The sequence below is a fragment of the Glycine soja genome, chromosome 2 (assembly GCF_004193775.1).
Source record: "Glycine soja cultivar W05 chromosome 2, ASM419377v2, whole genome shotgun sequence".
Taxonomy (NCBI): domain Eukaryota; kingdom Viridiplantae; phylum Streptophyta; class Magnoliopsida; order Fabales; family Fabaceae; genus Glycine; species Glycine soja.
In genome coordinates this window covers 26,951,931-27,024,019 of record NC_041003.1, presented here as the reverse complement: position 1 = coordinate 27,024,019, position 72,089 = coordinate 26,951,931, and the positions used below count along the sequence as shown (strand labels likewise).

At 42.4% G+C, this 72,089-nt stretch overlaps 1 pseudogene; it reads left to right on the top strand.

The window, feature by feature from the left end:
• The first annotated feature begins 13,991 nt into the window (after window positions 1-13,991).
• Window positions 13,992-44,257, top strand: LOC114374224 (annotated as a pseudogene).
• Window positions 44,258-72,089: the final 27,832 nt, after the last annotated feature.

The window sequence follows — 72,089 nt, the reverse complement described above, 5'->3', positions numbered from 1 at the left end:
AATATCTTTGAATAAAATAATAAAAAAAATCAATTGGACGCTTTTCTTTTGGGTTTTTCTTAATTGAATTGACTAATAACCAAAGTGAAACTAAGACTAAAATTAACTCACAAATCAAGCTTCGTCATTAAAAAATCACCTAAAAACCATTTTAAGGTCCAACGCCTTGAATGGTCCTCTTTGCTTTTATTTGGTTAAACGTGGACTTTTGAAAGCCTAAAGCCAACGCATAACTTTGTCACTACTTTCAAGAAACCAAGAGATCATTAATGGTCCAATGCCTTAATGTTTTCTCTTCTTTCAAAAAGGATCAAAAGATTGTTTAATGGTCCAACACCTTAAATGACCTTTTGTTTAGTCAAAATATGTCTTGCAAAAAAAGATAAAAACAACTTAACCAACGTTTAGTTCTCAAAGAACTACGTAGGTCTGATTTCCTCATCACAATTGAGGAATACGTAGGAGCAAGGGAAACACCCTTGTCGACCACAAAAAGATAAAAAATACAAAAGGCGTAAAAAGACATAAAAATGTAAGAAAGGGAAAATAAAACAATTTGAAGTCATATTTGCACACTTGATTAATGGCTGTCGTCCCTTGTGACGGACGCGTGGGGTGCTAATACCATCCCCGTGCGTAAATATAACTCCCGAACCTTTCACACTTAAAGTTCGTAGACCACACCTTTCTGGTTTTTTCCGACGTTTTCCTCAAATAAATGTTGGTTGCGACTCCGCGCATTTTCCTCCCATGGAAGACGCACCCGTGAGTCTCGCGTCGCCCTCCCGCCGAAAGGTAGGTTGCGACAGTTGGCGACTCCATTGGGGACTTTTGTTAGAGAGTTAGGCCAATCAACAATGTGCTTTCCTTACCATGACTTCCCTTTTGTTCTTTTCCTTTGTCTTTTTTCCTTATGTTCTTGTATATATAAACACTTTTTTTATGCTTTTTTAGTGTGTTCTTTAAATGTGTGCATGAGGTAAATATTTATTCATTTGATGCACACAAACACCAATACTATTTGCACACACGGTGAGTTGGAAAGGGGCCCTATACCTGGGTCCATGGGAATATAAGAAGTGGAGGTGAATCTGTGGTCATGCTAGGTCTCCGACTTGCTTGATAACAGTGAACCTTCATCTAGAGTTTTTCTCTTTGATAACGTATTGTTGCTAGTAGTCCCTACTACCGCAATATGTTCTTCGAAGGGGATGATACCTCTAGTGACCATCAAGAGAGATATGCCCGCCTTGGGAATTATCACTAAAAGCCCTTTTAGTTTCCTCCCATGTAGGTCCCTAAAATAGGGGCACGGAGCGAACACGCTGCGTGCCATTTTTTTTACACTGCCATGCATGTAGTCCTAAATGTCATGTACCCCTTTGTTTATATTTGTTTGTGGATATTGTCGTACTATGTACATCCCCGTGTTGTGCCCTTCACATATGTATCATGCATGGGTTCCGTCTTGATCCTCTCACTTTGTCAAACCGATGGAGGGTTCGTGTCACCTTCTTAAATACATACGTCGGGCGCCATGCTGCCCAAACGTTGTATCTAAGAAGGGGACAATTTCCCGGGCTCCCGTATTCATAAATTGCATCTGTGTCATATGCATTTCTTCATGCATTCATCCATTCCACCCATGATAGATGTCGAAGTTTTGATTCGCACTGGGTTTTGTTTCACTTTAGTAAAACATGGGGTCGAGTCAGGTGCCTTCGCTTAAAAAGAGGTTCTATCAAGTCAAGGTCAAGAGCCTAGGAATCACCAATCTAAAAGAGTTAGGGCAGTTGATGGGTCAGCTTCAGCGACAAGCTTTTCGCAAAGCTTACGATAAAATCTAGGACCTAGCCATGGCAGAAGTCTCCACAGAGGCCATTGCCTCCCTCACCCAGTATTATGACCAGCCTTTGAGGTGCTTCACATTTGGGGACTTCCAGCTATCACCCATGGTGGAAGAATTTGAAGAGATCCTAGGATGCCCTCTAGGGGGAAGGAAACCATACCTCTTCTCAGGATTCTATCCCTCTTTAGCTAGAATTTCTAAGATAGACCAAATCTCGACGCAGGAATTAGACCACAGAAAGCAAGTCGAAAATGGGGTGGTTGGAGTACCGAAAAAATGTTTGGAGGCAAAAGCAAGACTCTTGGCAGGTAGAGGCGAATGGGCCTCGTTCATAGACATCCTTGCACTTTTGAGCTTCAGAGGAGTCCTCTTTCCAAATGTGGATGGATTGGTGGACCTAGCAGCGATCGATGCTTTTCTCGCCTTTCATGATCGCAAGGAAAGCTTGGTTGTCGCTATCCTAGCCGATCTATATGACACCTTCGACCGAAGATGTGAAAAGAGCAGTACAAGGATTGTTTGTTGTACTCCGGCCCTCTATGTATGGTTGGTTTCGCACCTTTTCCGCCAAGAGGTGAGGCATGCTTGCCCGCTAGAAAGCCACCGTTCATGCACAGAGAAAAGAGAGGCAAGTTGGGACCGACTCTTAGCAAGCAAAGAAGGAGCGTCTGTCAACTGGTTCCCTCGATGGAAAGAAGGAAGAACCGGGGTTCTTATTTCGTGCGGAGGATTTCCAAATGTTCCCTTGATGGGGACAAGGGGTTGCATCAGTTACAATTCTGTTCTTGCTATAAGACAACTTGGCTACCCTATGAGAGGGGCACCACTAGAGGAAGAGCTCGCACCTATTATTGCACGAGGTTTCAATAGGACCAACGTGGAGGCGCTTCAGAAGGTCTGCAAGGCATGGGAGATGGTGCAAAAAAAGGATAAGGAACTCAGAGGTAGTAACAACGGGCCCATCGTCGGCTACCGTAGGTGGTTGAAAGCTCACATGCAAGGTTTGGATTGGCTCCCAAGTTTGAGAACCACTAAAGGGGTGGAAGTTGAAGCACTGGAGGAAGACGAAGAGGTGCAGGCCCTTAGGGCAGAACTCGAGCAAGCCCAAACAGTCAAAGAAAGGTTCAAATCAGCAGCTCTTAAGATCCGAAAGGAGAATGCCGAACTGAGAGACGTAAATATAGCTACCACCAAGGCCTTGGAACAAGAGACCAAAAGGGCTCGTAGGGAGGAACACAGCTGGAACAAATTTTGAGGGGCTCTATGGGGCAGTAACAGCGAGCTTAAACTCCGGAGAGAGGAAAGGGACCAATCACGAGTAGACAGTTTGATCTTGAAAGATGAGCTAAAGGTTTGCATAAGGTCCAAGAGAAGCTTGTCTCAACGTTTATGCCTGAGTGTATGCAGAAAATGAGGCTAGAGGGAGGGTGATCAACTCATTACATCAAGAGGCGACAATGTGGATGGACCGATTTGCTCTTACTTTGAACGGGAGTCAAGAACTTCCCCGATTGCTAGCCAAGGCCAAAGCAATGGCGGACACCTACTTCGCCCCCGAGGAGATCCACGGACTCCTCAGCTATTGTCAGCATATGATAAACTTAATGACCCATATAATTAGGAACCTCTAGGAAGTTTGTATTGTCACTCAGGTTTTGACTAGTTATAACTTTCTGAATAAAATGAGTTTATCCCACGTTTTTACTCCAAAAAATTAGTGCGAATCAAATCACTCCCGCATTTTATCTCTAGCATGCATTCATTTTTCTTTACATACTCCTCACATTTGGTTTTTTAGGAGAGACGCCATAACTAAACGCGCCCCAAGGCATCCCTATCGCACCAGATCAAAATCTAGGACGATGGGTGACCAAGAGGAGGTACAGGAACAGATGAAAGCCGACATGTCGGCTTTGAAAGAGCAAATGGCTTCCATGATGGATGACATGCTAGAAATGAGGCAACTAATGGAGAAAAACGCAGCCACCGCTGCCACTGTTAGTTTGGCTGCCGAAGCAGACCCAACTCTCCCAGCTATTGCGCACCACCCTATCCCAAAACGTGGTAGGACAAGAAAGAAGCACACTGGGGCACATCAGCAACCCCCATCTGGGATACAACCGAGTGGCTTACCCTTATGGATTGCCACCTAATTACACACCGCCAGTCATACGTGATGACACGGGTCATGTCCCTCCCCCCATCCTTGAAGGGGAGCCTCCTCGACAGTCGGACGAGGTCCACGAGGATCGTCGAGAGCATGCCCAAGGAGACATCGATTCCCACTCCCCGTTCCCCGTCGAGGGGCCGACGCCCAACGCACTACCTCAGCCCAACCTCATGGGAGAACCTCGAAACCCCCCAGCACAGTCGATATTCTTTTCCACAGAAGGACCACCCCCAGCAGCAGAAGAAAGGAGGAAGCTCGATCTCATCAAAGAGAGATTGAAGGTTATTGAAGGCTTTGGCGACTATCCGTTCGCAGACATGACTGATCTTTGCTTAGTATCGGACGTCATCATCCCCCTGAAATTCAAGGTACCTGATTTTGATAGGTACAAGGGGATAACTTGCCCTAAGAACCATCTCAAAATGTATTGTCGCAAGATGGGGGCGCATTCCACGGATGAGAAGTTGTTGATGCACTTCTTCCAAGATAGCTTGGCAGGGGCCACGGTCATCTGGTACACCAATCTAGAAGATTCCCGCATCCGCACTTGGAAGGATCTTATTACCACCTTCCTTAGGCAATATCAGTACAATTCTGATATGGCTCCCGACCGGACTCAGCTGCAGAACATGGTTAAGAGGGAAAGCGAGTCCCTTAAAAAGTATGCTCAGCGTTGGAGGGACCTGGCAACACAAGTAGCCCCTCCCATGGTCGAAAGGGAAATGATTACCATGATGGTAGACACCTTGCCGGTGTTTTACTATGAGAAATTAGTGGGCTACATGCCCTCCAGCTTCGCAGACTTGGTGTTCGCCGGGGAAAGAATTGAAGTGGGCTTGAAGAGAGGGAAGTTCGATTACGTCTCCTCCACAGGTACCAACGCTAGGAGGATCGGAGCAACTGGGGCAAAGAAGACGGAAGGAGATACCCATGTCGTCACTTCAACGCCCGCATGGATCAACGCCTAACATCACCCAAGCTTCTTGGCTCACGCCGGGGACTCCTCCAACTCAGCACTCGTACAAGCTAGGGCACTCGCGCCCATCCAGAGGGAGCCCCCCAAGCTCCGGCTCCAACCCCAACTCGCGCGGCCAGCAATATCCACTTTGGCGCCGGTTCCAACACGACAAGGAACTTTCCCCCAAGGCCAACTCCGAGATTCACCCCAATCCCAATGATGTACGAAGACCTCTTACCATCCCTTATCGCCAACCAGATGGCTGTGATATCTCCCGGAAGGATCTACCAGCCTCCTTTCCCAAAGTGGTATAACCCTGACGCGACCTGCGCATACCATGGGAAAACCTCGGGCCACTCAACCAAACAGTGCTTGGCCTTTAAACACAAGTTCCAAAGTTTGATAGAAGTCGGATGGCTGACGTTTCAAGAGGACCGGCCCAACGTAAAAACAAACCCGCTTGCCAATCATGGAGGGGGAGCGATTAATGCCATCTAGTCGGGTAGGCCGCGCAGGTCCAAACCTTTGAAGGACGTGACGACCCCCAGAAGGTTTATCTACAAGGCCCTACAAGAGGGGGGCGTACTTCCCCACGGTGGGTGCGAGGAAGATTCTTGTTTAATGCATCCCGGTGCGCTACATAACATGGAAGCATGTTTAGCAGTAGAGGACCTGTTGCAACAAATGAGGGACCAAGGCTGGCTGGAAGTCAGCGATGAGGGGGTGAAGAGCAGCACATATGCATGCAGTCCACAGATGAAGAAGGTCTTAGAAAGCCTTAACCTTTGGTGGTATATTTCACCAGAGATGCAGCTCCCCAAGCACCCCAATACCCCTCGGTAGTTAGACCTATTCCGTTTCCGTACCAAAATAGCCACGTAGTTCCGTGGAGGTATGCACCTCCAAGCGAAAGGAAGGAAGAAGCCACAGACATTAGCTCGTTGTCGGCCAAGGTAACCAATATCACGGGGCTGAGCGGCATGACCCACAGCGGTCGCATGTTCGCACCCCCTGACCTACCAACACAGCCCGCAAACGCTAAAGGGAAGGTGAAGATAGCGGAAGAACAAAATGATAAAGTGATCCCCGCTCCGGATGAGGGTATTCCAATGAAAGGTCTTTATGAGAAAAAGGATGGCTGTGGCAAGAAAGAAGTATCGCTAGAGGAGGCAGGCGAGTTCCTCCGCATTATTCAACAAAGCGAGTTTAAAATCATTGAGCAGCTCAACAAAACCCCGGCCAGAGTCTCTCTTTTGGAACTGCTCATGAGCTCCGAGCCTCATCGGGCTTTTCTAGTAAAGGTCTTGAACGAAGCTCATGTAGCCCAAGACATCTATGTAGAAGGCTTTGGGGGACTCGTCAATAACATCACTACCAACAACTACCTCGCCTTCGCTGAAGAGGAAATCCCTGCCGAGGGGAGGGGGCATAACAGGGATTTGCATGTGTTAGTCAAATGCATGGACCACGTCATGACCAAGGTACTCATCGATAACGGCTCCAGTTTGAACGTAATGCCCAAAAGCACATTGGAGAAATTGTCGTTTAATGCTTCCCATCTAAGGCCAAGTTCCATGGTGGTCCATGCCTTCGACGGCAGCCGCCGAGAGGTAAGGGGAGAGATCGACCTCCCTGTACAGATAGGGCCTCATACCTGTCAGGTTACATTCCAAGTGATGGATATTAACCCGGCTTATAGCTGTCTTTTGGGACGCCCGTGGATCCACACGGTAGGAGTCGTTCCCTCTACACTCCACCAAAAACTGAAGTTCGTAGTGGAGGGGTATTTGGTCATTGTATCGGGGGAGGAAGACGTCTTGGTAAATTGCCCGTCCTCTATGCCATATGTGGAATCCGCGGAGGAGTCATTGGAAACGGCCTTCCAATCTTTTGAGGTAGTAAGCATTGCCTCCGTAGATTCCTTCTCTGGGCAGCCTTGCCTGTCCGATACGGCAATGATGGTGGCCCGGGTGATGTTGGGGAATGGCTATGAGCCCAGAATGGGTTTAGGCAAGAACAACGGCAGCAGAACCAGCCTGGTAAGCACCAGAGGAAACCGCGGGAAGTTTGGATTACGCTATAAACCCACGCAAGCGGACATAAGGAAAAGTGTCGCGGAAAGGAAGAGCAGAGGCCAAGGTTGCAATTGGGACGACAAGTCGAAGGGATCCCGCCTTGCCACATCAGTAGGAGCTTTATAAGTGTGGGTCTAGGACACGAAGGCCAAGTCGTCGCGATATGCGAGGATGACTCTCCGAGTGGGTCAGCTTTGGTACGACCATGCCCTCCGGGTTTCCGACTAGGAAATTGGCGAGCGGAAGAGCGCTCGGACATTTACGCGACAAGCATAATGTAACCCTTTGTGGCTTTTAAACTCTATGGTTGTGCCTAGGCTTTGGAGTTTCCTTTTGTTAAGGCATTATGTCTTTTGTTCCTGAATTGATAATATAAAGATCTTTCATTCATTTGCATGTTTATTTCTTTACGCTTAAAACGCCAGATCCGACGACGAGTCCCTCGAAGGTACTAATACCTGGGACCCGACCATCGATTTCAAGCAAGAAGCGGGTCAGACGGAGAGTGAAGAGGACGAGGATGTGGGACTTCCCCCAGAGTTGGAGAAGATAGACACTCAGGAGGACCGAGAGATGGGGCCTCATCAAGAAGAGACAGAACTAGTGGACTTAGGAACTGGCAATGGGAAAAAGGAAGTAAAGATATGCACGGGTATGACCGCACCCATCCGTGAAGAATTGATGGACCTGCTAAATAACTACCAAGACATCTTTGCTTGGTCATACCAAGATATGTCTGGTTTGAGTTTTGGCATCGTACAACACAGATTACCTCTAAATCCTGAGTGTTCCCCGGTAAAACAAAAACTGAGGAGGATGAAGTGATCGAGGCCGTACCTGAATCAAATAAATATTAAAATGTAGTAACTAGGAAGTGATCCTAGGTCATTTCCCAACAAAAAATGATACACCAAATGTTCATAACAGATAGTAGGAAATAGTAAAAAATTGGGGGGGGGGGGGTTGTTTGCTTTTGTAAATTAAATAGCGAGTAAAATTGAATTAGAAATTATCAGAATTAAAATACGTTGCTTCCCCTTGATTCACAAGCAAGTCTCTTATCCTAGGTTGTGAGAATTTATCCTTTATCAGTTCAACCACTTAATCCAACCCTAAATTAAATTACTAAGCGAAATTTAACATAAAGCATTCATTATGTGATTAAGCATCACACACACCGATTACTCGTAAACGATCATTAAGCATGAACGTAAATTAAGCGCAAAGACAATTGATCACGCACTAAGCATGCATGAATTAATAGCAACAAATTCAGAGTAATTAGTGAAGAGGAAAAACTGAACAGAATTTAACAGTAATAATAGAATCTCAAAGAGAACTGTGCTTGATCTTCAAGAGAAAATAATGTTGTGGACTTAGACTTCCATTAATCAAATAGAGAACGAAATTTTATTGATAAAACTAAAAGTCTGAACTGAAATTGTAAAAAACGAAAATAAAAGAGAAAGAGAAGAGAGACTAAAACTAAAAATGAAAAATAGAAGAGAGAGAGAGAGAGGAGAGCTAAACTAGAACCTTGGTGCTGTTATATAGTTTTCCAGCCCCAAAGCTTACAAATCTGTTTTAAATCCAAGCCCATAAATAAAATCAAATCAAATCTAGATAAGATAAGATAAGATCTAGATGAAATAATATCTAGATGAGATCAAATCTAAATAATATCTAGATAAGATAAGATAAGATCTAATTTTGTAGAATAAAATAGTCTGCCCTCTTCAAGTCCAAGCCCAATTCTGGATTCAAGTCCAATGCTTCATTAATTCTTGAAATTAGATTAAAAACATCAAATCAGCTGAATGTGCCCAAATAATAAAACTACCTAATTAATTTGACAATTAAGACTAATCAGTAATTAAAATGGTGCAAAAAGGGTTAAGAAATAGGAAAAAATAATGGCACATCATGAAGCCCGAGACGTCCTTGAAAATAAAAGAAGAGGTAAAGAAACAATTTGACGCTGGCTTTTTGGCTGTCGCTCGGTACCCAAAATAGGTTGCCAACATTGTACCAGTCCCTAAGAAGGATGAGAAAGTACGAATGTGCATAGATAATCAGGACCTGAATCGAGCCAGTCCCAAGGACAATTTTCCTCTGCCGCACATTGATATCCTCGTGGATAATACGGCCAATTTCGCTTTGTTTTCCTTCATGGATGGGTTCTCTGGTTACAATCAGATAAAAATGGCGCCAGAGGATATGGAAAAGACTACCTTTGTCACCCTGTGGGGGACGTTCTATTATAAGGTGACGTCCTTTGGACTCAAGAACGTCGGGGCAACTTATCAACGGGCTATGGTGGCTTTGTTCCACGATATGATGCATCAAGAAATCGAGGTCTATGTGGAAGACATGATTGCCAAGTCTAAGACCGAGGAGGAACACCTTGTCAACTTGCGGAAGTTGTTCGAAAGGCTTAGGAAGTATTGATTGAGGTTAAACCCCGCTAAGTGCACCTTCGGGGTCAAGTCATGGAAATTACTGGGTTTCATTGTAAGCCAGAAAGGGATAGAGGTGGACCCCGAAAAGGTGAAAGCCATCCTTGAGATGCCATAACCGCGTACCGAGAGGCAGGTCTGAGGTTTCCTGTGGCGTTTTAACTACATTGCCATATTCATATCACAACTCACCGCTATTTGTGAGCCGTTGTTCAAACTCTTACGCAAAAACCAATCCGTCCGCTGGAATGAGGACTGTCAAGAGACATTTGGAAGGATCAAACAGTGTCTCATGAACCCTCTCGTGCTTATGCCGTCGGTGCCCGGAAGACCTCTCATCTTGTATATGACAATTTTGGACAAGTCAATGGGGTGTATGCTGGGGCAACATGACGAGTCTGGGAAAAGGGAGCCCGTTGTCTACTACTTGAGTAAGAAGTTCACGGCCTGTGAAATGAACTACTCCCTGCTGGAAAGAACATGTTGTGCTTTAGTCTGGGCGTCCCACTGTCTAAGGCAATACATGTTGAGCCATACCACCTGGCTGATACCCAAGATGGACTCGGTCAAGTACATCTTTGAGAAGCCTGCTCTCATAGGGCGGATCGCTCGGTGGCAGGTTTTGCTACCCAAGTTAGATATAGTCTATGTCACCCAAAAGGCGATAAAGGGAAGCGTCTTGGCGGATTATTTGGCTCAGCAGCCTCTCAACGACTATTAACCCATGCATCCCGAGTTCTCGGATGAGGACATCATGGCCTTGTTTGAGGAAAAGCTAGACAAAGACCGGGACAAGTGGATCATGTGGTTTGATGGAGCGTCAAACGTTCTAGGCCATGGCATTGGGGCAGCATCGGTCTCTCCGGATGACCAATGCATACCTTTCACAACCAGGCTAGGGTTCAACTGCACCAACAACATGGCTGAGTATGAAGCATGCACCCTGGCCGTCCAGGCAGCAATTGACTTCAATGTCAAGCTACTCAAAGTGTACGGAGACTCGGCACTAGTGATTCACCAGCTGAGAGGGGAATGGGAAACTAGAGACCACAAGCTGATACCCTACCAGGCCTATATCAAGGAATTGGCTGGTTTCTTCGATGAGATCTCCTTCCATCATGTTCCCCGAGAGGAAAATCAAATGGCAGACGCGCTTGCCACATTAGCGTCCATGTTCCGGCTAACACCACACGTAGACCTACCGTACATTGAGTTCAGGTGTCGTGGCAGACCCACACATTGTTGTCTGGTGGAAGAGGAACGGGACGGTAAGCCTTGGTATTTCGATATCAAGCGATATATTGAAAGCAAAGAGTACCCACCGAAGGCTTCCGACAACGAAAAAAGGACCTTGAGGAGATTGGCGGCCAGCTTCTTCATGAGCAGAAGCATACTATACAAGAGAAACCATGACATGGTTCTGCTACGCTGCGTGAACACTAAGGAAGCTGAAAACATGCTGGGGGAGGTCCATGAGGGCTCTTTTGGTACGCCATGACTAGAAAGATCTTAAGGGCGGGTTACTATTGGCTCACCATGGAGAGCGATTGCTGTCTCCATGTGAGGAAATGTCACAAATGCCAGACGTTTGCAGACAATGTCAATGCTCCGCCCTTGCCTCTGAATGTCTTGGCCGCACCGTGGCCATTTTCCATGTGGGGAATAGATGTGATTGGGGCCATAGAGCCCAAAGCTGCGAATGGACATCGTTTCATCCTAGTGGCGATCGATTACTTCACTAAGTGGGTCGAAGCCGCATCGTACGCTAGCGTCACCAGGAGTGTGGTGGTTAGGTTCATTAAGAGGGAAATCATTTGCCGATATGGTTTACCGAGGAAGATTATCATGGACAATGGCACCAACTTGAATAACATGATGATGGGGGAAATGTGCGAGGAGTTTAAGATCCAACATCACAATTCCACACCCTACTGACTAAAGATAAACGGAGCCGTGGAGGCAGCCAATAAGAATATGAAGAAGATTATCCAGAAGATGACTGTGCCATACAAAGATTGGCACGAGATGCTCCCATTAGCGTTACACGGTTACCAAACCTCAGTGCGCACATCAATCAAGGCAACACTATTCTCATTGGTATATGGAATGGAGGTTGTGCTACCGTTCGAGGTGGAAGTCCTGTCATTAAGAATCTTGGCAGAATCTGGATTAAAGGAATCGGAGTGGGCCCAAGAACGTTTCGATCAGCTTAATCTCATAGAAGGCAAGTGTTTGGCCGCCATGAGTCATGGGCGTTTATATCAGAAACGAGTGAAGAACGCTTTTGACAAGAAGGTATGCACACGCCGGTTCAGCGAAGGGGACTTGGTGCTGAAGAAAGTCTCCCAAGCTCTGAAAGACAACAGAGGAAAGTGGGCCCCGAACTACGAAGGGCCTTTCGTTGTAAAAAGGGCTTTCTCCGGAGGGGCCCTGGTGCTCACCAACATGGATGGCGAGGAGCTACCTTCACCCGTGAACTCCGATGTTGTCAAGCGATACTACGCTTAGGATCTAGGGCAATTGAGGAAGTCGCTGCATGTTCTTTTATTTTTGTGTGTTCTTCTTGGTTTCCCCCAGGGATTTCTGTCCTCTATATTTTTCTCATCGCAATCTTTTAAAAGAAAAGAATGTGGGATTGAGGTTTCGGTCCTCACTTTGTGCTTTAAAATATGTGCAGTATTTGATAACCTGAGCCTTTTCGCTCAGTCCATGGGATGCCCCAAGCGCTTAATTGAAACTGAACCCGACCAGCTTTCACTAAAAAGATTATTGCATTTGAAAATGCTCATGCATACGCATACACATGCATATTTGTTATCCTATGACAGGAGTAGAATCGTCTTAGGCGATGGTCAAATACCGAGCCAAATCCAAAGACAGAGACAAATCGAGGTAAACGGTAACACGGCCACAGTTTGTTGTGCCTAAATCTACCCTAAGGGGGTTCGAGTAAGCGAACGCCGACCCATAGAGAGCGCATACCTGTGTTTTCCCAAATATATATATATATATATATATATATATAGGGTTAGGTCGCCTGGGCGAGAACCCTTGCACCTGGAAACATAAAAACGAGGGGAGGGGGAGTTTCTCTCTACCCAAAACTCCCCTCCCTCATTCAAAAAAATGCAGCACCCACGAGTTTTGCAGGTTTTCACTCCTAGGCCACCATTTTTGCGCTTTTGCTTCCATTTTTAGTGTCGTTGGTCACTCCATACAAGTAAGTGCACTATCCTTTGGTTTCTAGCTTTCCATTGATGCCTTTTATGCTTTGAATGGTACATAATTTGACCAATGCCGTGAGACAATTTGGGGCAAGTTTATGCTTTGTTTCTTTGAATTGAGGGGTTGTAGGGGATGGTCTTAGGCCTAGGTTGTGTTCTGAAATGATGGGGCAAGCCACATTGCCCCCATTCCCTTGTTGTTGGTACCCAAAAGTGCGTCCACCAAGTGCTCGGTGAAATGCCTCAATGGTATTTTTGCCTAAGTTTGTAAATATGGCTTTTAGATTGGATTTGTGTATGTATGATTACCATTTTTGGATGCGGACAGCTTGAAAAAATTAGGATAAATGCCTAAACATGACTTAGGCCTAGGGGGCCCGAGCCTTTGTTTGTTGAAGTACAAGAAGGCATGAAAGTGAGAGCATGTTGGTGAGGTTTCCCCTTAAGGCCAGCACTTGGTTTGGGCTGCACCATGTTTTCCTTGTACCTAGATAGTGTGAAAATGTTGTTCACCATGTACATGTGTATGTTGAATAGGTAGCTAAATGCTTTGCAAATGTGCATATATGTTGAAAATGGCACAAAAATGCTTCTCAAAGTAGGAACATATGATATGAAATTGCCTTTCAAGAATGTGAATAAGTAGTACAAAAATTGCTTTTCTAATGAAGGTGCGACATGAAATTGTTTTCAAATGAGTGTAAACATGTGCGAATATATAACATGAAGTTGCCTCTCAATTGTATGAACATGTATGTGAATGAAATGTGAACATATAGCAAAAAGAATGGGGTAGGTAGGTAGCAAAAGCCTTGGAAAATATGTATGGATAGTTTGACACATAGCGTAAGGAATTTCTTTACCAAAAAAGTATGAATGTATGAATATCCTAGGAGAACCCACACATTAACGTGTAAGCATTCCTTTCAAAATTCATATGGATATTCATGCTTTGTTGGAAAAAGGGTACGCTGTTTGGCTCGATTTGGCTTTCGTTTTGATTAAGTTTTTCCTGAACTGACTTCCCAAATGTTTTTGCAGGAAATGGCTCCGAAGAAACTCTTCACGAAGAGGTCTAGAAGAGATGCCACAGGAGAAGGGTCCAGTGCCGCCCTAGATTTCGATAGTCATCGTTTCTGGAGTGCTGAGCACCAGCAGCGCTTCGAGGCCATCAGGGGATGGTTGTTCCACAGGGAGAGGCGAGTCCAGCTCAGGGAGGATGAGTATACGGACTTTTAGGAGGAGATAGCTCGCTGACGATGGACACCACTGGTGACTCCCATGGCCAAGTTTGATCCTGAGATAGTCCTAGAGTTCTATGCTAACGCTTGGCCCACGAAAGAGGGAGTTCGGGACATGCGTTCGTGGGGGAGGGGTCAGTGGATTCCCTTTGACGCAGATGCCCTCAGCCAGTTCCTAGGTGACCCACTAGTTTTGGAGGAAGGGCAGCAGTGTGAGTTCAACCAGAGGAGGAATAGGGCTGACGGGTTCGACGAGGAAGCCATTGCCCACCTGTCATGCACACCGGGGCAGGATTTCGCCTGGACCACTACAGGGAGGCGGGTGCGAATCATGCGCACCAGCATGACCACTTTGACCCAGACGTGGATGACACTGCTGCTAAGTAATGTCTTGCCTAGCGATCATAACTCCAATCTCCCTCTGCCTAAGTGCCAGTTGGTGTATGCCATTCTGACACGGATGAGCGTCCTCGTGACCCAGGTGATTGTTGACGCCATTTATTTGTTTGCAGATATGGCACCCACCAGGCACCCTCTGGACCCAGATAAGTCCAACAGAGCCCTGGGGTTTCCAGCGTTGATCACGGGCCTCTGCCAGTCCTACGGAGTTCCCGTCACCCCCAGTAAAGTAATCCGACTGCCGATCACCCGAGCCTTCATTGAGAAGTATTGCACGCCTAGGCAGACGCAGGGTGATGCACATCAGGCCGCAGACGCACCACCACCACCTCGGCAGGCTGATCCAGCTGGGTCACTAGGCATGGAGCGTTATCTACAGCATTTGGTTCGCCAGCAGGCGGCCAACCACCATGGGCAGGTGCAGATACATGAGTGTCTCTACCGGTTCAGCCTCAGTCAGCAGGGGCAGGGTTCCACCCCTTTTTTATGCCCTACCCTGGAACAGTTTGGGGCTGAGGTTGCATGGCCTGGAGACTGGCCCGATGCCCAGTCAGGAGAGGAGCCTGCAGGATCCCCCGGTGAGGCAAAGGAGTCCCGTATGGATGAAGATATGACTGACTTGCTCGATTTCTTGGGAGGAAGCGGAGCCATGTGACCGAGGTCACCGCACTTTTGTTATTGACATTATTGTCTTCTGTTATTGTCTATATTGCTATTAACATTGTTGTTTTCTGTTATTGTCTATATGGTTACTAACATTACTGTTTTCAGTTACTGTTTTTGTTTCTGTTAAAATTTGGCGTTATGGCTCTCAGTTATTTCGTCACTGTTTTTATTGCAACTTACCATTGCATTTTTTTTCGTTTACCTTGCGGTTAGACGTGAGTAGGTAGTGTGCGCCCTCGTACGCACGACCTTTTCAAAGAAAAGAGAAAAAAGGAAATAAGCAAATTATAATAACTTAAAAAGGGAAAGAAAAAAAAAGGGAGAAAAAAAATAAGTTGTCTAGCTAAAAAGCCAACATGCTTTTGAAAAGAGATAACTTCCAGCTTTTCTTTGGGAAAAAAAATCACTGATCATAACCAGTTTTTGAAAAAAAATGTGTGTATACACCTGAAGGGTGAATGCTGTGAAAAATTTCCCGAACGCCCAAAATGGACTAAGATGAATGCATGAATTGATAAAAGAACATATTTTGGAAACACTGGGTTGACTTAAATAGGGAAAATGAATCCTGAGCCCTAGTGTCACATGACCATAAAAACTTGATGCTTGAGTGTCCACATGGGTGCATGCATGACCAGTTTTGCATAAAATTTCCTAATCATCAGTGTTGCATGTGTATCATGGAAATAATGTGGGACATCTCCTTTATCCACGAACCGCTGGCCAAACCCTGACATATACCATGTCCAGCCGTTCTACAAGCCTTGAGCCAAGATCCCAACTTACCATAAACCTTGACCCAGGGTGAGAATGTCAATCCTTGCCCTCGGAAGAAAGCAAAGAAGGAAAATTTCCAATCAAAGAGTGAGAGAAAGCAACAAAGAAGGAAAATTCCCAATCAAAAGAGGGGAGAAAGCAAAAAAGAAAGAAAATTCCCGATCAAACATCAGAAGAAAAAGAAATGTGCAGAAAGGTCTTTGGACCAGACAATATCTGAGCAATACAGAATTGTCACCAAGTAAACAAGAAAAGAAAGGAAACCACGACCTAAAGTGGTCATCTCCCTTTGATTGCCAACCAAAATCCTGTGTGTCGGTGACTTGTTCGCCTCACACTAAACAAAAGCAGAAAAGGAAAAGGCCAAAAAACACTCAAAGCCAAATTTCCCACCAAAAAAACCCCCATTCCCAAGAAGAAGTCCTATTGATCCATGATCACGCATATAATCTTTGATTTGATAGGAAATGATTTGCAAAATCAAGTCATGACATATCTATGGTTCGGAATAAGGATGAAACACTTACCTGTGTGAGGTTGATACACTTTGAGTGATTTTCCTCTATTTTTATTGGACCCAGTGTTTCCTCTAAATGGTCGTTTAGAAACGAAATGCTAACATCCAAAATCTCATTTATGGTTATGAGAAAATTTCATCAGCATACTCTCCTTCCCCAATAGGCGCATTGTTTTTCATCAAAAAATCATATGTTGCTCTGAACAGTAGGAAGTTTTGTTTCTTTACTAAAAGCATGTTCACATTTTAGTGAAAAAAAAACTTGAGACTATTTTAGTCTCACAACTATCAAGAACTACGTAGGTCTGAGTTCCTCATCACAAATTGAGGATACATAGGAGCAAGAGCCTCGCTTTTGTCAGCCGCCCCACAATTTTTGTCACACTGACCCTGAAGTCAGGTGACGTGCGGAGATACACAAGCAGTTTCTCCGCACCATCTACCTCTGTCAAGCACTAACCCGTGAAGTTAGGGGGCAAGCGGAGAAACCCAAGTGGTTATCCGTATAAACTTTCTTTTGCTATCTCTAAGACTCAACGCATGATATCATGCAGAGACTAACGTCGTCTTCTGCACCCTTTGTCAATCACGGCCAACAAGCCCGTTGACACGCGGAGATTTATGTCGTCTTCCGCGCAGACTACCTCTGTCAAGCACTAACCCGTGAAGTTAGGGGGCAGGCGGAGAAACCCAAGTGGTTATCCATATAAACTTTCTTTGGCTATCTCTAAGACTCAACGCATGATAGCATGCAGAGACTAACGTCGTCTTCTGCACCCTTTGTCAATCACGGCCAACAAGCCCATTGACACGCAGAGATTTATGTCATCTTCCGCGCAGACTACCTCTGTCAAACACTAACCCGTGAAGTTAGGGGGCAGGCGGAGAAACCCAAGTGGTTATCCGTATAAACTTTCTTTTGCTGTCTCTAAGACTCAACGCATGATAGCATGCAGAGACTAACGTCGTCTTCTGCACCCTTTGTCAATCGCGGCCAACAAGCCCATTGACACGCGGAGATTTATGTAGTCTTCTGCGCAGACTACCTCTGTCAAGCCCTAACCCGTGAAGTTAGGGGGCAGGCGGAGAAACCCAAGTGGTTATCCGTATAAACATTCTTTTGCTATCTCTAAGACTCAACGCATGATAGCATGCAGAGACTAACACCGTCTCCTGCACCTTTTGTCGTCTTGACCCATGAAGTCAGGTGACACGTGGGGTTGCCTTATGGTTACCCGCACCTTTCGTCAACCAGGGGCAAACGAGCCCATTGACGTGCAGAGACTAACATCGTCTCCTGCACCTTTTGTCATCCTTACCCGTGAAGTCAGATGACACGCGGGGTTGCCTTATGGTTACCCGCACCTTTCGTCAACCAGGGGCAAACGAGCCCGTTGATGCACAGAGACTAACATCGTCTCCTGCACCTTTTGTTGTCCTGACCCGTGAAGTCAGGTGACATGCGGGGTTACCTTATGGTTACCTGCACCTTTTGTCAACCAGAGGCAAGCGAGCCCGTTGACGCAAAGAGACTGACATCGTCTTCTGCACCTTTTGCCATCTAGGGACAGTGAGTCAGGTGGTAGGCGGAGATACCTTATGGTCATCCGCGCCTTTCGTCAACCGAGGGGAACGAATTCGACGGTATCAGGATGATGTTGGTGGTTCGATGCTGATCATTCTCAAATATTTTGCAGGTTTTTACTCTCGTCGTCCGGAAACATTCAAGCCCAACTACGCGCGAGATTCTTCTCTTCTGGGCAGGGACGATCAAGTGTGATGGCGAAGGGAAGTGTCGTGGTTGTCCAACTTTGTCTTTTTCAAGACACTGAAGTTTGTTGGTGCTTCTGATGCATTTTCTTTTCTTTCTGAACGATAGGTTCCGCTGGCAGGGATATCGACTAGCCGAATGATGTTCCGCTCAAACGAAATTAGTGTCTTATCTTTACTTACCTTTTATCTCCAATAAAAGACAAGTAAAGAGGGGCAACTGTCATACCCTAATTTCGTCCGGGGACCATCTGTTTGGTGGGATGCGACCTTCGCTTGACCGCTTCGAGGTACTTGACACCCATCGTTAGGCAATCCGTGAAGTTCCGTGACCTGTCGGGAGTCAAACGGAAGCATTATTGTGCAATCCGTAAAGTTCTGTAACATTCAAGAAGTCAAAGAGGGGATGGTTGCGTAATCCGTAAAGTTTCATGACATTACGGAAAGAAAACAAGTATTGTAACGGAAAAAGAATCAGCAAAAAAAGGCAAAGGGGGTGTATTTAGTAAGCAGGGGTGTGCAAATAGCAATCAGGCCCACTTGGGCCTTCCAGGATGTTCTAACAGAAGGCGGTGCCTTCTGGTGGAAGCAACCTAGCTCGCCTGGGTGAGCTGGGCGGCAACCACCTCCCTCTTTTCCCCTATAAATAGGGGAAATAGGGCAGAGCAAATTCGTTCAACCCTCCTGGTATCTGAGATTCACTTAAAATTAGTGAGAAAAATTGTTTCCGTGAAGAAAATCCAAACCGAGGCATTTCCGTAACACTTCCGAGACGTTTCCGTGGGCGATTTTGTAAGGGTTTTTCACCGTTCTTCATCGTTCCTCATTCGTTCTTCGTCGTTCTTTGGCCTTCAACCGGTAAGTTCCCGAAATCGAACCTTTCAATTCATTCTATGTGCCATTAGTGGTCCCCACTTGTTTTGCGTACTTTATTTTTATTTCATTTGCATTCCGTACTCCCTTTTGACGTGCTTTAATCATTTATTTAAGTCATTTTCTCGCCAAATCAAAAATAAAATAAATTTTCACTGATCATTTGAGTTGTAATATCTTTTAATCTCTGTTAGAATAAAATACGACCGATCTTTCACGCTGTAACCACATTGAAAACCAAAAAGAGACAAAATAATAATAAAATAATCAAAAATATTTTTGAATAAAATAATAAAAAAAATCAAATGGACGCTTTTCTTTGGGATTTTTCTTAATTGAATTGACTAATAACCAAAGTGAAACTAAGGCTAAAATTAACTCACAAATCAAGCTTCGTCATTAAAAAATCACCTAAAAACCATTTTAAGGTCCAACGCCTTGAATGGTCCTCTTTGCTTTTATTTGGTTAAACGTGGACTTTTGAAAGCCTAAAGCCAACGCATAACTTTGTCACTACTTTCAAGAAACCAAGAGATCATTAATAGTCCAATGCCTTAATGTTTTCTCTTCTTTCAAAAAGGATCAAAAGATTGTTTAATGGTCTAACACCTTAAATGACCTTTTGTTCAGTCAAAATATATCTTGCAAAAAAAAGATAAAAACAACTTAACCAACATTTTGTTCTCAAAGAACTACGTAGGTCTGATTTCCTCATCACAATTGAGGAATACGTAGGAGCAAGGGAAATACCCTTGTCGACCACAAAAAGATAAAAAATACAAAGGGCGTAAAAAGACATAAAAACGTAAGAAAGGGAAAATAAAACAATTTGAAGTCATATTGGACACTTGATTAAAGGTTTTCGTCCCTAGTGACAAACGCGTGGGGTGCTAATACCTTCCCCGTGCGTAAATATAACTCCCGAACCTTTCACACTTAAAGTTCGTAGACCACACCTTTCCGGTTTTTTCTGACGTTTTCCTCAAATAAACGTTGGTAGCGACTTCGCGCATTTTCCTCCCATGGAAGACGCACCCATGAGTCTCGCGTCGCCCTCCCGCCGAAGGGTAGGTTGCGACACATGGCCTCCATGTCGGCCTTCATCTGCTCTTGCACCTCCTCTACTTCACCCATTACTCTAGTTCTAGCACAGGTTTGGTAAGGGCACCGTAAAGCATGTTCTTTTCTTTTTTTTATAACAATGATTAAGTTCATTTTTTTTCAAGGAAAGAATGTAATGAGCAATGCAAACAATGAAAAGCATGGATGTATGCGAATGATACACAGTTGAAGTATTGCGAATTTTTACGCAGGACATGGGGTTGAATCAATTTAGATTTTCAACATGGTCCATGACACCTTTGTCAAGGTGAAATTGGAAGTAATAAGTACATCAACAATCCTAAATGTGTTTGGCAGTAGACGAAACAGTGATGTAACTTGATCCATCTTTTGCCCTAATTTTTTGCAAGATGATTACTTCCATACTTCAACTTGACTTTATGAACCTTTTCATAAAAGCATGAGCTTGGTTCAATCCTGTCGCAACCTACCCTTCGGCGGGAGGGCGACGCGTGACTCGCGGGATGCGTGTTCCATGAAAGGAATACGCGCGGAGTCGCCACCAACGTTTATTTGAGGAAAACGTCAGAAAAACCGGAAAAGACGCGATCTACGAAATTTTAAGTGAAAGGTTCGGGAGTTGTATTTACGCACGGGGAAGGTATTAGCACCCCACACGTCCGTCCCAAGGGACGGCAGCCTTTAATCGAATGTGCAAACATGACTTTGATTTTTACGTTCCCTTTTATGTCCTTATATCCTTTATACCCTTTTTATATTTTTTTCTTTTTTGTAGTCGACAAGGGTGTTTCTCTTTGCTCCTACGTATTCCTCAATTTGGGATGAGAAAATTAGACCTACATAGTTCTTTCTTATCAAGTGATTCTTTTTTACTTAAGTGGTGATAATTTTAAGGCGTTGGACCTTAAAAATGATCCATTTTACTTAGTGGGAAATTGAAATGACAAACTTCAAAAGCCTATTTTTATGGACGAGCTTGACTAGGCGAGTTGATTTTAGCCTTAGTTTCACTTTAGTTATTAGTCAATTCGATTAAGAATGAGAAATCCCAAAGAGAAAAACGTCCGATTGATTTTCCGCTTTATTTTGCTAAAAGATGTTTTTTTTTATTATTATATTATTTTTTACCTCTTTTTGATTTCCAACGTGGTTACGGCACGACCGAACGGTCGGAATTCATTTTAACCGAAGTTAACGGATAATACAATTCAAACGTTCGGTGGAAATTTATTTTATTTTTAAGTTAAGCGAGAAATGACTTAAGTAAAATGGCTTAAGCACGTCAAAAGGGGGTATAAAAAGTAAACAAAACGAGAATAAAAATGCACGAAACACAATGTGGACCACTACGGGTACATAGAATGAATCGAAAAGCTTGGTTCGAGGTACTTACCCGTTGAAGATCGAAGAACGATGAAGAACGAATGAAGAACGTCGAAGAACGGTCGAAAACCTTCAAGAAATTCCTCACGGAAAACGTTACGGAAACGTTTCGGAAGCGCCTCGGCTTAGATTTTCTTCACGGAAACAATTTTTCCAAGCAAATTCGAAAGAGAGAGAAGTGCCTAAGGGGCTGAACCCTTTTCTTCTTCACTTCCTCCCCTATTTATAGCAAAATAGGGGAGGTGGTTGCCGCCCAGCTCGCCCAGGCGAGCTCAGCTCGCTCAGGCGAGCCAGGTTGCTTCCTCCAGAAGCAACAGCCTTCTGGAGGAATATTCTGGAGGGCCCAAGTGGGCCTGGGTGCTATTTGCACCCCCATTTTTACTAAGTACACCCCCCTCTGCTTTTTTTTTGTGATTCTTTTTTTCGTAAAGTTACGGAAACTTACGAATTTCGTAACGATACTTGTTTTCTTTCCGTAATGTTACGGAACCTTGCGGATTACATAATCATCCCCTTTTTGACTCACGGAATGTTACGGAACCTCACTTAATTATGCAACGATGCTTCCATTTGATTTCCGGTGTGTCACGGAAATTTACGGATTGTGCATCAATATTTTTTTCAGTTTTCCGGCATGTCCTGGAATTTCACAAATTGCCTAATGATGGGTGCCAAGCACCTCACAAGGACCAAAGAAAGGTCGCATGTCATCAAGCAAAGGTCCCCGGACGAAATTAGGGTATGACAGTTGCCCCTCTTTACTTGTCTTTTATTGGAGATAAAAGGAAAGTAAAGATAAGACACTAATTTCGTTCCTCTCAATTTGACGAGAGTCACAGGTGACCATAAAATCTCCACATGCAAATGACTTGTTGTTCCCGGAATTTCACAAATTGCCTAATGATGGGTGCCAAGCACCTCACAAGGACCAAAGAAAGGTCGCATGTCATCAAGCAAAGGTACCCGGACGAAATTAGGGTATGACACTAATTTCGTTCCTCTCGGTTGACGAGAGTCGCGGGTGACCATAAAATTTCCGCATGTAAATGACTTGTTGTTCCCGGAATTTCACAAATTGCCTAATGATGGGTGCTAAGCACCTCACAAGGACCAAAGAAAGGTCGCATGTCATCAAGCAAAGGTCCCTGGACGAAATTAGGGTATGACACTAATTTCGTTCCTCGGTTGACGAGAGTCGCGGGTGACCATAAAATTTCCGCATGTAAATGACTCGTTGTTCCCGGAATTTCACAAATTGCCTAATGATGGGTGCTAAGCACCTCACAAGGACCAAAGAAAGGTCGCATGTCATCAAGCAAAGGTCCCCGGACGAAATTAGGGTATGACACTAATTTCGTTCCTCTCGGTTGACGAGAGTCGCGGGTGACCATAAAATTTCCGCATGTAAATGACTCGTTGTTCCCGGAGGAACAAAAGGTGCAGAAGACTATGTCAGTCTCTGCATGTCATCGGGCCCGCCGCCTCTGGATGACACAAGGGTGCAGAATGACCAAATTTTGTCTCTGCGTGTCATCGGGCCCGCCGCCTCTGGATGACAAAAGGGTGCGGATAACCGTAAGGTATCTCCGCGTGTCATCGGGCCCGCCGCCTCTGGATGACACAAGGGTACAGAATGACCAAATTTTGTCTCTGCGTGTCATCGGGCCCGCCGCCTCTGGATGACAAAAGGGTGCGGATAACCGTAAGGTATCTCCGCGTGTCATCGGGACCGCCGCCTCTGGATGACACAAGGGTGCATGTCACATGACCTCAGGGTCAGTATGACAAAGATTATGGGGCGGCCGACAAAAGCAAGGCTCTTGCTCCTACGTATCCTTCAATGAGGAACCCAGACCTACGTAGTTCTAGATAACTTGTGAGACTTGAAAAAGTCTCCACCAGAAGATGCCTACATCTCCGGAAAGGGCGCAGATGACCATATTGGCCTCCGCTTATCAATCACACTCGAGGTGCGGATAACCGTAAGGTGTCTCCGCAGGCTACCCGCTCTTGGGTCATGGTAACAGAAAGCAGTGTGGTCGACAAAAGCGAGGCTTTTGCTCCTACGTATCCTCCAATGAGGAACTCAGACCTACGTAGTTCTGGATAACTTGTGAGACTTGAAAAAGTCTCGGTGTTTTCTCCACTAAAAATGCAAACATGCTTTAGCAAAGAGACAAATATTCCAACTGATTAGAGCAGCATATGCTTTTTTGAGTGACAAACAATGCGTCTACCAGGGAAGGAGAGTCTGCTGATGAAATCCCCCATAGCCATAAATGAGATTTTGGATATTAGCATTTCGTTTCTAAATGACCATTTAGAGGAAACACTGGGTTCAACAAAAAATAGAAGAAATCCACTCAAAGTGTATCAATCTCGCACAGGTAAGTGTTTTATCCTAATTCCGAACCATAGATATGTCATGACTTGACTTTACAAATCATTTCCTATCAAATCAAAGATTACATGCGTGATCATGGATCAATAGGACTTCCCTTGGAAATGGGTTCTTTTGGTGGGTTTTTCGGCTTTTGTGTGTTTTTGGCTTTTGATTTTTTGTTGGCTTTTTCCTTTTCTGTTTTGGTTTTGCGCGAGGCGAACAAGTCGCTAGCACACGAGATTTTGGTTAGCAATTAAAGGGAGAAGACCACTTTAGGTCATGGTTTCCTTTCCTTCTTTTAGTTCATTTGGTGACAATTCTGTATTGTTCAGATATTGTCCGGTCAAAAGACCTTTCTGCACATTCTTCTATTTTCTTTAATCAGGAACTTTCTTTCCTTCCTTTTTTACTTTCTCCCATTCTTTGGTTGGGAATTTTCTTTCTTTTTTTTTTTCTCCCACTCTTTGATTGGGAATTTCCTTTCCTCTTTTTTTCTTTCTCTTTGATTGGAAATTTCCTTTCCTCTTTTTTTCTTTCGAGGGTAAGGATTGACATTCTCACCCAGGGTCAAGGTTTATGGTGAGTCAGGATTTTGGCTCAAGGTTTGTACAATGGCTAGACATGATACATGTCGGGGTTTGGTTTGGCTCAAGGATAAAAGGGATGCCCCACATTATTTCCAAGACACAAATGCAAAAATGATGATTTGGAAATTTTATGCAAAACTGGTCATGCATGCACCTATGCGGACACTCAAGTGTCAAATTTTTATGGTCACGTGATGCTAGGGCTCAGGATTCATTTCCTCTATTTTAAATCAACCCAATGTTTCCAAAATATGTTCTTTTATCAATTTGTGCATTCATCCGAGTCCATTTTGGGCGTCCGGGGAAATCTTCACAGCATTCACCCTTCAGGTGTACACACATTTTTCAAAAATTGGTTATGATAAGTGAATTTTTTTTCTTCAAAGAAAAGTTGGAAGTCATCTCTTTTCAAAAGCATGTTGGTTTTTCAGCTAGACAACTTATTTTTCTTTTTCTTACCTGCTCTCTCTTTTTTTTTATCATTATCATTTGTTTATTTCTTTTTCTTGTTTGTTTGTTTTTTTTTCCCTTTTTTTTTTTCAAGAGGTATTTTGCTACCTAAGCATATGTATATTTTTGTGAGGTGTTTTTGCTATATACATGCATATCCAAGGTATCTTGCTACCTAAACATACATATATATGTTTTGTAAGGTATTTTTGCTGTATACATGCATATCCAAGGTATCTTTCTACCTAAACATACATATATATATTTTGTGAAGTATTTTTTGTTTACATACATGCATATCTAAGGTATCTTTCTACCTAAACATACATATATATATTTTGTGAAGTTTTTTTTTGTTTACATACATGCATATCTAAGGTATCTTTCTACCTAAACATACATATATATATTTTGTGAGGTATGACTACCTTCCGAGCTTGCGCTTGTTTTATTTAAATTCCCAGGATCATGAGCAACTAGGTGCGTCCTACTATAAAAAGTGATCAAATAACAAGCATAGATTCAAAAGGTACTAGGTTCCCTCCTAGTAGCGCTTCTTTAACGTCTTTAGCTGGACGCCTAATGATTTGTCGGTCATGGACCTAGTACTTTGCTTACCTTTGGCTTTGGACTTGGTCGCCTATTGGTCAGCCATGTGGTGTAGGTGTACTCTAACCTTTTTATGGATGAGCTGAGGTGAACTTTAGAGGTGGTGGCGGTGTGTCTATTGCCCACTGCCGGCCATCCCCAGGCTGCTGTGGTGTTTCGCCCTGCGCCTGCCTGGAGACGCAGTACTTCTTGATGAAAGCTCGATTACTAGGGGGCTTGATGACCTTGCTGGGGGCAACAGGCACTCCCTTGAACTGATAGAGACCCGTATTTAGAGCTGGCAACTCCAAGACCCTGTTGGCCTTCTTCGGGTCCACTAGGTGTCTTGCAGGCACGATCCCTACAAATAATAGATGACATCAGAAATCAGTTGGGGGAGGTGCATACTTACCTATGTCATGATGGCATGAGCTTGCGGGGGGGACGGGCGCCCTATAGGGCTGACAGAGGCCCGTAACCAGAGCTGGAAACCCCAGGGCCCTGTTGGACTTCTTCAGGTCCACTGGGTGTCTTTGTGGGTGCGATCCCTGCAAACAATAGATGGTATCAGAAATCAGTTGAACCATATGCATACTTACCCACGTCGGGACGACACAGACCAACTGATACTTTTGCAGGGGGAGATTGGCATTGCGGTCGCTGGGCAAAATGTTGCTAAGTAGCAATGTCATCTATATCTGTGTAAGAGTGGTCATGTCGGTGCGCATGATCTGCACTCGTTTCTTTGCAGCTGCACGGGTGAAATCTTGCCCCGGTATGCATAGTAGCTGTGTGATAGCCTCCCTCTCTGGTTGTGCTTGCACAGTTGGTCGCCCTCCAATATCAGGGGGTGGCCCAGGAACCGTTAAAAGGAAACTACTAGCCCCTTAACCGGGAGTGCAAGTCTCGGTTAAGCATTTAAGGGCAGAGGACCTTAAATTATCTTAAGGTGTGGATGTGGAGCACACTAAAAATGAGGACACGTAGCCCTTTAAAGGTGAGGGCGTGCAGCCCTCTCAAGGCGAGGAGGTGTAGTCCTCTGGAGGTGACGGCGTGCAGCCCTCTGCTGGCGAGGACATGTAGTCCTCTCAAGGTGAGGGCGTGCAGCCCTCTGTTGGTGAGGACGTGTAGTCCTTTCAAGGTGAGGGCATGCAACCCTCTGTTGGCGAGGACGTGTAGTCCTCTAAAGGTGAGGGCGTGTAGCCCTCTGTTGGCGAGGACGTGTAGTCCTCTAAAGGTGAGGGCGTGTAGCCCTACGAAGGTGAGGACATGCAGTTCTCTGATGGCGAGGGCGTGTAGCCTTCTGATGGTGAGGACGTGTAGTCCTCTCAAGGCGAGGACGTGTAGTCCTCTGACGGTGAGGGTAACTAGTACCCAAGGTGAGGGCGTGTAGCCCTCTCAAGGCGAGGACATGTAGTCCTCTGGAGGTGAGGGCGTGCAGCCCTCCGATGGTGAGGACGTGTAGTCCTCTCAACGGTGAGGGTAACTAGTACCCAAGGTGAGGGAGTGTAGCCCTCTCAAGGCGAGGACATGTAGTCCTCTGGAGGTGAGGGCGTCCAGCCCTCTGATGGTGAGGACGTGTAGTCCTCTCAAGGCGAGGGCGTGCAGCCCTCTGTTGGCGAGGACGTGTAGTCCTCTAAAGGTGAGGGCGTGTAGCCCTACGAAGGTGAGGACGTGTAGTCCTCTCAAGGCGAGGACGTGTAGTCCTCTAAAGGTGATAGGTACAAGTACCCAAGGGTCCACCCTTATGAGAAAGCAAGAGATCGACTCATCGAGAGGGCCGGTCATCCTAAATCCACAAGATTAGATGTAGGAAATCTATGCAGTTACCATGATTTTTAGGGATGCAGATGCATGCAACCTTTGTCGTGAAATTTGGTAAATGCGGACTTCATATGAAACAATGCAATGTAATGGAAAGTTGTACAATGTTCATGACATTCTTTCCCTATTTTGTGATTTTGATTTTGATTTAATTTTTTTGGAAAACACAGATTGACTGTCCTTTTGAAAGAGGTGATAATTCATGCAACCTCATCCTATCTTTTTGCAAATCTCTCTGGGAACTCCCTCAGAGTGTGTGTTCTGTTTGATTTAGTCACTTGACCATTTTGGAGTGACGGCAATGGATTCGTTTGATGTTTGATCAATCCATTGAAATCCTAGGGTTTGTCCCCCTTTTTTGTTAAAAACATCGATGGGTGAGAACTTTTGATCGGCCCCTATGTTCACTTGAGGCTCATGCATGGTGCCCCTCATTGCCCCAGTGTAAGGCTTTGAGGTACCAATCGTTGTCTTTCGTCATGACCTTGTAGGAGGGAACCTATTGGGTGAGAACTTCTAATCTGCCCCTAGGTTCGCTTGAGGTTTTTGCATGGTGTCTTTCTTTGCCCCAGTGTAGGGCTTAGAGGTACCAAGTGTTGTCTTGTTTTCACGACCTCGTAGTGAGGAAGAATGAAAGAAGCAGTTGATTCTTGCAAAAAGAATTTTCCAAGGACGAGAAATAGTTGAAGGATCTTTCAGTTGATGGATTAAGTCAAATGACTCCTATGTAGAAGCAAGATGTTTTGATGTCTTGATGATGCTAAAGGATCAAGTGCTTCTAAGTTTTATTCAAGACAAGAATCCAAGAAAATCAAGATATATGATCAAGTTTGATCTCTTAGAATCTTTAGGAAGAAGTTTCCAAATTGAAACAAACAAAAGGTTTGACCAAAGAATTCTATCATTTCAAATTGAGATTTGCTCTCTGGTAATCGATTACCAGCAGTTGAAAATGTTTTAATTCAAATTTTTAAAACCTGTAATCGATTACATAAGTCTTGTAATTGATTACCAGAGGGGATTTTCAGAAAATAATTTCCAAGAGACATATCTATTCAAATGTTTTATGAACGGCCATTCAAATGTTTTAAAGAGAGTTTTCATTGCCCAAACAGTTTTATCCTCTCGAAAGATCAGGAGTTTTTCTGAACTGAAATATCTTATCCTCTCAAAAAGATTCCTTGGTCAACCACTTGCATATTCAATAAGGAATTTTTGATTGATCTTCATTTTACAATCTACCTCTTTTAAGAGAGATCTCTTCTTCTCTTCTTCTTATTTCTGAAAAGGGATTAAGAGATCGTGGGTCTCTTGTTGTAGAGGATTCCTGAACACAAGGGAAGGGTTGTCCCTGTGTGGTTCAGGCTTTGTAAAAGCAGTTTTACAAAGAGAGTGAAAAATCTCAAGTGGGTTGCTTGAGGACTGGATGTAGGCACGGGAAGTGGCCGAACCAGTATAAATCAAGTTTGCATTCCTCTCTTCCTTTAAACTTATTTTATTTATTGCTATTTATCTTTTGCTTTAAAGAAGTTTATTTTGAAATGTCTTTTGAGGAATTCATGTTAAGGGTGCATTGTTAATCCAAAAAGAAAGAGTGATAGTTCAATTGGGGAATAGTCTTTTCATCTTAATTCAACCACCCCTTTCTTAAGATAACTGAGGCCATTTGTCCAACATCCTATTCTTGACAACTCACTTCTCTCTAAAAAGACAGACTTTCCGGAATGAGGTCACATGAACGTCTTGAAAACACAGTCAATCAAATGCTCCTTTTTTTTCTTTTTGAACCCTTTTTTTTATTTTGGAACTTATTTGTTTTGGACTTTACTCGTTGTTTTACAGCAACCCCACCAACGTGCAAGACGAGTAATCTCTGATTGAACGGTCTTGGAAGTCCAAACTCAGGAGCGCAGGTTGCTTGAGCAAACAGACCAATGGCTTACACTCACATTCCGGTGGAATTTGAATAAGAAAATATGTGTTTGTGAGAGGATGAGAGAGACAAGGATGTCCATTTTATCCATATCATTTAGCATTGTAACTGTGGTTTATAATAATGGCATAAACTTGAAAATCCTGATGAGTCATTAGAGACAGCTAACAACAGCCTTCAAAATTGCCCCATGTGTGGAATCTTTTGTCAATGTCAGGATTTACACGCGATTCTCCTCAAATTTCAGCCAGCCCGCATCAATTAGACCTTGCACCTTACGCTTCAGAGCCCTACAATGCTCAATGGAACGCCTCGGGGCTTCTCCGTGACAAGCACACGTTGCATTCGAGTCGTATTCTTGGAGAAATGGAGGTTGATGAACCTTGGCTAGGATTATGGCTACCATTGAATTATCAAGTAGATATGGGAGCAAGTCAGCATAGGACACTGGAATTGGGATGAATTCTACAGGCTTTCTCGCTGCAAAATTCATTTTTGGTTGGTGTTTTTGGTTTTGCTAAAGGTGGTGTTCGTCATTGGAAGTGCGGTAGACATGCTTTGTGGTTGATTTTAGGGATGGCCTTTGTGGATAACTGGGTGGTGGGTAAGGAGGAGGTTTGTTATTGGCTGAGTAATGACATTGTTGGGTTGGTGGGAAACTTGGCCGTATAGGAATGGTAGTCACAGCATGGGTTTCTCCCTCTTTCTCACCCTCTTTATTTGCCCCAGTTTTCTCATTCGTCCAAGCAGGATGATTAAATTTGCCTCTTTTCAGATCCACTTCGATCTTTTTGCTGGCGAAGACCAAATCCGGAATCCTTTGAGGGTGCGCAACCCACTATCTTTTCATAGTAGAGTATCGATAATGTGTCTACCATCACGATCATCGTCTCCCTTTCCATCATTGGGGGTACCACCTGGGCCGCCAGATCCCTCCACCTTTCGGGCGTGTTCTTTGAAAGATCCATCCCCATTTTTGCAAATGTTCTGTAGTTGTATCCTATCCGGAACCATATCAAAATTGTACTGATACTGCCTAACAAAGGCAACCATTAGGTCCTTCCAAGAATGGACTCGGGAAGATTCCAAGTTAGTGTACCAGGTAACAGCTACCCCAGTAAGACATTCTTGGAAGGAATGTATCAGCAATTCCTCATCTTTTGCGTATTCCCCCATCTTCTGACAATACATCTTTAGATGGTTCTTGGGACAAGTAGTCCCCTTGTATTTGTCAAAGTCCAGCACCTTAAACTTGGGAGGGGTGATGATATTGGGTACTAGGAACAACTCTTCTAGGTTAGGAAAGGCATAATCTTTACCTCCTTCAATGGCCCTGAGCCTTTCCTCTTTCCCATTTCTGCCATAGCATGAGGGTTTTTAACCGCTGTGGAATGTGAGGGTTGTGGTTGTGGGTGACACTGAGGGCCCTCCAAAGTGTTTTCAAAGGATATACCACCAACTGCTTGCCCTTCAGTGGCATATCCGAGCCAAGGCTCGAAGTCAACTAGATCGTGGTGGGGAATTTCATGTGTCTCCCCCATGGTTTGAGAGATATGTGCCTGATCAGATTGAGATTATTGGTTCTCAATGAGTATCGGAGTGGAGTTATTGAGATTTTCATTGAGAGTGTATGCCACATTGGGTGGTGTATAGTTGGGAGGCAAGCCATATGATGGGAAGGCGTGCTCGTTTTGAATTTGCACATCATGGGGTCGTCCGTACTTCCCAAATCTTTGCCTACCATATTTGAGGTTGGATGATTCATTTGCTTGAGGCCAGATGGGAGCATCGGGTTCACCTTAGCGACAGCGCTAGTAGCGGCAACCATAACCGCATTGGCTTCCATTATCTTCTTCATGCTCATCATGGCCTCCATCATTGTGGCCATTTGCTCTTTCATGGCCTCCATTTCGGCCTTCATCTTCTCTTGCACCTCCTCTGCTTCACCCATTACTCTAGCTCTAGCACGAGTTTGATAAGGGCGCCGTAAAGCATGTTCTTTTCTTTTTTATAACAATGATTAAGTTCGTTTTTCTTTTTTCAAGGAAAGAATGTAATGAACAATGTGACCAATGAAAAGCATGGATGTATGTGAATGATGCAAGTTGAAGTATTGCAAATTTTTATGCAGGACATGGGGTTGAATCAATTTAGATTTTTCAACATGGTTCATGACATCTTGGTCAAGGTGAAACTGGAAGTAACAAGGACATCAACAGTCCTAAATGTGTTTGGCAGTAGACGAAACAGTGATGTAACTCGATTCATCTTTTGCCCCAATTTTTGCAAGAGGGTACTTCCATACTTCAACTTGACTTGATGAACTTTTTTCGAAAAAGCATGAGCTTAGTTCAACCCCGTAATCCAAGGAATGGCAATTATGATCGCCAATACTTCAACAACCTTTCATAGGGATGAATGGCTCAGGCATACTTTAAGCTATGCATGGAAAATGTAATTATGAAATTGAGATGCCCGAAGAAACATCATTTCCTGGTTAACCATGCATTAGGTACCATGTTCAATTATTTTGTTTTGTTGTTGTGTGTTTTTTTTTTTTTTTTTTTTAGAAATGGGTTTATGATCCCAACATGGTTGGCTCATGGTGCCTAACACATGCAACTAAGAATGTAGTGTGAAGTTTCACGCTTCCCTTTTTTTGTTTTTGTAGAGGAAAACACAAGGATGAGCAAACATGAAAACAAATGGTATGCAATTTTGCAGATCAAAAAGTTTGTTGAACGCATATGCATGATGATGCAATGACTCATGCAAAATGTGATGCTGGAATATGATAACGGACAAATGCATGAACGATATGTTCATTATGATGCCATGAAGAGATGCTTATGCGATGCATGATATGAATGCATTTTACGGACACGAGAGCCCGGAAAATTATCTCTTCTTACTTGCGCATTTGGGGGCGCAGTGCCCCATGTGTACAATTAAGAAGGTGATATGAACCTTCCGGCTTCCCGTGACAAAGGACGAGACCAACATAAATTGCATGCTAGAGATAAAATTTTGGAGTGACTTGATTCGCACTGATTTTTGGAGTAAAAACGTGGGATAAACTCATTTTTTTCAAAAAGTTATAACTAGTCAAGATCTGAGCGACAATACAAACTTCCTAGCGGTTTCTAATCATATGGTCCATTAAGTCTATCATATGCTGACAATAGCTGAGAAGTCCGTGGATCTCCTTGGGGGCGGAGTAGGTGTCCGCCATTGCTTTGGCCTTGGCTAGCAATCGGGGAAGTTCTTGACTCCTGTTCAAAGTAAGAGCAAATCGTTCCGTCCACATTGTTGCCTCTTGGTGCAATGAATCAATTACCCTTTCCCTTGCTTCCCTTTCTGTTGATATCTTGGCGTACTCATCCTCTAGCCTTTGCTCGTGAGTCGCCGCTAGATTTAGCTTCTCTTTGCACTTATCGATGATGGCCCACATATTCCCTTCAGTCTCGCTTAACTGTTGGGACAAATTTCTTTTCGACCTAAGACAAACCTTTAGCTCGTCCTTCAAGATCATGCCTTTGACCCGTGATGATTCCTTTCACCTCTTCGGAGATCATGCCTTTGACCCGTGATAATTCCTTTCACCTCTTCGTTCCAAGGCTTCAGCTGTGGCCATATTGACGTCCCTTAGTTTATCATACTCTTTTCAGACTTTGATGGCTATGAACTTGAACTTCTCTTCGACTACCCGGGCTCTTTCAAGCTCTGCCTTTAGGGCTTGTACCTCATCACTTTCTTCCGAAGCTTTAACCTCATCGTCTCTCACAGTCTTTAGATTTGGGAGCCAATCCAATCCTTGTGTTCGGACTCTCAGCCACTTATGATAGTCGTCGATGATCCCATTACTGCTTCCCCTAAGCTCTTTGTCCTTTCTTCACGCCGCATCCCATGCCTTGCGAACTCCTTGGAGTACCCTCGCGTTGTGGTCACCGAAACCCCGTGCGATGAAAGGCGTGATGCTTTCGTCTGATGGCACTCCTCTCATGGGGTAGCCAAGCTGTCTTATGGCAAGGACGGGATTATAATTAATACAACCCCTTGTTCCATCAAGGGAACATTTGGACATCCTTCGCATGAAGATAGAATCCTGATTCTTCCTTCCTTCTAGCGAGGGAACCAATTAACAGACGCCCCTCTATGCTAGCCAAGAGTTGGTCCCAATTCGTCTTTCTTTTTTTTCGACGCACGAGCGGTGACCTTGTAGCGGATAGACGAGCCTACCTTCTTGGAGAAAAAGGTGCGAAACCAGCCACACATAGAGAGCCGGTGTACAACAAACAATTCTTGCGCCGCTCTTTTCACATCTCTGATCGAACGTGTCATGCATGGCCAAAATGGCGACGACCGGGCTTTCCTTGCCATGATGAAAGGCGAGGAAAGCGTCAATCACTGCTAGGTCCACTAACCCTTCCATATTTGGAAAGAGGACACCTCCAAAGATCAAAAGCGCCAAGATGTCAATAAAAGAAGCCCATTTGCCTTGATTTTGCCAAGGCCTTTGCCCTTTCCTCCGAACACTTCCTTGGTACTCCAACTACTCCATTTCTGTTTTGCTTTACAAGGTCCAACTCTTGTGCTGAGATTTTCACTACCTTGGCAACTCTTGTCGTGGAGGGATAGAACCCAGAGAAAAGATATGGCTTCCTTCCTCCCAGTGGGCATCCCAGGATTTCTTCAAACTCTTTCACAGTCGGCACTAGCTGGAAGTCCTCAAATGTGAAGCACCTTAGGGGCTGGTCATAATACTGGGAAAGGGATGCAATCGGTTCCATGGAGACTTCTACCCTAGCTAGGTCCCAAATCTTACCATAGGCTTTGCGGAAGGCTTGCCGTTGAAGTTGACCCATTAACTGCCCCAACTCTCGTAAACTAGTGGCCTCTAAGCTCTTGATTTTGACTTGATAGAACCTCTTTTTAAGCGAAGGCTTTTGACTCGATCCCATGTTTTACTAAAGTGAAATAAAATCTAGTGCGAATCAAAACTCCGACATCTATCATGGGTGGAATGGATGAATGCATGAAGAAATGCATATGACACAGATGCAATTTACTAATAGGGGAGCCCGAGAAATTGTTTCCTTCTTGGATACAACATTTGGGCAGCGTGGCACCCAACGTATGTTTTTAAGAAGGCGACACGAACCCTCCGTCGGTTTGCTAAAGTGAGGGGATCAAAGACGAAACCCACGCATGATCCATATGCGAAAGGCACAACACGGGGATGTACATAGTAGGACAATATTCACAAACAAATATAAGCAAAAGGGTATATGATACTTATGCATGGCAGTGTGAAAAATGGCACGCAGCGTGTTTGCTCCGTGCCCCTATTTAAAGGGACCTATATGGGAGGGAACTAACTAGGCTTTTAGTAATAACCCCCAAGGTAGTCATATCTCTCTTGATGGTTTCTAGAGGTATCATCCCCTTCGAAGAACATACAGCAGCAGTAGGGACTACTAGCAACAATATGTTTCCAAAGAGAAAACTCTAGATGAGGGTTCACTGTAATCAAGCAAGTCGGAGACCTAGCATGATCACAGATTCACCTCCACTCCTTATGTTCCCATGAACCCGGGTATAGGGCCCTTTTTCAACTCACAGTGTGTGCAAATAGTGTTGGTGTTTGTGTGCATCAAATGAATAAATATTTACCTCATGCATACATTTTAAAACGCACTAAAAGCAACAAAGAGTTTATATTCACAAGAACCTAAAAAATAAAGGGAAACCAACAAAGGAGAAAGTCATGATAAAACATTGCACAAGATTAAACGGCCTAACTCTCTAAATATAGTCCCCAGCGGAGTCGCCAACTGTCGCAACCTACCCTTCGGCGGGAGGGCGACGCGTGACTCGCGGGATGCGTGTTCCATGAAAGGAATACGCGCGGAGTCGCCACCAACTTTTATTTGAGGAAAACGTCAGAAAAACCGGAAAAGACGCGATCTACGAACTTTTAAGTGAAAGGTTCGGGAGTTGTATTTACGCACGGGGAAGGTATTAGCACCCTACACGTCCGTCCCAAGGGACGGCAGCCTTTAATCGAATGTGCAAACATGACTTTGATTTTTACGTTCCCTTTTATGTCCTTATATCCTTTATACCCTTTTTATATTTTTTTCTTTTTTGTGGTCGACAAGGGTGTTTCCCTTTGCTCCTACGTATTCCTCAATTTGGGATGAGAAAATCAGACCTACGTAGTTCTTTCTTATCAAGTGATTCTTTTTTACTTAAGTGGTGATAATTTTAAGGCGTTGGACCTTAAAAATGATCCATTTTACTTGGTGGGAAATTGAAATGACAAACTTCAAAAGCCTATTTTTATGGACGAGCTTGACTAGGCGAGTTGATTTTAGCCTTAGTTTCACTTTAGTTATTAGTCAATTCGATTAAGAATGAGAAATCCCAAAGAGAAAAACGTCCGATTGATTTTCCACTTTATTTTGCTAAAAGATGTTTTTTTTTATTATTATATTATTTTTTACCTCTTTTTGATTTCCAACGTGGTTACGGCACGACCGAACGGTCGGAATTCATTTTAACCGAAGTTAACGGATAATACAATTCAAACGTTCGGTGGAAATTTATTTTATTTTTAAGTTAAGCGAGAAATGACTTAAGTAAAATGGCTTAAGCACGTCAAAAGGGGGTATAAAAAGTAAACAAAACGAGAATAAAAATGCACGAAACACAATGTGGACCACTACGGGTACATAGAATGAATCGAAAAGCTTGGTTCGAGGTACTTACCCGTTGAAGATCGAAGAACGATGAAGAACGAATGAAGAACGTCGAAGAACGGTCGAAAACCTTCACGAAATTCCTCACGGAAAACGTTACGGAAACGTTTCGGAAGCGCCTCGGCTTAGATTTTCTTCATGGAAACAATTTTTCCAAGCAAATTCGAAAGAGAGAGAAGTGCCTAAGGGGCTGAACCCTTTTCTTCTTCACTTCCTCCCCTATTTATAGCAAAATAGGGGAGGTGGTTGCCGCCCAGCTCGCCCAGGCGAGCCAGGTTGCTTCCTCCAGAAGCAACAGCCTTCTGGAGGAATATTCTGGAGGGCCCAATTGGGCCTGGGTGCTATTTGCACCCCCATTTTTACTAAGTACACCCCCTCTGCTTTTTTTTTTGTGATTCTTTTTTTCGTAAAGTTACGGAAACTTACGAATTTCGTAACGATACTTGTTTTCTTTCCGTAATGTTACGGAACCTTGCGGATTACATAATCATCCCCTTTTTGACTCACGGAATGTTACGGAACCTCACTTAATTATGCAACGATGCTTCCATTTGATTTCCGGTGTGTCACGGAAATTTACGGATTGTGCATCAATATTTTTTTCAGTTTTCCGGCATGTCCTGGAATTTCACAAATTGCCTAATGATGGGTGCCAAGCACCTCACAAGGACCAAAGAAAGGTCGCATGTCATCAAGCAAAGGTCCCCGGACGAAATTAGGGTATGACAAACCCTTTAATCCAAGGAATGGCAATTCTAGTCGCCAATACTTCAACAACATTTCATAGGGATGAAAGACTCGGGAATACGCATGCTATGCATGAAAAATGTAATTATGAGATTGAGATGCCCGAAGAAACATCATTTCTTAGTTAGCCATACATTAGGTACCATGTTCAATCATTTTTGTTTTTAAGAGAAACAGGTTTATGATCGCAACATGGTTAGCTCATGGTACCTAACACATGCAACTAAGAATGCAGTGTAAAATTTCATGCTTCCTTTTTTTGTTTTTGTTTTGTAGAGGAAAACGCAAGGATCATGCATAAGTAAACATGAAAATAAAAGGTATGCAAAAAGCATCTTAGATGAGATGCTTGGTGATGAAATGACTTATGCAAAATGCAATGCATGAAATGATAAGTGACAAATGCAGGAATGATACGTCCATTACGATGCCATGAAGAGATGCTTATACGATGCATGATATGAATGCATTTACGGACACAAGAACCCGGAAAATCATCTCTTCTTACTTGCACATTCGGGGGTGCAGTGCCCCATGTGTGCAGTTAAGAAGGTGATATGGACCTTCCGGCTTCCCGTGACAAAAGACGAGACCAACATATGACACATGCGTGACGACACGATGCAAATGCGCAACAGGGGGATGTACACAGCATGGCAATATCCTCAAATAATCACACAGCAAAGGCGCACATGACATTTAGGTTATATGCATGGCAGTGTTTAAAAAGGCACGCAGCGTATTCACTTTGTGCCCCTATTTTAGGGACCTAAATAGGAGGAACTAAAAGTCTTTTAGTGATAATTCCCAAGGTGGTCATATCTCTCTTGATGGTTTCTAGAGGTATCATCCCCTTCGCAAAAACATATTGCGGTAGTAGGGACTACTAGCATCAATATGTTATCAAAGAGAAAAACTCTAGATGAGGGTTCACTATTATCAAGCAAGTCGGAGACCCAACATGACCACAGATTCACCTCCACTCCTTATGTTCCCATGGACCCGGGTATAGGGCGCCTTTTCAACTCACCGTGTGTACAAATAGTGTTGGTGTTTGTGTGCATCAAATGAATAAATATCTATCTCATGCATACATTTGAAAAAACACACTAAAAACATCAAAGAGTTATATACAAGAACGTAAAAGAAATAAAAGGAAACCAACAAAAAGAGGAAGTCATGATATTGCACGAGATTAGAAGGCCTAACTCTCTAAAAACAGTCCCCAGTGGAGTCGCCAACAGTCGCAACCTACCCTTCGGCGGGAGGGCGACGCGGGGGCTCATGGGTGCATCTTCCATGGGAGGAAAATGCGCGGAGTCGCCACCAACGTTTATTTGAGGAAAACGTCAGAAAAACCAGAAAAGGTGTGGTCTACGAACTTTAAGTGTGAAAGGTTCGGGAGTTGTTTTTGCGCACGAGGAAGGTATTAGCACCCTACGCGTCTGTCACAAGGGACGACAGCCTTTAATCAAGTGTGCAAATATGACTTCAAAATGGTTTATTTTCCCTTTTTTATGTCTTTTTGTGCTTTTATGCTTTTTTATGTTTTTGTATTTTTTATCTTTTTGTGGTCGACAATGGTGTTTCCCTTGCTCCTACGTATCCTCAATTGGGATGAGGAAATCATACCTACATAGTTCTTTGAGAACTAAACGTTTGTTAAGTTGTTTTTATCTTTTTTTTGCAAGATATATTTTAACCGAAAAAAAGTCGTTTAAGGCGTTGGACCATTTAAACGATCTTTTGATTCTTTTGAAAGGAGAGAAACGTTAAGGCGTTGGACCATTAATGATCTCTTGGGGTGGTCGACAAAAGCGGGGCTTTTGCTCCTACGTATCCTCAATTGTGATGAGAAAATCAGACCTACGTAGTTCTTGCAAAAGTGGTCAAGTTACATGTTGATTTTATGCTTTTGAACGGTCCATGTTAACCGATAAAAGCACAGAGGACCATTTAAGGCGTTGGACCTTAAAACGGTTTTTAGTGATTTTTGCGGACAAAGCTTGATTTGTTAGTTGATTTTAGCCTTAGTTTCACTTTGGTTATTAGTCAATTCATTCAAGGAAACTTCCAAAGAAAAACGTTCGATTGATTTTTTTTATTATTTTATTCAAAGATATTTTGATTATTTTATTATTATTTTGCCCTTTTTTTATTTAACCGTGGTTACAGTGTGAACGATCGGTTAGATTTTGCTTTAAGAGTGATTAAACGAGATTACAACGCAAATAATCGGTTGAAATTCATTTTATCATTTATTAGGCGAGATAACGGCTTAAACGATCAGTTAAAGCTCGTTAAAAACGGAAGAAAAGAAAACCGAAAGTGAACGAAATAAAGATGAAAGCCAACAAAACAAGAAATGAATTGAAAGTTTCGGATTCGAAAACTTACCGGTTGACGAACGAAGAACAAACGAAGAACGAATGAAGAACGGTGAAGAACGACGGAAAACCTTCACGAATTTGCTCACGGAAACATCTCGGAGGCGTTACGGAAGCACCTGGGCTTGGATTTTCTTCACGGAAACAATTTTTTTCACCCAAAACAGCTGAAATGCATAGCATAGGGGTTAGGGACCCTTTGGAACAGCCTCCCTTCGCCTATTTACTAAATACACCCCCCTTTTGTGTTTTTTATTGATTTCTTTCTGAAACATTGTGGAACTTTACGGATTACGTAACAACACCTATTTTCTTTCTAGAATGTTTCGAAACTTTACGGATTACACAACAACGCTCTTTTTGACTTCCAGAATGTTGCAGAACTTTACGGATTGCGCAACAATGCTTGTTTTGACTTTTGGAATGTTGCGAAACTTTATGGATTATGCAACGATGCTTGTTTCGAGGGTTCCGAAGGGAGCAAACAAGGTTCAAGGACCGACCACAAGTACTCCCGGACAAAATTAGGGTATGACAATGAGCCTCACCACAGGCGGTACAACCTGTAACCTGCAAAACAAAAGAATGTGTAGGTTGACCAATAGACAGTTTAGTTGGCAACTTACCAAGTGTTTCTATTAAAATCTCAAGTTGCTTAGAAAGCAACTTATTCTATGTCAATAAAGCGTCATGTGATGAAAGTTCTAACAAGCTTTTCTTTGTGGGTTGATGGGTTATGTCGTGCAGAATGGCATGATCACTGGCTGGCATATTCTCAATTAGCTCAGTTGCTTCTTCCAAGGTCTTCAGCTTTATTTTTCCCCTTGCAGAAGCATCTAGTAGTTGCTTGGTTTGTGGTCTCAGTGATGTGTCATTATTTTCTCCTATTTCTTAACCCTTTTTGTCACCATTTTAATTACTGATTAGCCTTAATTGCAAAATTAATTATGCATTTTTATCATTTGGGCCTACTTGATTAATTTTGTGTTTTTAATTTAATTTCAGGAGAATTCTAAGCAATTGGGCTTGGATCCAGAATTTGGCTGAACCGGCTTGGACATAAAGAGAGCAGACAATTTTATTTTATTTCGTCCAATTTTATTTTATTTGGTCCAGTTTTATTTTATTTCGTTTTTGGGCTTGGAATTAAAATAGATTTGTAAGCTTTGGGGGTGAGGACCTATATAACAGCACCAGGGCTAGTGGGGGACTGTTCACATATTTTAGGGTTTTGTATTTTCAATTTCGTGTTACTGTTTGCACTGTTCACGTAGCAATCAAATTTCATTTCTGCTTCAAATTGCAATTTCATTTTCTACTTCTGCCTTTGAATTCGTTTTCGTTTCTGCTGATTAATGGAAGACTAAGTCTGCAGTGTTGTTTTCTCTTGAGGATCAAGCACAACTCTCTTTGAGGTTTAGTTATTACTATTGAATTCTGATCAGTTTTTCCCTTTCACCAATTGCTCTGTATTCATTGCTATTAATCCATGCATGCTTAATGCTTGATTAATTGTCTCTGTGTTTAATTTACGTTCATGCTTAATCAACATGTGAGAGGGATTAATTGGTTTATGTGTTGCTTAATCACATAATGACAGCCTTATGTTAATTTTCGCTTAGCCAATTAATTTCGGGTTGGATTAAGTCGTTGAACTGATTAGGGATAAATTCTCGTAACCTATGATAAGAGACTTGCCTTTGAATCAAGGGGAAACAATATGTTTTAATTCTGTTATTTTCTTATTCAAGTTTGCTTGCTGTTTAAATTACAAAAACAAACAACCCCCCCATCTTGTTACTGTTTGATTAACATATATTATGAACATTTGGTTGATCATTGCTCACTGAGAGACGACCTAGGATCACTTCCTAGATACTGCATTTTTAATGTTTATTTGATTTGGGTACGGCCTCGATCAAATTTGGCGTCGTTGCCAGGGAGTAGTGGTCCAAAGGTTCATAATAGTGTTTAGTTGTTTTGTGTGTAGCTCTGTTGTTTAGTGTCGTGAGTGTGTGTTGTTTTGTTTTGTGTAGTGTTCTATTTTGCATTTTAAGTCCCATCTCCTATTTAGCGCTTCCCTGTTTCAGTTTTGTGTAATGTTGTGAACAGTGATTAGTGACTGAGAACTAGTGACTGATTTTGCAATTTAATTGGAAATTTTTTTTGATAGTTAGAGTTGTTATTTTTGGCTGATTTTTTGTGTGGTAGTTTCTTTTGGTCCATATTTTGTGTGAAAGATACCAGAAGCACTTGGTGTTGCTGAATTTGAGAGACAAAAATTTTGGGGACTTGTTTTTAGCAAAACTTAAAACGGCCATAACTTTTGCTCCAGTTATCAGAATGACTATTATTATATATGCATTTGGGGTAGAAAAAATTTTTGCATACTGTGGCATTCGGCTTTAGCCAGTTGGGGTTCCCCAAATTCGAAAAATCAGTTGTTTACTAAGTTTTTTTTATTTTTCAAGTATTATTGTCTTATTTTTCTAAACTTTCCTTAGGTAGTTTTCATAGTTAGACTTTGAATTTTTGTCTGAAAATTTTTGTGCTATCTTTTCATGATTTTAGGGTGTTGCTCACAAAATTTCAGCTCATTTGGATATCGTTTGTCTATAGTTGTAGTTTTAACCCTCCCCTGGTGCTTGTTTGAGAAACACATGATTTGATGCATATAGTGCATGACTAGGGGCAATCCAGGTGATTTACAACCCTTTGATCCTTAAATAGATACAACCTTTCATAGATTACTTAGGCATAGTGTGCATCCTGATCATTCTGTGCATCTTGAGCATTTTGAGCATTCTGAGTATTTTGTTGCTGGTGATTCTGAACATTCTGATTTTGAGCATTCAACTACTAATTTTCATACTGAGAACATGGCTCAACCTCCACCTCGTGAGAGGACTCTTAGGGAGATGGTTGCACCTGATTTCACTTATGAAAGCTTGTGCAATCAATATCCTGATGAGGATGTTCCATATGTTCTCAAGACTGGACTAATACATTTGTTGCCCAAGTTTCATGGTCTTGTAGGTGAAGATCCTCATAAGCATCTTAAGGAGTTCCATATTGTATGTTCCACCATGAAACCCCCTGATGTCTAGGAAGATCATATCTTTCTAAAAGCTTTTCCTCATTCTCTAGAGGGAGTGGTGAAAGATTGGTTGTACTACCTTGCTCCCAGGTCCATTACCAGCTGGGATGACCTTAAGAAGGTGTTCTTGGAGAAATTCTTCCCTGCATCTAGGACCACTTCCATCAGAAAAGACATTTCAGGCATCAAGCAACTTAGTGGAGAGAGCTTGTATGAGTACTTGGAAAGATTCAAGAAATTGTGTGCAAGCTGTCCTCACCACCAGATTTCTGAGCAACTCCTTCTGCAATATTTCTATGAGGGTCTTAGCAACATGGAGAGGAGTATGATTGATGCTGCCAGTGGTGGAGCTCTTGGTGATATGACTCCTGTTGAAGCTAGGAATTTGATTGAGAAGATGGCTTCCAACTCCCAACAATTCAGTGCAAGAAATGATGCTATTGTCCTTAGAGGAGTCCATGAGGTGGCCACAAATTCATCTTCACCTGCTGAAAATAAAAAGCTTGAGGGAAAACTTGATGTCTTGGTCAACCTAGTAACTCAGCTTGCCATGAATCAGAAATTTGCACCAGCACTTGTTGCAAGAGTCTGTGGTCTATGTTCTTCTGCAGATCACTATACAGATCTTTGTCCTTCTTTGCAGCAATCTAGAGTCAATGAGCAACCTGAATCTTATGTTTCAAACATTTATAATAGACCCCCTCAGCAGCAAAACCAACAACAGCAGAATAATTATGATCTTTCAAGCAACAGATATAATCCAGGTTGGAAGAATCATCCAAATTTGAGATGGGCAAGTCCTCCACAACAACAACAGCCTCTCCCTCCTTTCCAGAATGCTGCTGGTCCAAGCAGGCCATATATTCCTCCTCCAATGCAGCAGCAACAACAACAACAACAAAGACAACAAGCAACTGAGGCCCCTTCTCAACCTTCCTTAGAGGAGTTAGTGAGGCAAATGACCATCCAGAATATGCAATTTCAGCAAGAGACAAGAGCCTTCATTCAGAGTCTGACAAATCAGATGGGGCAGATGGCTACTCAGTCGAACCAAGCTCAGTCCCAAAATTCTGACAAATTGCCTTCACAAACTGTGCAGAATCCGAAAAATTTGAATGCCATCACCTTGAGGTCTGGCAAGCAAATTGAAGTGACTCCACCAGTAGCAGCACCTACACCTGAACTTGTCAAGCTTCATTCTACACCTGAAAAAGAGGATGAGATAGTTGCACAAAAGAGAAAGCTTCCTGATCATGAGGGAGTTAACAAAAATTTTCATGCAGGTGGACCTTCTTCTAGTAGTTTTGACTTGAACCAGCCTCCTATCCCTCTTCCATTTCCACCTAGAGCAATTCCAAACAAAAAGATGGAAGAAGTGGATAAGGAGATCTTAGAGACCTTCAGGAAAGTAGAGGTGAACATACCTCTGCTAGATGCCCTCAAGCAAATTCCAAGATATGCCAAGTTTCTGAAGGAGTTGTGCACCCACAAAAGGAAGCTCAAAGGAAATGGAAGGATTAGCATGGGCAGAAATGTGTCAGCATTGATAGGTAAATCTGTTCCTCACATTCCTGAGAAATGTAAGGACCCAGGTACTTTTTGTATACCTTGCATTATTGGGAACAACAAATTTGAGAATGCCATGCTAGATCTAGGAGCATCAGTTAGTGTCATGCCTCTGTCCATTTTCAATTCCTTATCTCTTGGACCTTTGCAATCTACAGATGTGGTGATTCATTTGGCAAATAGAAATATTGCTTACCCCGCAGGTTTCATAGAGGATGTGTTGGTTCGGGTTGGTGAACTTATTTTTCCTACTGATTTTTATGTTCTTGATATGGAAGAGGGATTTTCCCATGGTTCAGTTCCAATTATTTTAGGCAAACCATTTATGAAAACAGCCCGAACCAAGATAGATGTTTATGCTAGCACATTGTCTATGGAATTAGGTGATATTGTTGTTCATTTTAACATTCTTGATGCCATGAAGCATCCATCTGAGGATCATTCTGTTTTTCATGCTGAGATACTGGATCAAATTGTTGATGATTATATGTTTGATTTTGATTCTCTTCATGGTAGGAAGCATCCATTGTTATCTGATCTGCATACTTGTTATTCCTCATGCAATGAATCTGAATCTGAGTTTGAATTTGATCCTGTATCTGAGAGTAAATTTGCATTTGAGTCTAGTTCTGATTTTTTGGATGTTGTACCTCTTGATGTTGATTTTTTAGAGTCAAAATGCACTAACCATGTTGCAGGAAGTACATATACTTCTGACTTGCTTTATGAGGTACAGGCTGAGGAACCTTCTTCTTCTCCTACCCTGGTTCCTCCCACTGTTCAGCCACCACCCGCACCGGAGTTGAAACCCTTACCAACAAACCTCAAGTATGCCTACTTGGAGGACAAGGAAAAATTTCCAGTGATCATCTCTGCCTCCCTTAATGCTAAATAAGAGGAGAAGTTGTTGCTAGTGCTCAAGAAGCACAAGAAGGCCATTGGATGGACTTTAGCAGACATTCTTGGTATTAGCCCATCTACTTGCATGCATATGATACTTTTAGAGGATGGAGCTAAGCCAGTGAGGCAGCCACAGCGGCGACTCAACCCCATCATTCTAGATGTGGTGAAAAAGGAGGTGACCAAGCTCTTACAAGCTAGAATCATCTACCCCATTTCTGACAGCCAGTGGGTGAGTCCAATCCAAGTGGTTCCTAAGAAGACAGGTCTTACAATGATCAAGAATGAGAGGGATGAGCTTATTCCCACAAGAGTGCAGAACAGCTGGCAAGTCTGCATTGATTATAGGAGGCTGAACCTGGTAACCAGAAAAGATCACTTTCCCCTGCCATTCATTGATCAAATGCTTGAGCGCTTGGCAGGTAAATCTCATTACTGTAGAACAAAGGATCAAGCTGAATGTTTTGATGATGCCAAAGGATTACATGAATCATATGCTTCTCAAAGAATTACTCAAGACAAAGCAATTAGAGATTGTCATACCCTAATTTCATCCGGGGACCTTTGCTTGATGACATGCGACTTTTCTTTGGTCCTTGTGAGGTGCTTGGCACCCATCATTAGGCAATTTGTGAAATTCCGGGACATGCCGAAAAACAAAAGAAAATATTGATGCACAATCCGTAAGGTTCCATGACACACCGGAAATCAAATGGAAGCATCGTTGCACAAATAAGTGAGGTTCCGTAACATTCCGTAAGTCAAAAAGGGGATGATTATGTAATCCACAAGGTTTCGTAACATTACGGAAAGAAAACAAGTATCATTACGAAATTCGTAAGTTTCCGTAACTTTACGAAAAAAGAATCACCAAAAAAGGGCAGGGGGTGTACTTAGTAAAAATGGGGGTGCAAATAGCAACCAGGCCCACTTGGGCCCTCCAGAAGGCTGTTGCTTCTGGAGGAAGCAACCCTGCTCGCCTGGGCGAGCTGGGCGGCAAGCATCTTCCCTATTTTGCTATAAATAGGGGAGGAAGTGAGAAGGAAAAGGGTTAAGCCCCTTAGGCACTTCTCTCTCTTTCGAATTTGCTTGGAAAAATTGTTTCCGTGAAGAAAATCTAAGCCGAGGCGCTTCCGAAACGTTTCCGTAACGTTTTTTGTAAGGAATTTCGCGAAGGTTTTCGACCGTTCTTCGACGTTCTTCATTCGTTCTTCATCGTTCTTCGATCTTCAACTTGTAAGTACCTCGAACCAAGCTTTTCGATTCATTCTATGCACCCGTGGTGGTCCACATTGTGTTTCGTGTATTTTTATTCTTGTTTCATTTACTTTTTATACCCCCTCTTGATGTGCTTAAGCCATTTTACTTAAGTCATTTCTCGCTTAACCTAAAAATAAAATAAATTTCCACCGATTGTTTGAATTGTATTATCCGTTAACTTCGGTTAAAATGAATTCCGACCGTTCGGTCGTGCCGTAACCACGTTGGAAATAAAAAAGGAGAGGTAAAATAATAATATAATAATAAAAAAAAATGTCTTTTAGTAAAATAAAGCGGAAAATCAATCGGACGTTTTCTCTTTGGGATTTCTCATTCTTAACCGAATTGACTAATAACTAAAGTGAAACTAAGGCTAAAATTAACTCGCCTAGTCAAGCTCGTCCATAAAAATAGGTTTTAAAGTTTGTCATTTCAAAGTAAAATGGATCATTTTCAAGGTCCAACGCCTTAAAATGATCACCTCTTAAGTAAAAAAAATCACTTGATAAGAAAGAACTACGTAGGTCTGATTTCCTCATCGCAAATTGAGAAATACGTAGGAGCAAAGGGAAACACCCTTGTCGACCACAAAAGGAGAAAAATATAAAAAAGGGTATAAAGGATGTAGAGACATAAAAAGGGAACATAAAAAATCAAAGTCATGTTTGCACATTCGATTAAAGGCTGCCGTCCCTTGGGACGGACGTGTGGGGTGCTAATACCTTCCCCGTGCGTAAATACAACTCCCGAACCTTTCACTTAAAAGTTCGTAGATCGCGTCTTTTCCGGTTTTTCCGACGTTTTCCTCAAATAAACGTTGGTGGCGACTCCGCGCGTATTCCTTTCGTGGAACACGCATCCCGCGAGTCACGCGTCGCCCTTACACCGAAGGGTAGGTTGCGACAGTTGGCGACTCCGCTGGGGACTGTTTTTAGAGAGTTAGGCCATTTAATCTTGTGCAATGTTTTACCATGACTTATCCCTTTGTTAGTTTCCCTTCATTATGTTCTTGTGTATATAATCTCTTTATTGCTTTTAGTGCGTTTTAAAATGTATGCATGAGGTAAATATTTATTCATTTGATGCACACAAACACCAACACTATTTGCACACACGGTGAGTGAAAAAGGGCCCTATACCCGGGTTCATGGGAACATAAGGAGTGGAGGTGAATCTGTGATCATGCTAGGTCTCCGACTTGCTTGATTACGGTGAACCCTCATCTAGAGCTTTTCTGTTTGAGAACTTATTGTTGCTAGTAGTCCCTACTGCTGCAATATGTTCTTCAAAGAGGATAATACCTCTAGAAACCATCAAGAGAGATATGACTACCTTGGGGGGTTATCGCTAAATGCCTAGTTAGTTCTCTCCCTTATAGGTCCCTTAAATAGGGGCACGGAGCAAACACGCTGCGTGCCATTTTTCACACTGCCATGCATAAATATCATATACCTTTTTGCTTATGTGAATATTGTCATACTATGTACATTCCCGCATTGCGTCTTTTGCATATGCATCACATATGGGTTCTGTCTTGATCCCCTCTGTAAACAAACCAACGGAGGGTCCGTGTCGCCTTCTTAAAAACGTACGTTGGGGCACTTTGCTACCCCTAGACGTTGTATCTAAGAAGGAGACAATTCCTCGGGCCCCCGCATTCCTAGATTACATCTGTGTCATATGCATTCCTTCATGCATTCATCCATTCCATTCATGAGATATCGGAGTTTTGATTTGCACCAGCTTTTTGTCTCACCTTAGTAAGCATGGGAACAAATCAAACCGGCAAGAGGTTTTACCAAGTCAAGGTTAAAAGCTTAGATACCACCAGCATTAAGGAATTAGGGCGGTTGATGGAACCTCTCCAAATGCAAGCCTTCCGCAAGACTTACGGAAAGATCTTAGAGTTGACCATAGCAGAGGTATCCATAGAAGCCATTGCATCACTCACCCAATATTACGACCAGCCTTTGAGATGCTTCACGTTCGGAGACTTCCAATTAGTACCAACCATTGAAGAATTTGAGGAAATTCTAGGATGTCCTCTCGGGGGAAGAAAACCATATCTTTCCTCCGGGTGTCTCCCCTCTTTGAGTAGAATTGCAACTGTGGTCAAGGATTCAGCAAGAGGTTTGGACCGCATAAAACAGACTCGGAACGACATAGCGGGCCTACCACGGAGGTACCTAGAAGACAAGGCGAGGGGTATGGCCAATCAAGGAGATTGGGTCTCGTTTATGGATGTGTTAGCTTTGCTAATTTTTGGGGTCGTCCTCTTTCCAAACGTGGATGGTTTGGTGGACCTAGCAGCAATCGACGCTTTCCTTGCATACCACCATAGCAAGGAAAGTCCGGTGGTAGCTGTTCTGGCAGATTTATTTCACACATTTGACCGAAGGTGCGAAAAGAGTAGCGCACGAATCATCTGTTGCTTGCCCGCCCTCTATGTTTGGTTGGTTTCGCACTTATTCCAGCAAGACACAAGGCATCCATGTCCGCTCCTGAGCCATCGCTCGTGTACTGAAAAGAGGAGAATAGATTGGGACCAGCTTTTGGCCGGGATAGGAGGTAGAACAATCAATTGGTTCCCCTGATGGAAGGAAGGAAAAGAAGGAGTCATTTTCTCATGTGGAGGATACCCAAACATTCCGCTGATAGGAACGAGGGGTTGTATTAACTACAATCCCGCGCTCGCTATAAGACAACTAGGGTGCCCCATGAGGGGAGCACCGACGAAAGAAGGCATGTCTCCTTTCCTTGTGAGGGATTTCGGCGCACAAAATTCCAAGGCTATACGAAGAATCCATAAGGCATGGGAAACCCCGTTAAGGAAGGATCAAGAACTTAGGGGCATTCGTAATGGCATCATTGGTGGGTACCATGAATGGCTGAAGGTTCATATACGAGGTTTAGATTGGCTCGCCACCTTAAAAGTCGTCAGCGAAGAGAGTTTCGAAGCACTGGAAGAGGACGAGGAAATCCAAGCTCTCAAAAGCGAGTTAGGAAAGGCGAAACTTGCCAAGGAGAAGTTCAAGTTGGCCGTTACACACATCCGGAAGGAGTGTGCCAGATTACGGGAAGAGAATGCAACCACCGCACGAGCCCTTGAACAAGAGACCAAAAGGGCTCGCCAGGAAGAGTATGGCCGGAATAAATTTCGCGGAGCTCTGTGGGGTAGCAACAGTGAACTCAAGCTGCGAAGGGAAGAGAGGGACCAGTCGCGAGCCCACAGCATGGTCTTGAAAGAGGAGTTAGTTGCCTGTTCAAGGTCCAAAAGGAGCTTGTCTCAGCGTTTATGCGAGACGGAGACCAATATGCTAGCTATCATCGCCAAGTACCAAGAAGAGTTAGGTCTAGCCACGGCTCACGAGCATAGGATCGCGGACGAGTATGCTTAAGTATACGCGGAAAAAGAGGCTAGAGGAAGGGTGATTGACTCTTTACACCAAGAGGCAACCATGTGGATGGATCGGTTTGCTCTTACCTTGAACGGGAGTCAAGAACTTCCGCGCTTGTTAGCCAAGGCCAAGGCGATGGCGGACACCTACTCCGCCCCCGAAGAGATTCATGGGCTTCTCAGCTATTGTCAGCATATGATAGACTTAATGGCCCACATAATTAGAAATCGCTAGGAAACTTGTATGGTCTCTCAGACCTTGGCTAGATACAACCTTTTTTTTGAAATAAGATGAGTTGGTCCCATGTTTCTACTCCAAAAAGCTTGTGCGAATCAAAAATCACTCCTGCATTTTATCTCTAGCATGCATTCTTTCTTTCTTTACCCACTCCTCACGTTTGGTTTTAGGGAAAAACACCATAACTAAACGCGCCACAAGGCATCCCTATCGCACTAGATCCAAATCTAGAACGATGGGTGATCAAGAGGAGACACAGGAACAGATGAAAGCCGACATGTCGACTCTGAAAGAACAGATGGCCTCCATGATGGAGGCCATGTTAGGCATGAGACAGCTCATGGAGAAAAACGCAGCCACCGCTGCCGCTGTCAATTCGGCTGCCGAAGCAGACCCAACTCTCTTGGCAACTGCGCAACATCCTCCCTCAAACATAGTAGGACGGGGAAGGGACACACTGGGGCACGATGGCAACCCTCACTTGGGATACAACCGAGCGGCTTACCCTTATGGATTGCCGCCCAACTACTCACCACCCGTCTTGCAAGACGATGCGGGCCATATTGCTTCTCCCATTCTTGAGAGAGAGCCTCCTCAACAGCCCGACGAGGTCCACAAAGACCCTCAAGACTATGCTCGAAGGGATGTCGAGTTCTATCCCCCGATCCCCGAAGGGCCGGCACCCAGCACGTTGCCTCAACCCAACATCGCGACACAACCAATAGTTTTGTCTGCGGAAGGAACGCCCCGACATTTACGCAACGAGCATAATGTAAACCTTTACAGTTTTAAAAGCTCTATAGTTGGGCCTAGGCTTTAGAGTTTTTTTTTCTTTTTGATAAGGCTTTGTGTCCTTTGTTTTGAATTTATAAATACAAGGATCTTTCTTCATCTGTTCCTACGTCTCTACCCATTCTCATTCATTTGCATGTTTACTTCTTTATTTCTGGAAACGGCAGATCCGATGACGAGTCCCCCGAAGGTACTAATACCTGGGACCCGCTTATCAACTTCGAGCAAGAAACGAATCAAACGGAAGATGAAGGGAATGAGGATGTGGGACTTCCCCCATAATTAGAAAGGATGGTCGCCCATGAGGACCAAGAAATGGGGCCTCATCAAGAAGAAACGGAACTGGTATACTTGGGAATTGGCAGTGGAAAAAGGGAAGTAAAGATAGGCACAGGTATTACCGCACCTATCCGTGAAGAATTAATAATCCTGCTAAGAGACTACCAAGACATTTTTGCTTGGTCATACCAAGATATGCCCGGTTTGAGTTCTGACATTGTACAGCACCGATTACCTCTAAATCCTGAGTGTTCCCCGGTAAAGCAGAAACTGAGAAGGATGAAGCCCGAAACATCCTTGAAGATAAAAGAAGAAATGAAGAAGCAATTTGACGCTGGTTTTCTGGCCGTCGCTCGGTATCCGGAATGGGTTGCTAACATTGTACCGGTCCCTAAGAAAGATGGGAAAGTACGAATGTGTGTGGATTATCGGGACCTGAATCGGGCCAGTCCCAAGGACAATTTTCCTCTGCCACACATCGATATCCTCGTGGATAACACGGCCAATTTCGCTTTATTTTCCTTCATGGACGGTTTCTCCGGTTACAATCAGATAAAGATGGCGCCAGAGGATATGGAAAAGACCACCTTCGTCACCCTGTGGGGGACGTTCTGTTACAAGGTGATGTCTTTTGGACTCAAGAATGCCGGGGCAACTTATCAACGGGCCATGGTAGCTTTGTTCCATGATATGATGCATCGAGAAATCGAGGTTTACGTGGACGACATAATTGCTAAATCTAAATCTGAGGAAGAACACCTTGTCAACCTGCGGAAGTTGTTCGAAAGGCTTAAGAAATATCAATTAAGGTTGAACCCCGCCAAGTGTACCTTTGGGGTCAAATCAGGGAAATTGCTTGGTTTTATTGTAAGCCAGAAAGGAATAGAGGTAGACCCCGAAAAGGTGAAGGCTATCCTTGAGATGCCGGAACCCCGTACAGAAAGGCAAGTCCGAGGTTTCCTGGGACGCTTGAATTATATCGCCAGATTCATATCACAGCTCACCGCCATTTGTGAGCCGTTGTTCAAACTCTTATGCAAAAACCAAACTGATCGCTGGAATGAGGATTGCCAAGAGGCTTTTGGAAGGATCAAGAAGTGCCTTATGAATCCTCCCGTGCTTATGCCACCAGTACCTGGAAGGCCTCTCATCTTGTACATGACAATCTTAGACGAGTCAATGGGGTGTATGCTGGGGCAACATGACGAATCCGGAAAGAAAGAGCGCGCTGTTTACTACCTAAGTAAGAAATTCACAACTTGTGAAATGAACTACTCCTTGCTCGAAAGAACGTGTTGTGCTTTGGTATGGGCATCCCATCGTCTAAGGCAGTACATGCTGAGCCATACTACCTGGTTGATATCCAAGATGGACCCGGTTAAGTACATCTTTGAAAAGCCAGCTCTCACGGGACGAATCGCCCGGTGGCAAGTCCTGCTATCCGAGTTTGATATATTTTACGTCACCCAAAAGGCGATAAAAGGAAGCGCCTTAGCAGATTATTTGGCTCAACAGCCTCTTAACGACTATCAGCCCATGCATCCTGAATTCCCGGATGAGGACATCATGGCCTTGTTTGAGGAAAAATTGGACGAAGATCGGGACAAATGAACCGTATGGTTTGACGGAGCGTCAAACATTCTAGGCCATGGCGTTGGGGCAGTATTGGTCTCTCCGGACAATCAATGCGTACCTTTCACAGCCAGACTAGGATTCGACTGCACCAACAACATGGCCGAATATGAAGCATGTGCCTTAGCCGTCCAGGCAGCAATTGACACCAATGTCAAACTACTCAAGGTGTACGGCGACTCAGCATTGGTAATCCATCAACTGAGAGGGGAATGGGAAACCAGGGATCCCAAGCTGATACCCTACAAAGCCTATATCAAGGAATTGGCTAAAACCTTTGATGAGATCTCCTTCCATCATGTTCCCCGCGAGGAAAATCAAATGGCGGATGCGCTTGCTACTTTGGCGTCTATGTTCCAGCTAACACCGCACGGGGATCTACCCTACATTGAATTTTGGTGTCGTGGCAAACCCGCGCATTGTTGCCAAGTGGAAGAGGAACGGGACGGAAAGCCTTGGTATTTCGACATCAAGCAATATGTCGTAAGCAAAGAATACCCGCCAGAGATTGCCGACAATGATAAGAGGACATTGAGAAGGTTGACAGCCGGTTTCTTCATGAGTGGAAGTATACTGTATAAGAGAAATCACGACATGACACTCCTATGGTGTGTGGATGCCAGGGAGGCAAACCACATGATTGAGGAAGTCCATGAGGGCTCGTTTGGAACGCACGCCAACGGGCATGCTATGGCCTGGAAGATCCTAAGAGCAGGTTATTACTGGCTTACCGTGGAAAGTGATTGTTGTGTCCATGTGAGGAAATGCCACAAATGTCAAGCGTTCGCAGATAATGTCAATGCCCCACCACATCCTCTGAATGTCATGTCCGCCCCTTGGCCTTTCTCCATGTGGGGAATAGATGTCATCGGGGCCATTGAGCCCAAGGCCTCGAATGGTCATCGCTTCATCCTTGTGGCGATAGACTATTTTACCAAGTGGGTCGAGGCGGCCTCCTATACCAATGTCACGAGGGGTGTGGTGGTCAGGTTCATTAAGAAAGAGATCATCTGCCGATATGGTTTGCCAAGGAAGATTATCACAGACAACGACACCAACCTGAATAACAAGATGATGGGGGAAATGTGCGAGGAGTTTAAAATCCAGCATCACAATTCCACACCCTACCGGCCAAAGATGAATGGAGCCGTGGAAGCGGCCAATAAGGATATCAAAAATATTATCCAAAAGATGACTGTGTCATACAGAGATTGGCACGAAATGCTCCCATTCGCGTTACACGGTTACCGAACTTCAGTGCGGACGTCAACTGGGGCAACGCCGTTCTCATTGGTATATGGGATGGAGGCTGTGTTACCGTTTGAGGTAGAAGTCCCGTCATTAAGGATCTTGGCAGAATCCGGATTAAAGGAATCGGAGTGGGCCCAAACGCGCTATGACCAGCTCAACCTCATTGAGGGTAAGCGTTTAACGGCCATGAGTCATAGGCGTTTGTACCAGCAAAGAATGAAAAGTGCATTCGACAAGAAAGTACGCTTGCGCAAGTTCCATGAGGGAGACCTTGTCCTAAAGAAGATGTCCCATGCTGTCAAGGACAATCGAGGAAAATGGGCCCCAAACTACGAAGGGCCTTTTGTTGTGAAGAGGGCTTTTTCTGGAGGAGCCCTGGTGCTTATCAACATGGATGGCGAAGAGCTATCTTCACCCGTGAATTCTGATGTCGTCAAGCGATATTATGCTTAGAATCTGGGGCAATTAAGGATGTCGCTGCATGTTCTTTATCTTTATGCGTTTTCTGGATTTCCCCCAGGGATTTCCCGTCTGCTGTATCTCTCGTTACAATCTTTCACAGAAATGAACGTCATTCGAGGCTTTAGTCCTCACGTTGGTTTCAAACCTTGCGTTGATTTGTGATCACCTGAGCCCTTCCGCTCAGTTCATGGGATGCCCCAAGCGCTTAATTAAAATTGAACCTAAACCAACTTTCCCTAAAAATTTGCTGCGTTTGAAAACATTAATGCATACGCATACGCATACACATGCATATTGTTGTGGTAAAACAGGGGCAGGATCATCTTGAGCTACCTTCTGGGGTAGAGACAAAACATGAACAGCAAAAACCAATCAAGGTAGGACAACGATGCGGTCAAGATTGGCCACACCTGGTTGTTTCTTACTTGCAGGTACACAGGGACGGATGCAAATGGGGATGGGGTCACGACCGACTGATCGTCGCCCCTTCTCCGCGCTAAACGAGCAGAGAACGTCGCTGCAAGGCGGCCCCGTATCCTTTGTGTTCGCAGTTTTCTTTTACTATTTGTTTGTTTTAAAAATAAGTAATCAGCGCCTAATTCTAACTTAAGTAAGTTCAAGTTAGGCAAAACTCTAACCCACAAGGAAGGAGGGGACATGGTTAATGTTCCCCTAAAAAAAAAAAAAAGTGCAGGTTAGCTCGCCTTGGCGAGCAACCTCTGCACCAAAATATAAAAATGACGAAAGGGGGGGACGTTTTGCATTCAAAAACATCTTTTCCCCCCTTTTCAAAAGCCATACCCACAGGATTTACGAATTTGCAGCCCTAGGATCATCATTTTTTGCGTTTTTTGATTCCGTTTTGCGCTTTTGTTCATCACCAACAAGTAAGTATTCCATCCCTAAGCTTTCTAGCTTTTCATTGGTGTATTTTGATCTCCTTTTGGTGCTCTAAAATGAGGGAATATGCTCAAATATGTGGGGCAATTTTGGTTTGTTTTCTTGCTTGATTGGGTTGAATTGGGGGTTTATATGGGATGGCCCTAGGCCTATAATGCATTTTGAAGCAATGGGACATGCCACATTGTCCCCGTTCTCTTGCTATTGATGCCTAAACGCGCGCCCACCAAGTGTTCGGTGAAATGACTCAATGGCATTAGCGCGTGATTTTTGTAAGGAAACAACCCATGGGGCAATTTGGTTTGCACATATTTTCTATTTTTTTTGGGACATGCATTCAGTTTCGAAAGGGCTAGAGTAATTGCCCCACATATATCCTAGGCCTAGGAACCAAAGTTTTTATGCAAAAGAACACAAGAAGAGGTGCATATTGGGTAAAGTTACCCTTTTGGCCAGCAATCAGCTATGGGCCATGCTACAATAATTTCCCTACGCCTAGATGTTTAGGAATCTTGTTCATCATGAACGTGTAGGTTTAGAATAGGTAGCAAAATACCTTTGGCAATTTACACTTTGGGTGTGGTAGCAAAATACTTGGATGTATGCACATGTAATTTTTGGTAGTCAAAATGTCTCACAAAAAAATATAAATATGTTGCATGTTATGTAAAGAAAATGCCTTACAAAAATACCTTTTAATTTGAATACAATTTTAGTCAGCAAAAGGAAATATACTTGAAATTGCATGCGGCTTTAGGTGGCAAAAACACTTGAATAAAGCATGAAATGTAGCACCTTATTGTGTAGATAGCCAAGATTCATCACAAAGCTTGTATATGCATAAGTATTAGAAATACCGGAATGTGCACATGTGCAATTTTTGGTACCCCAAATGCTTTGAGTATGCATGTATGTAAATTTAGCCAAGGAAGTGCATGTGATGTAGGTATCAAATACACCTTGGAAGTACATATAAATAATCTAGGTAACGGAGGTGCCTTGATTGTACATGGGTGCATTTTTCTTAGTTGTAAGAATGTCCTGTGCAAGTGAACATTCGTAAAGAAGTATGTGCATAAGTTTGCTCTAAATTTACATTGATGTTTGTGTTTATTGGAGGAGGTTGTATTCCATTTTTGTTTTAAGAGTAGCATTTCTTGGTAAAACTAACTTTCCAAATGTTTGCCTTCACGGGAAATGGCCCCGAGGAAGCTTGCCTCAAAGAGGTCCAGGAAGGATAAGGCGGCCGAAGGAACTAGTTCCGCTCCTGAGTATGACAGTCACCGTTTTAGGAGCGCGGTACACCAGCAGCGCTTCGAGGCCATCAAGGGATGGTCATTTCTCTGAGAACGACGCGTCCAGCTCAGGGACGATGAGTATACCAATTTCCAGGAAGAAATAGGTCGCCGGCGGTGGACATCTCTGGTTACCCCCATGGCCAAGTTTGATCCAGAAATAGTCCTTGAGTTTTATGCCAATGCTTGGCCGACAGAGGAGGGCGTGCGTGACATGAGGTCCTAGGTAAGGGGGAAGTGGATCCCGTTTGATGCCGATGCTATCGGCCAGCTCCTAGGATATCCGTTGGTGTTGGAAGAGGGCCAGGAGTGCGAGTATGGCCAGAGGAGGAACCGGTCTGATGGGTTCGATGAGGAGGCCATCGCCCAGTTGCTATGTATACCGGGGCAGGATTTTGCCCGGACTGCTGCCGGAAGACAGGTGCGGATCATGCGCACCAACATGACCACCCTGACTCAAATATGGATGACTTTGCTGCTCAGCAACATCCTGCCCACCGATCATAATTCCGACCTCCCTCTGCCGAAGTGTCAGCTGGTGTACGCCATCCTGACACGGATGAGTGTTCATGTGGCTCAGTTAATCGCTGATGCCATCTATATTTTTGCAGGTATGGCGCCTACCAGGCACCCTTTGGACCCAGATAAGTCCAACAGGGCCCTCGGATTTCCCGCACTGATCACAGGACTCTGCCAGTCGTTCGGAGTCCCCGTGGCACCTACCAAGGTGATTCGACCGCCCATCACCCGGGCTTTTATTGAGAAGTACTGTACCCAGAGGCCCAAGCAGGAGAGGCGCCCCCAGAAGCTCCTGGCGATGGAGAGGAGGCCCACGAGGACGAGGAGATGGCCGATTTGCTTGACTTCTTGGGAGGGAGTGGAGCTACATGACTGGGAGATCCCCAGATTCATGTTTTCTTTCATATTTCGTTTATCATTTTTATGTTATGTTTTGACTTGAGATACTAATGTTTGTTTTTGTTGTCTCGATTGTCGTTTGTACAGCGCATACATTTTTGTTTGGGTTTTTGCGTTAGTGTTTATATATCATTACTATCAATGATGTTTGAAATTCTGGAACCGGGTAGAGTTCTTCGTCTAGGAACATCGTCCAAAACAAAAATAAATAAAACAAACAAAAATCATGATAAAAATAAAAATAAGAAAATAAAAAAGGGGAGAGCATGTAAGAAAAAAGAAAGGGAAAAGAGAAGAAAAATAAGTTATCTAGCTGAAAAACCGACATGCTTTTGAAAAGAGATGACTTCCAACTTTTCTTTGAAAAAAATTCGCTGATCATAGCTATTTTTGGAAGAAATGTGTGTGTACACCCGAAGGGTAAACACTGAGAAAATTCCCCGGACGCCCAAAATGGACTCGGATAAATGCACAAATTGATAAAAGAATGTATTTTGGAAACGTTGGGTTGATTTAAAATAGAGGAAATAAATCCTGAGCCCTAGCATTACATGACCATAAAAATTTGACACTTGAGTGTCCACATAGGTGCATGCATGACCAGTTTTGCATAAAATTTCCAAATCATCATTTTTGCATTTGTGTCATGGAAATAATGTGGGGCATCCCTTTTATCCGTGAACCAAACCAAACCCTAACATGTATCATGTCTAGCCATTCTACAAGCCTTGAGCCAAAATCCTGACTCACCATAAACCTTACCCTCGGAAGCAAAAAAGGAAGGAAAGGAAATTTCCAATCAAAGAGAAAGCAAAAAAGGAAGGAAAGGAAATTTCCAATCAAAGAGAAAGCAAAAAAAAAGAAGGAAAGGAAATTCCCAATCAAAGAATGGGAGAAAGTAAAAAAGAAGAAAGCTCCTGGTCAAAGAAACCAGAAGAAATGTGCAGAGAGGTCTTTGGACCAGACAATATCTGAACAGTACAGAATTGTCGCCAAATGAACAAAAAAAAAAAGAAAGGAAACCACGACCTGAAAGTGGTCTTCTCCCTTTGATTACCAACCCAAAATCTTGTGCGCTAGCGAATTTTCGCCCCGCACTAAACAAAAACAGAAAAGGAAAAAGCCAACAAAAAAAATCAAAAGCCAAAAACACACAAAAGCCGAAAAACCCATCAAAAAAAAAACCCCATTCCCAAGAGAAGTACTATTGATCCATGATCACGCATGTAATTTTTTGATTTGATAGGAAATGATTTGCAAAGTCAAGTCATGACATATCTATGGTTCGGAATTAGGATGAAACACTTACCTGTGCGAGATTGATACACTTTGAGTGGATTTCTTCTATTTTTGTCGAACCCAGTGTTTCCTCTAAATGGTCATTTAGAAATGAAATGCTAAACATCCAAAATCTCATTTATGGTTATAAGAAAATTTCATCAGCAGACTCTCCTTCCCCAGTAGACGCATTGTTTTTCACTCAAAAAGGCATATGCTGCTCTAATCAGTTGGAATATTTGTCTCCTTTGCTAAAGCATGTTTTCATTTTAATGGAGAAAACACCGAGACTTTTTCAAGTCTCGCAAGTTATCCAGAACTACGTAGGTCTGAGTTCCTCATTGGAGGATACGTAGGAGCAAAAGCCTCGCTTTTGTCGACCACACCGCTTTCTGTTACCATGGCCCAAGAGCTGGTAGCCCGCGGAGACACCTTATGGTTATCCGCACCTCGTCATTCAGTGACCCCAAGTGTGATTGATGAGCAGAGGCCAATATGGTCATCTGCGCCCTTTCCGGAGATGTCGGCATCTTCTGGTGGAGACTTTTTCAAGTCTCACAAGTTATCTAGAACTACGTAGGTCTAAGTTCCTCATTGGAGGATACGTAGGAGCAAGAGCCTTGCTTTTGTCGGCCGCCCCATAATCTTTGTCATACTGACCCTGAGGTCATGTGACATGCACCCTTTTGTCATCCAGAGGCGGCGGGCCTGATGACAAGCGGAGACACCTTACGGTTATCCGCACCCTTTTGTCATCCAGAGGCGGCGGGCCCGATGACAAGCGGAGACACCTTACGGTTATCCGCACCCTTTTGTCATCCAGAGGCGGCGGGCCCGATGAAAAGCGGAGACACCTTACGGTTATCCGCACCCTTTTGTCATCCAGAGGTGGTGGGCCCGATGACACGCAGAGACAAAATTTGGTCATTCTGCACCCTTTTGTCATCCAGAGGCGGCGGGCCCGATGACAAGCGGAGACACCTTACGGTTATCCGCACCCTTTTGTCATCCAGAGGCGGCGGGCCCGATGACAAGCGGAGACACCTTACGGTTATCTGCACCCTTTTGTCATCCAGAGGCGGCGGGCCCGATGACAAGCGGAGACACCTTATGGTTATCCGCACCCTTTTGTCATCCAGAGGCGGCAGGCCCGATGACAAGCAGAGGCCAGTATGGTCATTCTGCACCCTTTTGTCATCCAGAGGCGGCGGGCCCGATGACAAGCGGAGACACCTTACGGTTATCCGCACCCTTTTGTCATCCAGAGGCGGCGGGCCCGATGACACGCAGAGACACCTTACGGTTATCCGCACCCTTTTGTCATCCAGAGGCGGCGGGCCCGATGACAAGCAGCGGCCAATGTGGTCATTCTACACCCTTTGTCAATCGCGGCCGACAAGCCCCTTGACACGCGGAGATTTACATCATCTTCCGCACTTACAAGATCTGTCATACTGACTTTTGAGTCATGCTGACGGGCGGAAATACCCGAGTCGTTATCCGTATAAACATTCTTTTGCTATCTGTAAGACAGAACGCTTGATAGCATGCAGAGACTGACAGTCTTCTGCACCTTTTGTTCCCCCGGGAACAACAAGTCATTTGCATGCGGAAATTTCATGGTCACCCGCGACTCTCGTCAACCGAGAGGAACAAAATTAGTGTCTTATCTTTACTTTCCTTTTATTTCCAATAAAAGACAAGTAAAGAGGGGCAACTGTCATACCCTAATTTTGTCCAGGGACCTTTGCTTGATGAAATGCGACTTTTCTTTGGTCCTTGTGAGGTGCTTGGCACCCATCATTAGGCAATTTGTGAAATTCCGGGACATGCCGAAAAACAAAAGAAAATATTGATGCACAATCCGTAAGGTTCCGTGACACACCGGAAATCAAATGGAAGCATCGTTGCACAAATAAGTGAGGTTCCGTAACATTCCGTAAGTCAAAAAGGGGATGATTATGTAATCCACAAGGTTCCGTAACATTACAGAAAGAAAACAAGTATCGTTACGAAATTCGTAAGTTTCCGTAACTTTACGAAAAAAGAATCACCAAAAAAGGGCAGGGGGTGTACTTAGTAAAAATGGGGGTGCAAATAGCAACCAGGCCCACTTGGGCCCTCCAGAATATTCCTCCAGAAGGTTGTTGCTTCTGGAGGAAGCAACCCTGCTCGCCTGGGCGAGCTGGGCGGCAAGCATCTCCCCTATTTTTCTATAAATAGGGGAGGAAGTGAGAAGGAAAAGGGTTCAGCCCCTCAGGCACTTCTCTCTCTTTCGAATTTGCTTGGAAAAATTGTTTCCGTGAAGAAAATCTAAGCCGAGGCGCTTTCGAAACGTTTCCGTAACGTTTTCCGCAAGGAATTTCGCGAAGGTTTTTGATCTTCAACGGGTAAGTACCTCGAACCAAGCCGAGGCACTTCTCTCTTCATTCGTTCTTCATCGTTCTTCGATCTTCAACGGGTAAGTACCTCGAACCAAGCTTTTCGATTCATTCTATGCACCCGTGGTGGTCCACATTGTGTTTCGTGTATTTTTATTCTTGTTTCATTTACTTTTTATACCCCCTCTTGATGTGCTTAAGCCATTTTACTTAAGTCATTTCTTGCTTAACCTAAAAATAAAATAAATTTCCACCGATCGTTTGAATTGTATTATCCGTTAACTTCGATTAAAATGAATTTCGACCGTTCGGTCGTGCCGTAACCACGTTGGAAATAAAAAAGGAGAGGTAAAATAATAATATAATAATAAAAAAATGTCTTTTAGTAAAATAAAGCGGAAAATCAATCGGACGTTTTCTCTTTGGGATTTCTCATTCTTAACCGAATTGACTAATAACTAAAGTGAAACTAAGGCTAAAATTAACTCGCCTAGTCAAGCTCGTCCATAAAAATAGGTTTTAAAGTTTGTCATTTCAAAGTAAAATGGATCATTTTCAAGGTCCAACGCCTTAAAATGATCACCTCTTAAGTAAAAAAAATCACTTGATAAGAAAGAACTACGTAGGTCTGATTTCCTTATCGCAAATTGAGGAATACGTAGGAGCAAAGGGAAACACCCTTGTCGACCACAAAAAGAGAAAAATATAAAAAAGGGTATAAAGGATGTAGAGACATAAAAAGGGAACATAAAAAATCAAAGTCATGTTTGCACATTCGATTAAAGGCTGTCGTCCCTTGGGACGGACGTGTGGGGTGCTAATACCTTCCCCGTGCGTAAATACAACTCCCGAACCTTTCACTTAAAAGTTCGTAGATCGCGTCTTTTCCGGTTTTTCCGACGTTTTCCTCAAATAAACGTTGGTGGCGACTCCGCGCGTATTCCTTTCGTGGAACACGCATCCCGCGAGTCACGCGTCGCCCTTACGCCGAAGGGTAGGTTGCGACAGAGATAATCAAGATGGATGATCAAGACAGTCTATAGAGTCTTAGAAAGGATATTAAAATGGAAGGGAATTCCAACTGGATTAGCAAAAGGTTTGGCCAAGTATTTTTAGCTAAAAAAAGTGTTTTTCAACAAATTTACTCTCTGGTAATCGATTACCAGAGGATGTAATCGATTACAAGTGGCCAAAACTGATTTACAACAGCTATTAAAATTTGAATTCAAAATTTGCACTGTGTAATCGATTACACATATATGATAATCGATTACCAGCAGTTTCTGAACGTTTTAATTCAAATTTTAAAGAGTGTAATCTATTACACACTTATTGTAATCGATTACCAGAGGAGTTTTTCAGAAAACATTCTCATCAGTCACATCTTTTCATGTGGTTATTGAATGGCTTTCATAGGCCTATATATGTGTGACTTGAGACACGATTTTGACAGAGTTTTTCAGAACAAAAAGTGTTTATCCTCTCAGAGAGCAAATTCATTTTATCCTCTTAATAATTCCTTGGCCAATTCAATTGCAATTCATTAAGGAATTATTTGAGTGCTCAATCTGTAAAATCTATCTCTTTCTAGAGAGATTCATTCTTCTTCTTCTACTCATTCTCTAAGGGATTAAGAGACTGTGGGTCTCTTGTTGTAAAGGAATTCTAAACACAAAGGAAGGATTGTCCTTGTGTGTTTAGAACTTGTAAAAAGAATTTACAAGATAGTGAAACTCTCAAGCGGGTTGCTTGGGGACTGGACGTAGGCACAAGGGTGTGGTCGAACCAGTATAAATCTGAGTTTGCACTTTCTCTTTCCTTAATCTCCTTTGTTTATTATTGCTTTACATTCATATTCAAATTGTTTTATTTGAATTAATATTTAAGAAGTTCATTGTTAAGGGAATCTATAACTTGAAAAGAAAGTGAAATAAATTTTTAATTGGGGAAAGTAATTTGGGATATCTTAATTCAACCCCCCCTTCTTAAGATATCTGAGGCCACTTGTCTAACAAGTGGTATCAGAGCTTCATTCTTGTATAAAGTTTAGAAGCTTCAAGAAAAAGATGGCCTCAGCAAACTCCTTATTTCCAGAAGGGAATTCTATCAATAGACCTCCAATCTTTAATGGAGAGGGTTACCACTACTGGAAAACCCGAATGCAAATTTTTATCGAGGCAATAGATCTAAATATCTGGGAAGCCATAGAAATAGGGCCTTATATACCCACCACAGTAGAAAGAGTTTCAATAGATGGTAGTTCATCAAGTGAAAGCATAACCATAGAAAAACCTAGAGATAGATGGTCTGAAGAGGATAGAAAACGAGTACAATACAACTTAAAAGCCAAAAACATAATAACATCTGCCCTAGGAATGGATGAATATTTCAGGGTTTCAAATTGCAAGAGTGCTAAGGAAATGTGGGACACTCTTCGATTAACACATGAAGGAACTACAAATGTTAAAAGATCTAGGATAAATGCACTAACTCATGAGTATGAATTATTCAGAATGAATGCAAATGAAAATATTCAAAGCATGCAAAAGAGATTTACACATATAGTAAATCATCTAGCAGCCTTAGGCAAAGAATTTCAAAATAAGGATCTTATAAACAAGGTGTTAAGATGTTTAAGTAGAGAATGGCAACCCAAAGTAACGGCCATTTCTGAATCAAGAGATTTATCTAACATGTCTCTTGCCACTTTATTTGGAAAGTTGCAGGAACACGAGATGGAACTATTGAGATTGCACCAGAATGAAGAAAATGACAAGAAAAAGAAAGGAATTGATCTTAAAGCATCATCCTCAATTCAAGAAGAAAGTGATCAGGATAATGATCCAGATGATGACGATGATCTAAGTCTTTTTGTGAAAAGGTTCAACAAATTTCTTAAAGAGGAAATCAGAGGCGACCTAATTTTAAATCAAAGAAAAGGACAGAAACTTCATCCTCTACTCTAAAATGCTTTGAATGCAATCAACCTGGACATCTGAGGGTTGATTGTCCCATCTTCAAGAAAAAGATGGAAAAATCTGAAAAGAAAAACCATAGTGAAAAGAAACTGAAGAAAGCATACATCACATGGGATGAAAATGATATGGAATCTTCTGAAGATTCTGAAAATGAAGAGATAAATCTCTACCTTATGGCTAAAAGTTACAAAAGTGATGAAGAGGTAACATCTTCGAATAACTTATCTATTTCTTTTGATGAATTGCAAGATGCATTTGCTGATCTGCATAAAGAGTCAATTAAACTTGCAAAATTAGTTTCATCTTCAAAGAAAACAATTTCAAATATAGAAAATGAGATTTCGAAATTAAACAAAGAATTAGATCTTCTTAGAAATGAAGTCTCAATTTCTAAAACAAATGAAAAAGTTAATATCTCCACTATTTCTGACAAGAAAATATCAGATTCTTGTAGTTGTTGTAATAAATATGTAAAAGAAATTAAAGAGTTGAAGAATTCACTTTCAAAATTTTCATATAGTAAAAATAATTTAGATGTTATATTAAGTAAACAAAGATATGTGTCTAATAAAAATGGACTAGGGTATAAATCTGATAAACAACAAAAGTTTCATTAAAACTTTTCCACTTCCACACAAAAATATAATTCTAATTCTATCACTTGTTTTTACTGTAGAAGAAGAGGACATGGTATATCAACTTGCTACTTCAAGAAAAATTATAGTAACATTAAAATGATATGGGTCCCAAAAGGATCCTCAGTTTATACTAACATGCAAGGACCCAATAAAATTTGGGTACCTAAGTCAAAAACTTAATTATGCAGGTATCTTTGAGAAAGAAGTGGTACATAGATAGCGGATGCTCAAAACATATGACTGGAGATGCATCAAATTTTACACATATCTCTCCAAAGAAAAGCGGGCATGTAACATATGGTGACAACAACAAAGGTAGAATCCTTGGAGTGGGTAAAATAGGTACAAATTCTTCAAACTCCATTGAAAATGTTCTACTTGTTGAAGGACTTAAGCATAGCCTGCTTAGCGTTAGTCAACTATGCGACAAAGGCTATCTAGTATCATTTGATTCTCAGAAATGTCTTATAGAACATAAGCATGACATTAATATAAAGCATATAGGACATAGAGTCAATAATGTTTACATGATAGACTTAAGCATAAAACATGAAAACAATCATTGCTTTCTTAGTAAAGATGAAGATCCATGGTTATGGCATAAAATAATTGCTCATATAAACATGGATCACTTAAATAAATTAATTTCAAAAGATTTAGTAATTGGTTTGCCTAAATTGAAATTTGAAAAAGATAAACTATGCAATGCATGTCAAAAGGGCAAACAAACAAGAGTCTCATTCAAACCTAAAAATGTTGTTTCAACCACTCAACCTTTACAGTTATTGCATATGGATTTATTTGGTTCATCTAGAACCATGAGTTTTGGAGGAAATTACTATGCTCTAGTTATAGTTGATGATTTCTCTAGATATACTTGGACATTATTTATTACACATAAAATTGATTCATTCCAAGCATTTAGAAAACTTGCTAAAGTCATACAAAACAAGAAAAATCTCAAGATTGCATCCATTAGAAGTGATCATGGGGGTGAATTTGAAAATAAAGATTTTGAATTATTCTGTGATGAACATGGTATTGAACACAATTTTTCTGCACCTAGAACCCCTCAACAAAATGGAGTTGTTGAGAGGAAAAATAGATCATTGGAAGAAATTGCAAGAACCTTATTAAATGATACTTCTCTTCCAAAGTATTTTTGGGCTGAAGCTGTCAATACTGCATGTTACATCATGAATAGGGCCTTGATAAGACCCATTTTAAAGAAAACCCCATATGAGTTGTTTAATGGTAGAAAACCTAATATTTCTCATCTACATGTTTTTGGTTGCAAGTGCTTTGTGCTTAATAATGGTAAAGATAATCTAGGAAAATTCGATGCAAAATCTGCTGAAGGCATTTTTCTTGGATATTCATTACAAAGCAAAGCATATAGGATATATAATAAAAGAACTATGAATATCGAGGAATCCATTCATGTTACCTTTGATGAATCTGATGTTATATTGTCAAGAAAGAATATGCTAGATGACATTGCAGATTCTTTAGAACATATGAACATTCATGAACAAGATTCCAAAGGAAATGATAAAGGAAACAATGAAGATCCTCCAGAAGAAGTCAAATTCAATGATGAACTTCCAAGAGAATGGAAAGCTTCAAGAGATCATCCCCTCGACAACATTATTGGTGATATCTCAAAAGGGGTAACAACTAGACACTCTCTTAAAGATTTATGCAATAATATGGCTTTTGTATCTATGATTGAACCTAAAAATATAAAAGAAGCCATAGTAGATGATAACTGGATCATTGCCATGCAAGAAGAACTAAACCAATTTGAAAGAAATAATGTGTGGAAATTAGTAGAAAAACCTGAAAATTATCCTATCATAGGAACAAAATGGGTTTTTAGAAATAAATTAGATGAACATGGTATAATTATTAGAAATAAAGCCAGGTTAGTAGCAAAAGGATATAATCAAGAAGAAGGAATAGACTATGAAGAAACATATGCTCCTGTTGCAAGATTAGAAGCCATTAGAATGCTATTGGCATATGCATCCATAATGGATTTTAAACTTTATCAAATGGATGTTAAGAGTGCCTTTCTAAATGGCTTAATTCAAGAAGAGGTATATGTTGAGCAACCCCCTGGTTTTGAAATTCCTGATAAACCAAACCATGTTTATAAATTACAAAAGGCTCTTTATGGTTTGAAACAAGCCCCTAGGGCGTGGTATGAACGCTTAAGCAATTTTCTTCTAGAAAAAGATTTCTCCAGAGGTAAAGTGGATACCACATTGTTCATAAAGAGAAAGCATAATGATATTTTGTTGGTTCAAATATATGTTGATGATATAATTTTTGGATCCACTAATGATTCATTGTGCAAGGAGTTTTCCCTTGATATGCAAAGTGAATTTGAAATGTCAATGATTGGAGAACTAAAGTACTTTCTGGGATTACAAATCAAGCAAACTCAAGAAGGTATATTCATCAATCAATCCAAGTACTGCAAGGAATTGATCAAAAGATTTGGGATGGATAGTGCAAAACACATGTCTACACCTATGAGCACTAATTGTTACTTAGATAAAGATGAATCTGGTCAGTCTATAGACATAAAACAATATCGAGGTATGATCGGATCTCTTCTTTATTTATCTGCTAGTAGACCTGATATTATGTTTAGTGTATGTATGTGTGCTAGGTTTCAATCCAACCCCAAACAATCACATTTAAGTGCAGTAAAGAGAATCATGAGATATCTATTAGGAACAATCAATTTAGGATTATGGCATCCTAAGAATTCAACATGTAACTTAATAGGATATTCTGATTCTGATTTTGCCGGATCTAAAACTGATAGAAAAAGTACAAGTGGAACTTGTCAATTCATTGGATCGGCTCTTGTCTCATGGCATAGTAAGAAACAAAATAGTGTTGCTTTATCTACCGTTGAAGCAGAGTATATCTCTGCCGGTAGTTGTTGTGCATAGATTTTATGGATGAAGCAACAATTATCTGACTATGGCATCATTCTTGATCGCATACCTATTAAGTGTGATAATACTAGTGCCATAAATCTATCCAAAAACCCAGTTCAACACTCTAGAACTAAACATATAGAGATTAGACACCACTTTCTTAGAGATCATGTCCTAAAGGGAGATTGTGTATTAGAGTTTGTTGATACTAAGAATCAACTTGCTGATATTTTCACAAAACCTCTCCCCAAGGAAGTGTTCTTCTCTATTAGAAGATAGTTAGGTCTCTTAGACGTAAGAGATTTAGAAAAATAGGAATTGATTGGATGATTGATTGATTGATTGATTCACTCTTATTTATTGTGTATAGATTATTTTGTTTGTTTGATCTTGTTTGAATTCTTGTTTTTATGAATGGTTGATTGTGTTTTGATTGAGTATAACGCTTGTGTTGTTTAATTTATTTTTTGTTAGTATAATTAATTATTAAGATAGTATAAGTTTTGAGACTTAGAAATAAGCTTTTCTTTTAGAAAAAGGCTATTCTTTGTTCTGGTAATCGATTACATGAATACTGTAATCGATTACAGGCTGTAATCGATTACAGTATTCATGTAATCGATTACCAGTAGGTTGCCTCCTCCTATAATCGATTACCATTACTTGTAATCGATTACCACGCGTCCTGCTCTATAAATATCACATTTTCAGAAATCCCTGCACAACCCCTTTTCTCTTACGACGTTCCTCCATTCCCAAACCTCCAAACCTTCGTATCTCACTCATTTCTCCATCAAATCAACTCCCGTAAATTGCGATCTTCTTCTTTTTCATTTCTCTTTTGATTTCACCGATTAAAATCTGCAAAAACTCCTTCAAATGGCAGAATCGTCAAAGAAACGAAAGGGTTCTTCCGCCTCTGCTTCGGCTTCAAGAGCTCATCGTTCCGGAGCCACTAGCGCATCCACAGCACCAATTCCACCCTCATTGTCCTCTTCCCCAGTGTTTTCTTCCGACGAACAGCAGAAATGGTACTCCAATCTTTTCTCATCTCGTTCCATTATCGGCCCTAAGTTTATTGATATGGAATTCTTTTCTGCTGAAACCTTTGATTCCATTCAAGCCTTTCAGAACTTAGGTCTTCTACCTTTTATGTCATTACAATTGCCTATTTATCCTGAATTGGTTAAAGCTTTTTATTGTAATCTTGAAATTCAGGACAGCACTCTGATTTCAGAAATTTTTGGGATAAAAATGGTCATTGACCAATCCCTTTTCTATGACTTAACCAAATTACCCAATGACGGTGTACCATTTGAAGGCACACTGAATGACGACTGGAAATTTGATTTCTCTGCCCATGATGCCCGCCAGTTGGTTTGCACCAACAATGCGGATATGACCGGACGTCTTCTTGTCGGGTCATTGGCTTTTGAAAGCCGCATCCTTCACTATTTAATTGTGCGTATTTTGCTTCCACGATCTTCCAACCTTGCCCAGGTTTCTGAGGAAGATCTAATTATCATGTGGGCCTTTCATACAGGGCGTCAACTTGACTGGGCACACTTAGTCAGATATCGCATGCATAAGGCATTGCGATTAAATGCTCCACTACCATATCCACAGCTTGTCACTCTCTTTTTCCGCCATTTTCAAATTCCTCTTGATTTTGAACCTTACGTTCCAATCAAGAGATCCTTTTTAATTGGTGCTGCTGTGATTGCTTCTTTTGGTTACCGCAAAGAGCATGATGGCTCTTGGGTCAAAAAGGGTGCTCCACCCGCTGATGATGAAGGCAACCTACCAGTTGAAGATAATTCCTCTCTTCTTCGAAAGCTTTTGGAAAAGTTCGATGGTCTTCAGACTTTTGTTGGTGACAAGTTTGATAATATGGAATTGCAAGTCGACATGCGGTTTGATGCCATGGAATCAAGGATCACCAAAGTTGAAGAAGATGTCTCCTTCATCCGTACTTGCTTTGATCCACCACCACCGCCTCCATCATCCTCTTAGCTTATATGTTATTATTAAGACTAAGTATTATTAGTGGTTAAGTATTATTAGTACTATGTTTTAACGCCGTGTATTTGGCTTTTTATTGCTCTAGTTATCGTAATCTTGCACTCTAATTATATTTCTAGACATTGCTTTTGTTGATTATGACAATGTATGGATTTATTTTGGTTTAATGGTTGGCTTTGTTTGGATATTTATTGTGTTAATGTTTGGCTATTGATTGCCTTGCTCTAGTTCTTTTTGATGTTGCCAAAGGGGGAGAGAACTTGGGAGAGAACATGGGTTAGAAATCAATTAGAAATTTAGAAATTTATCGTTAAGAAAAGTTAGGCATACATGCCAAAAGATAGGGGGAGTAAGGGATGTGTGAACGTGCTATCATCTTGTATATAGCTTGTCTTGATTTCAGGTATTGTCATCATCAAAAAGGGGGAGATTGTAGAACAAAGGATCAAGCTGAATGTTTTGATGATGCCAAAGGATTACATGAATCATATGCTTCTCAAAGAATTACTCAAGACAAAGCAATTAGAGATAATCAAGATGGATGATCAAGACAGTCTATAGAGTCTTAGAAAGGATATTAAAATGGAAGGGAATTCCAACTAGATTAGCAAAAGGTTTGGCCAAGTATTTTTAGCTAAAAAAAGTGTTTTTCAACAAATTTACTCTCTGGTAATCGATTACTAGAGGATGTAATCGATTACCAGTGGCCAAAACTGATTTACAACAGCTATTAAAATTTGAATTCAAAATTTGCACTGTGTAATCGATTACACGTATATGGTAATCGATTACCAGCAGTTTCTGAACGTTTTAATTCAAATTTTAAAGAGTGTAATCGATTACACACTTATTGTAATCGATTACGAGAGGAGTTTTTCAGAAAACATTCTCATCAGTCACATCTTTTCATGTGGTTATTGAATGGCTTTCATAGGCCTATATATGTGTGACTTGAGACACGATTTTGACAGAGTTTTTCAGAACAAAAAGTGTTTATCCTCTCAGAGAGCAAATTCATTTTATCCTCTTAAGAATTCCTTGGCCAATTCAATTGAAATTCATTAAGGAATTATTTGAGTGCTCAATCTGTAAAATCTATCTCTTTCTAGAGAGATTCATTCTTCTTCTTCTACTCATTCTCTAAGGGATTAAGAGACTGTGGGTCTCTTGTTGTAAAGGAATTCTAAACACAAAGGAAGGATTGTCCTTGTGTGTTTAGAACTTGTAAAAAGAATTTACAAGATAGTGAAACTCTCAAGCGAGTTGCTTGGGGACTGGACGTAGGCACAAGGGTGTGGTCGAACCAGTATAAATCTGAGTTTGCACTTTCTCTTCCCTTAATCTCCTTTGTTTATTATTGCTTTACATTCATATTCAAATTGTTTTATTTGAATTAATATTTAAGAAGTTCATTGTTAAGGGAATCTATAACTTGAAAAGAAAGTGAAATAAATTTTTAATTGGGGAAAGTAATTTGGGATATCTTAATTCAACCCCCCCCCCTTCTTAAGATATCTGAGGCCACTTGTCTAACAATTACTATTTTCTTGATGGGTTTTCTGGTTATTTACAAATTCATATTGCTCTTGAGGATCAAGAAAAGACCATATTCACCTGTCCCTTTGGCACTTTTGCCTATAGGAGGATGCCCTTTGGCCTATGCAACGCCCCTGGTACCTTCCAGCGGTGTATGCTTAGCATTTTCAGTGACTTTTTAGAGAGTTGCATAGAGGTGTTTATGGATGATTTTACTATTTATGGATCCTCTTTTGATGCATGTTTGGATAGTCTGGATAGAGTTCTTAATAGATGCATTGAAACTAACCTTGTGCTGAATTTTAAAAAATGTCACTTCATGGTAGAACACGGTATAGTTTTAGGGTATATCATTTCCATTAGGGGCATAGAGGTAGACCCTGCAAAAATAGCTGTTATTTCACAATTTCCTTACCTCTCTTGCGTGTGAGAGGTTCGTTCTTTTCTTGGCCATGCAGCGTTTTATAGGCGCTTTATCAAGGATTTTAGCAAAGTGGCCCTTCCACTATCCAATCTGCTGCAAAAGGAGGTGGAGTTTGATTTTGATGACCGATGCAAAGAGGCTTTTGATTGCCTCAAGCATTCGGTGACTACCATCCCTATCATTCAGGCACCTGATTGGACAGCCCCATTTGAGCTGATGTGCGATGCATCCAATTATGCATTGGGGGTTGTCCTTGCTCAAAAGATTGACAAGCTGCCTCGGGTGATCTACTACGCCTCCAGAACTTTGGATGCTGCTCAAGAAAATTACACTACCACAAAGAAGGAGCTATTAGCGATAATTTTTTCTCTTGAGAAATTTCGTTCATATTTGCTTGGTACTCGTGTTATTGTTTACACTGACCATGCAGCTCTGAAGTATCTGTTGAAGAAGGCTGAATCAAAGCCTAGATTGATCAAGTGGATGCTCCTTCTCCAAGACTTTGATTTGGAGATCCGTGATCGGAGCAGTGCACAGAACCTCGTGGCTGACCACTTGAGTAGGATTGAGCGTGCGTCTGAGGACTCACCCATTCGGGATGATTTTTCGGATGACCATTTGTACATTCTGTATAAGATTTCTTATTCCTTCCCCACTCCTTGGTTTGCTAATATTGTGAATTATATGGTTGCTTCTGTTTTTCCTCCCTTAGCACCTAAAGCTCAAACTGATAAAATTAAAAGCGATCCTAAGCATTATATTTGGGATGACCCCTATTTGTGGAAGTTGT